Source organism: Schistocerca nitens, chromosome 4, assembly GCF_023898315.1.
Source record: "Schistocerca nitens isolate TAMUIC-IGC-003100 chromosome 4, iqSchNite1.1, whole genome shotgun sequence".
NCBI lineage: Eukaryota > Metazoa > Arthropoda > Insecta > Orthoptera > Acrididae > Schistocerca > Schistocerca nitens.
In genome coordinates this window covers 235,111,990-235,184,078 of record NC_064617.1, presented here as the reverse complement: position 1 = coordinate 235,184,078, position 72,089 = coordinate 235,111,990, and the positions used below count along the sequence as shown (strand labels likewise).

General features: G+C 37.9%; 1 protein-coding gene across 1 annotated transcript; it reads right to left on the bottom strand.

The window, feature by feature from the left end:
• Nucleotides 1-28,549: 28,549 nt before the first annotated feature.
• Nucleotides 28,550-71,205, bottom strand: LOC126253017 (small ubiquitin-related modifier-like). The gene is made up of 4 exons (XM_049954075.1): nucleotides 71,088-71,205; nucleotides 70,912-70,980; nucleotides 60,943-61,020; nucleotides 28,550-29,305 (listed from the first exon to the last, which is right to left on the bottom strand). Exons 1-4 carry the CDS (start codon nucleotides 71,100-71,102, stop codon nucleotides 29,171-29,173), a joined length of 297 nt encoding a protein of 98 aa, XP_049810032.1. The 5' UTR covers nucleotides 71,103-71,205; the 3' UTR covers nucleotides 28,550-29,170.
• Between the last annotated feature and the right edge of the window lie 884 nt (nucleotides 71,206-72,089).

Genomic DNA, 72,089 nt, shown 5'->3' with positions numbered 1-72,089 from the left:
AAGCTCTACATCACATGTAAAGTGTATTGAACTGTTTCCCATCTTAGGATACTCCTTTCTGCAACTGGACAGAGTATTCAGGCAAATACAAGACGACATTAGGGTTCAAGCCAGTAATTTGTGGTCTGGAAGAGTACCAAGGCATTGTTGATCACATGCTTAAGTTTCTAGTAGACTGTGCAGTTAGTGACTCCAAGGAGGCTGCAGAAGAAAGGAAGAAACCATGTAGCTGTCAGTTTAAATTTGTCTCAGCTAAGCACTTCATTTTGCATAAACTTCTGAAGGAAAATATGACAGAATAGGAGAACCATATTGTAAAATAGATTGCATTTATGGAGGGTCTATCTTGATTTGACTGCGCCTTATACACCAACAGTCAGTTTGCAGCAATAAAGATGGAATTTGCAAACACTGAAGACTCGGCCGTGGTATTCCAACAGTTAAGCCTAGCTACAGTTGTTCTAAATTTATATCATGGAGACTATCCTTGATCTCAACTGAGATTCAGGACTTAGGGCATTTATTAGAAAAACATTTTGGATTGTAGTCAAAGCTGAATCAACAACTGGCTTTTTACAGGAATATGTTTGCATCTAATACTGGAGAAACAAATGGCTCCTCTGGAGCCAATCAATAAATATTGTGAAACTCAAGAGAACTTTATATACAGTTATTAGAATTTCACACGATGAATAATTATGTAGATTCATTATTGTTCATAGGAGGAGGAGGAGGAGATTAGTGTTTAACGTCCCGTCGACAACGAGGTCATTAGAGATGGAGCGCAAGCTCGGGCGAGGGAAGGAAATCGGCCGTGCCCTTTCAAAGGAACCATCCCGGCATTTGCCTGCAGCGATTTAGGGAAATCACGGAAAACCTAAATCAGGATGGCCGGAGACGGGTTTGAACCGTCGTCTTCCCGAATGCGAGTCCAGTGTCATTATTGTTCATACGTAATGTGTTGTACTCCTAATAAATGAGTAAACTGAATTATCACTATCTTAAACATATGAAAAAGGAGCAGCCATATGAAAACAAGATAGATGAAAAAAATAAGTAAACTGTTTATTATTTGAGAAGTAAAAGTCATTAACTATTTATATATTTATCCCACTGTAAGACCAATAGGTCAATGCCTTCACAGGAAAACGTTTGTGGTTGTCTACAGAACCATGACATTTTGTTTCATGGACTACAAACCCTATATTTTTGGAGCCCTGAAGGAAGACATTCATGGACATCTATTTGTTTGCACAAATAGGAGTACACACTGACCAGCTCTTCTCATAGTAGGATAAATGTATAATCAGTTTTGGCAACTGCTTTTCAGGTAACAAAATTGTTTACTTTTCCCCATCTCTTTTCATTTGACTGCCCATTATATTTCTGAGTACTTTGTTTGTAGTTTGCTGCTCCAAAACCTGTACCATCTTTTATTTAACACATTTACTAACAATTTTTTCTTGAATCTACATTTATTTCTTCATTGCCTGACTGACAAAGAGATTGGGAAAAATAATGTTGAAGAAAAATGAACAACATTGAAATAAATGCAATATTTTAGTCGATCCCTAAATGGGGATCATGGCACGTGCCACTCCTTTTCTGTTTTATTTCTGTGCCAGAGAATGCATTCAAATATTGAGTCCCATATTGCACACAGGTCACAGCTGTCATGCTAATTCCACGTCCTCTTTGTTACCCCCTGTCATGCATTCAGAAGTAGATGCTCTCAAGTATGATGAATATCCTGCCATTTTTGGATCAGAAGCAAGATATGTCCTTACCACCCTTCTCCACTGAAGCAGAACATTTTCCATTCCTGGAATATTAGTTGACATGGGCCTTTATCAGAGCTGCATCTACTGCACTGGTGAACAATGGAAAGTAATATTTCTTCCCTCCAATTCTCACAAGGTACTTTTGCACATTTCACTTGTATTGTCCAGACTTACTTTATGATTCTCAGCTTTGTTTCCATCTCTTTGAAAACTGGATGAAATGTCTCGTTTGATGGAGTTTTACACAACTTATCTTTCCACATCATTGCCGTTGTATCCATGTTCCTTTTTCATGCTGGTCTCATTTTCAACAAAATAGTTATTCATTCAGTCAGTACCATTCACCTTTTCATTTCAGAGAGCTCTCATCAAACAAATTCGTGAAAGAGTTAGTTATCAAAATGGATTCTGTGGAGTTCAGGATATTGCTGAAAAGAAATCAATCACTAAACTGATCTGCCAACTCCTAAAACTGAAACATCACTTGAAATCAATTTTTCTTCATAGGATGATATATGATAGCAGTAACCACTTCAGGGTTGTAGCCTCTCCCCGATGTTATTCAATCTGTATATTGAGCAAGCAGTAAAGGAAACAAAAGAAAAATTCGGAGTAGGTATTAAAATCCATGGAGAAGAAATAAAAACTTTGAGGTTCGCCGATGACATTGTAATTCTGTCAGAGACAGCAAAGGACTTGGAAGAGCAGTTGAATGGAATGGACAGTGTCTTGAAAGGAGGATATAAGATGAACATCAACAAAAGCAAAACTAGGATAATGGAATGTAGTCGAATTAAGTCAGGTGATGCTGAGGGAATTAGATTAGGAAATGAGACACTTAAAGTAGTAAAGGAGTTTTGCTATTTGGGGAGCAAAATAACTGATGATGGTTGAAGTAGAGAGGATATAAAATGTAGACTGGCAATGGCAAGGAAAGCGTTTCTGAAGAAGAGAAATTTGTTAACATCGAGTATAGATTTAAGTATCAGGAAGTCATTTCTGAAAGTTTTTGTATGGAGTGTAGCCATGTATGGAAGTGAAACATGGACGATAAATAGTTTAGACAAGAAGAGAATAGAAGCTTTCGAAATGTGGTGCTACAGAAGAATGCTGAAGATTAGATGGGTAGATCACATAACTAATGAGTAAGTACTGAATAGGATTGGGGAGAAGAGACGTTTGTGGCACAACTTGACCAGAAGACGGGATCGGTTGGTAGGACATGTTCTGAGGCATCAAGGAATCACAAATTTAGCATTGGAGGGCAGCGTGGAGGGTAAAAATCGTAGAGGGAGACCAAGAGATGAATACACTAAGCAGATTCAGAAGGATGTAGGTTGCAGTAGGTACTGGGAGATGAAGAAGCTTGCACAGGATAGAGTAGCATGGAGAGCTGCATCAAACCAGTCTCAGGACTGAAGACCACAACAACAACAACAACCACTTCAGATAGAGCACACAGTACAATGAATCCGACTCACTTGATTCCCATTAATGAATTGTTTCAGATAATGGAGTCTGTATTATCTATTTACCCATCAATGCTCAGGCTGTCAGGAAAGGAACTAGAAATTTCATGACATTCTTATTCGGCAGGTTCATTAAGGGACCATTTTTGAAAAGTTTCTCTCTTGTCAGCTGGGATACTATTCTGGAGGGTGGGATTCTATTCTGGAGGGAGCTCAATAATGTCAAAGGTGTCATTCACTTCACCCTCATCTTCAAAAGCAACCATGAAACTGGGTCACATTTACAATTTCTTGAACTTCCCTTATATAGGTTGCTGGAGAGAAAAGAAAACCAGATGTTTTAGGTGGGACCTGCCATGAGCCCCAATTGGAGATAAAAATTTGGAGAGCCATCATGGAAAATTAAAATAAACCTTCAAGTGGGGGGGATTCCGCAGAAATGTTGGAACACATGAGGCAATACTCACCTTACGACTTATCTTAGAAAATAGATTAAGGAAAGGCAAACCTACATTTCTAGCATTTGTAGACTTAGAGAAAGCTTTTGACAATGTTGACTGGAATACTCTCTTTCAAATTCTGAAGGTGGCAGGGGTAAAATACAGGGAGCGAAAGGCTATTTACAATTTGTACCGAAACCAGATGGCAGTTAAAAGAGTCAAGGGGCATGAAAGGGAAGCAGTGGTTGGGAAGGGAGTGAGACAGGGTTGTAGCCTCCCCCCGATATTATTCAATCTGTATATTGAGCAAGCAGTAAAGGAAACAAAAGAAAAATTCAGAATGGGTATTAAAGTCCATGGAGAAGAAATAAAAACTTTGAGGTTCGCCGATGACATTGTAATTCTGTCAGAGACAGCAAAGGACTTGGAAGAGCAGTTGAACGGAATGGATGGTGTCTTGAAGGGAGGATATAAGATGAACATCAACAAAAGCAAAACGAGGATAATGGAATGTAGTCGAATTAAGTCGGGTGATGTTGAGGGTATTAGATTAGGAAATGAGACACTTAAAGTAGTAAAGGAGTTTTGCTATTTGGGGAGCAAAATAACTGATGATGGTCGAAGTAGAGAGGATATAAAATGTAGACTGGCAATGGCAAGGAAAGCGTTTCTGAAGATGAGAAATTTGTTAACATCGAGTATAGATTTAAGTGTCAGGAAGTCATTTCTGAAAGTGAAACGTGGACGATAAATAGTTTAGACAAGAAGAGAATAGAAGCTTTTGAAATGTGGTGCTACAGAAGGATGCTGAAGATTAGATGGGTAGATCACACAACTAATGAGGAGGTATTGAATAGAATTGGGGAGAAGAGGAGTTTGTGGCACAACTTGACAAGAAGAAGGGACCTGTTGGTAGGACATGTTCTGAGGCATCCAGGGATCACAAATTTAGCATTGGAGGGCAGCGTGGAGGGTAAAATTCGTAGAGGGAGACCAAGAGATGAATACACTAAGCAGATTAAGAAGGATGTAGGTTGCAGTAAGTACTGGGAGATGAAGAAGCTTGCACAGGATGGAGTAGCATGGAGAGCTGCATCAAACCAGTCTCAGGACTGATGACAACAACAACAACGTGGGGGGAGGGGCAGACCGGGGGAGGTGCGAGAGAAGATCAACAAACACAATCTAAAACCATTATCGAACATGCTAGTACAGTCCACACAGAACGTTATGGCCGGCAAATGAGCTAACAGCAGGGCACACATGAGGAGACCTGCTTGTAATGGGGGTTACAGTCAGGTGTGGGGGAAATGCTGAGCACTGAAGAGGAAGTGCCATCCTAAACTGAAGCCTACTCTAACTTTTTTGTTTGTTTCAGGGTGTATATGCGGACAAGGGAAAATAATTCCCGGTTTCCCGACTAAAAATACACTTTTTCCGTGTTATTGACATTTTCTGTCGGAAATGTAAAATTTATCTTTTACAGGTTTATCGTTTTATACACGGGCGCATAATTTCCCGGCACTTTAGAAAACGGAATTCAGGAGAAAAAAAAAACACGTTTTGGAAAGATTTTTGATGTGAAGCAACATGTACCCTCCATACTTTCGTATTACAAAAGTATAAATTCTAATTCCATCAAACACCACATGTCACTTTCCCAAGCATTGTAATCGAGATTGCGATGCACTTTTGTAAGCCAGACATAGCCCATGTCACATGATCTCACCAGCCGATGACATCGGATATTCAGAGCATAGGACACGTGATGTAGTCAGCCAATTAGCAACATCCTTGGGTAACAGAAGAAATATTGAATTTAATTGATGAAAGGAGAAAATATAAAAATGCAGTACATGAAGCAGGCAAAAGGGAATACAAACGTCTCAAAAATGAGATCGACAGAAAGTGCAAAATGGCTAAGCAGGGATGGCTAGAGGACAAATGTAAGGATGTAGAGGCTTATCTCACTAGGGGTAAGATAGATACTGCCTACAGGAAAATTAAAGAGACCTTTGGAGATAAGAGAACGACTTGTATGAATATTAAGAGCTAAGATGGAAACCCAGTTCTAAGCAAAGAAGGGAAAGCAGAAAGGTGGAAGGAGTATATAGAGGGTCTATACAAGGGCGATGTACTTGACGACAATATTATGGAAATGGTAAAGGATGTAGATGAAGATGAGATGAGAGATACGATACTGCGTGAAGAGTTTGACAGAGCACTGAAAGACCTGAGTCGAAACAAGGCCCTGGGAGTAGACAACATTCCATTAGAACTACTGATGGCCTTGGGAGAGCCAGTCATGACAAAACTCTACCATCTGGTGAGCAAGATGTATGAGACAGGCGAAATACCCACAGACTTCAAGAAGAATATAATAATTCCAATCCCAAAGAAAGCAGGTGTTGACAGATGTGAAAATTACCGAACTATCAGTTTAATAAGTCACAGCTGCAAAATACTAACGCGAATTCTTTACAGACGAATGGAAAAACTGGTAGAAGCGGACCTCGGGGAAGATCAGTTTGGATTCCGTAGAAATGTTGGAACACGTGAGGCAATACTAACCTTACGACTTATCTTAGAAGAAAGATTAAGAAAAGGCAAACCTACGTTTCTAGCATTTGTAGACTTAGAGAAAGCTTTTGACAACGTTAAGTGGAATACTCTCTTTCAAATTCTGAAGGTGGCAGGGGTAAAATACAGGGAGCGAAAGGCTATTTACAATTTGTACAGAAACCAGATGGCAGTTATAAGAGTTGAGGGGCATGAAAGGGAAGCAGTGGTTGGGAAAGGAGTGAGACAGGGTTGTAGCCTCTCCCCGATGTTATTCAATCTGTATATTGAGCAAGCAGTAAAGGAAACAAAAGAAAAATTCGGAGTAGGTATTAAAATTCATGGAGAAGAAGTAAAAACTTTGAGGTTCGCCGATGACATTGTAATTCTGTCAGAGACAGCAAAGGACTTGGAAGAGCAGCTGAACGGAATGGACAGTGTCTTGAAAGGAGGATATAAGATGAACATCAACAAAAGCAAAACGAGGATAATGGAATGTAGTCAAATTAAATCGGGTGATGCTGAGGGGATTAGATTAGGAAATGAGACACTTAAAGTAGTAAAGGAGTTTTGCTATTTAGGGAGTAAAATAACTGATGATGGTCGAAGTAGAGAGGATATAAAATGTAGACTGGCAATGGCAAGGAAATCGTTTCTGAAGAAGAGAAATTTGTTAACATCGAGTATAGATTTAAGTGTCAGGAAGTCGTTTCTGAAAGTATTTGTATGGAGTGTAGCCATGTATGGAAGTGAAACATGGACGATAACCAGTTTGGACAAGAAGAGAATAGAAGCTTTCGAAATGTGGTGCTACAGAAGAATGCTGAAGATAAGGTGGGTAGATCACGTAACTAATGAGGAGGTATTGAATAGGATTGGGGAGAAGAGAAGTTTGTGGCACAACTTGACTAGAAGAAGGGATCGGTTGGTAGGACATGTTTTGAGGCATCAAGGGATCACAAATTTAGCATTGGAGGGCAGCGTGGAGGGTAAAAATCGTAGAAGGAGACCAAGAGATCAATACACTAAGCAGATTCAGAAGGATGTAGGTTGCAGTAGGTACTGGGAGATGAAGAAGCTTGCACAGGATAGAGTAGCATGGAGAGCTGCATCAAACCAGTCTCAGGACTGAAGACCACAACAACAACAACAACAACAGCGTTAAGTAGCGTGAACACACAAAGAAGCAAAGTTAATGGTTTAAATTGATATACATAGTGTTACTACAAGAAAAGCACAGCTTTCACATATAATATTGGTCTCTAAGGTTAATAAGCTGCAAGATTAGCTAAGCTTCCACATATTATGTTAATCTGCCCATGTTACACTTCAAGATATATCACACAAATGTGCCGGTAAAATTTTTAACAACGAGACAAATGTCTGATCTTCTGGGCTCGAAATTCTTCTGAATGACTCGTCATCAAAGAATTGATTTTTAAATGCGAGTCAAACGCTGTGTGATTTAAGAAATTCATCGTACATTCTCGCACATAGTTCAACTTGCGTGAAAGGAAATTTACATTCAAAGTAACGCTTTTCAAATCACCATTTGCAATATTTTCCCGCGACCTGTTAGAAATAGGTTCGTTTCAACACTTGCCAGAGAGAACCGGGACAATACTTGACAGCTGCCGCCGTCCTCCGACGAGCGATTTTAGATAGGTCAAAAATTTTAAAAAATCAAGTTTTCAAAAATATGTTCATTTTGTAGCGCACATCTTTCTGAAGAATCTGATACATAAAACATATGTGTGCAAGGAAATGTAAGACACGTTATTTGATCTTAAGTGCGTCAAAGTGCAGTGCCACGCCTCTTCAGACAGCATTCTTGTATCACGTCACTGTATTTCGCTCTGTGAAATTTAAACATGTATATTTTGTAATGGATGCCATCAAACTATATTCAGGATAGTGGAAATTAAAATGCCCTGTGGTGCCTCTCTTGGTCCGACGTCCTGACCCTCTTTTTTTAAAAAAATAAAATTAAAAAAATAATAATAAAAAAAGCTCGCAATTGATAGTGGATGGGATTATTTGTAATCGGGAGAGCAAGAACTCTTCAAAAAATTTGCACTCTTTGTTGCCTAGTAGCTAATCACTTGCTAATTTGTGTGACAAAATTACATGTAGGATACATAAAACCAGTTAAGAGACAAACAAGACAGTACACATTTATTCTCTCTAATCGTGCTACAGCTTTACACGGCGTGCTTTTCTTTCTGCGAAAGAATCTATTACCTCATCAAAGTTCGTCAAACGTTTTGCTACATGAAAAATCGAAATGTCTAATACTTCCAAAACTGTTAATACAAATAGCACCTAAGATTTGAGTGGTTTCTCAATCTGATGACGTCTATGTTGTCACCATCTGCTCGATAAAACAAAATAGGCCTTCGTAATATGCGGCAATTTTAACAGACACCAAATAAACGAAACTGTTTTGACACAAATATTCATTATTATAACAGAATACGATTCACGAAGTACCAATATCTAATGCCTGTTAGGCGTACTATAAGCAAAAAAACTTTGTTAGGAAATAGTTTCACATTTCATTCATACGCTCCAGTTTTTCAAGCATGAGATCGAAAAGTAGTTGTAGGAAATTTTTATATAAATTTGGAATCTTGATATTCTTCCATAATGTTTGATGAACCCCTTTCTTCTCCTTCCATGTTCTAACAAACAATCTTATCACTAATTTCTAACTATTCCTGCTACTGTCAAAACTTATTCGCCTGTTAACTTCACTAATCCTGTCAGAATCATCGGTTTCGTTATCCCGCGATTATTCTCCGGTCAGGTGTTGTTAAATGTTCGTAGAACACGTTTCCCGCACTGCTTCCAGACCAGAAGTTAAGCTGCTGCTAGCCTGGGACTGTACAGCTGACCATTACTAGTGTAGCGATCTGGCCAAAAATTTTCTGTCAAAATTTCATTTTCTTGGATACACCGAGAAGATAATACGTAATCTTTCTTACCTGTTAGTCGTTTATTTCCCCTCTGGTTGTCTGAATCTATGGATTTCGGTAATAAACGTAACAACGATGATCATTCGCATACCCAGTCAACAACGTAATCAGACAGCGATTGGCATTCATCCGTTCGGCTTTATTTCGCTCAGCTCGCATAGCCCCGTCCCCTTTTGTCTGCAGGAAAGTTTATTTCTAGATACGACGATTACTTCCCTGACAGACATCACGTACACTATGTACGCATTCAAAAATCAACTTGAGTCATTCATTCAGAAATCAACTTAGAAGGTTCTCAAAAATGTTAAAAACCAACATGGATGCGTTCAAAATCATATGAATAATCGATAGACCAATAACTGGATGCTACTAGGCACTTTGTGAAACAAGGTTTTTCCTTCAAGAATATAAATATGCACCCCTGCCCCTGCGCATTGGCCACTGTATCTGCATGGGCTATACATAGCTGCTGGAAGCTATTTACATTTATTAATATAACTTATGCCGTTTTCATAATGTCCAACTAACTCTGTATTTTTTCACATAAATAAACCTGTGCAGTTATCTCGTTTAACAACATCCTACTAACAATGCACATGTCTATACGACAATGCAAAATATTAAGACAAATCCCCAACTGGGGAACACAGCAGGTTGGTTTAAAGGAGGGGGGGGGGGGTGTAAGGGACCAAACTGCGAGGTCATCGGTCCCCTGTTCCCAGTAGAACAATTACCCAAGTGAAAGAAGAAAAAGACGACGTACGGCACAATAACAAGAGAAAGGAAGAACCAGAAAAACGACAGGAGGGCAACACACTACAACGGACAAAACAGGTAAAGAAAACCTGAGAGAGACAAGAAAGATGAGCATGGCTGGCTGACCATGAGAGTAAAATAGGAGAAGCCAGCCACTCTGCAACACATTAAAACCTCCACCCTAAAAGCCCTAGGGTGAACAACAGACATGTGCTAAAACTCAGATCGAATGATAAATCCCGCCCTCACGAATAAAATGTACAACTAAAGCTGCTGTTGAGGCATTGTCGCCCAACACCAAAGGTAGGGTGCTGGGAAAGAAGTCTACTGCAGAGCGTCAGAAAGTGGGCAGTCCAGCAAGAGGTGGACGACTGTCATTTGGGAGTCACAGCAACACTTAGGTGGGTCCTCACGACGGAGGAGGTAACCGTGTGAGAGCCATGTATGGCCAATGCAGAGCTGACAAAGGACAACTGATTCCCTGCAAGAAGCCCACAAGGAAGACTTACATACATTCGCAGTCTCCTTAATGACATGCAGTTTGTTGTGCATATTGTTATGCCACTCTGTCTCCCAAAGCTGAAAAACCTTGCGGCATAAGACAACGCAGGTCAGTTTCAGAGATGCCCACCTCCAGGAGCGGTTTCCACGTAGCCTGTTTGGTCAGCCTGTCAGCAAGTTCATTGCCTGAGATTCCGACATGTCCTGGGGTCCACACAAACACCACTGAACGACTGGACCATTCCAGGGCAGAGATGAAATCCTGGATGTTCGCTACCAAAGGATGGCGAGAGTAGAACTGGTTGATAGCTTGTAAGATGCTCAGGGAGTCAGATCAGAGAAGAAACGACTCACCAGAATAGGAACGAATGTACTGAAGTACACGAGACATGGACACAAGCTGTGCAGTGAATACACTGCAGCCAGCAGGCAAGGAATGCTGTTCAATATGGCCTCTGTGGACATAGGCAAAGCCAACATTACCATCAGCCATTGAGCCGTCAGTGTAAACAACTTCAGAGCCCCGGGACACATCAAGAATCGAGATCAAGTGACAGCTGAGAGCTGGGGGTTAACAGAGTCCTTAAGGCCATGCAAAAGGTCCAGAAAGCTTTGGCCGAGGTGTACGTGAATGAACGTCAAGTAGAGGTGGTAATGGGTAGGACTCAAGTTCAGAGAGAAGGCATCGTACACGAACTGCAATCTTGAGCCCTGACCTGGGCCGCCGATGTGGGAGACGAACTGCTGCGGGTGGGAAAAGGCGACTAATTCGGATGCTCAGAACTACGAATGTGTGCAACATAACTGGCAAGCAGTTGCGCACGTCGGATCCACAAGGAGAACTCCGGCCTCCACCAGGACACTGGTCTCGTTCTAAAATATCTCGTCACTAGGCAAACCGCCCCCATGGTGCACTGGGCCAAGTAAATGCAATGCTGAGGGCGCCACCGAACCGTAAACCAGACTCCCATAGTCAAGGCGGGTTAGCGAAGTCAATCAGGCGTCGAAAACCAGTCTTAGGAATCGATACGTCTCCGCCACAGTGAGTGGATTGTCATTAGGATAAAGTTCAACTTCCGGATGAACAGTACGATACTGACAAGCGCACGATGCATGGCTTCGCAACTGGAAACTGGAAGCTGTGGGCTAGAGCCCAAGACAGTGCCTCTTGGATGGCTTCCTGTAGGCACTTCTCCGCAACTCCAGTACTGCAGGAGTAATTCGAAATGCAGAAGTCATCCGCATACAGAGAAGGGGAGACCGACAACCCTACAGCTGCTGCTAGGCTGTTAATGGCCACTAAAAAGAGAGACAATGCGGAGCCCTGTGGAATGCCATTCTGTGTGTGTGTGTGTGTGTGTGTGTGTGTGTGTGTGTGTGTGTGTGTGTCTCGTTCTCCGACACAGAGGCTCGAGCATAGTGCTCAGCAATTACATTTGTGTCGGTAGAGAGCACGCCATTAGTGTTAACATCAGGGACACTTGTTGGGGTACCCAAACAGACGTCTGATCTTTGTCCAGACGGGAAGGTGACATGGCACCCAATGGTCGACATGTACCTCTCCCAACACACCTATTTCCGCAGTTTTGTAAGCAGGTGAACGTGGGCGTGGAGCCACTTAAAGGCTATTAGGTGCTCTAGGGAAGGGTGCAGCTTATGTCACTGTAGAGCTCGCAGAGAGACACTGTAATTGCCTCAGCGACCACCAAGGGACTTTCACCTGAGGCCACCCAAGAGAATGAGAGATCATATTTTCCGCTGCACAAATTATCGTTGCAGTGACCTGATCAATCACAACAACGATGGCACCACATGGGAGATATTCAACGGAGACGGCAAAGGTGAATGCTGCCCAGTCTGCTTTGCTTAAAACCCATCTGGATAGGCGTCCGTGGGCATGACACCGGGGTAGTGACAGGAAGATGGGAAAGTGGTCAGTACCGCACAGGTCATCGTGTGCTCTCCAGTGGAGATTGGAGAAATCCTGGGCTGCAAATTGATAAATCAGTGGCTGAGTAACTACCATGAGCCACACTGAAATATGTGGCAGCCCCAGTATTTAAGAGGCACAGGTCGAGTTGGGACATCTCGGCCACAACCACTAAGCATGGTGCTACCCCACAAGGGGTTATGGACATTAACCCTTTGACTGCTGTTGACGAGTTTACTCGTCATGCTGTGTGCCGCTCCCTGGGTGCTAATGACTAGTATAGTCGCGGCCGCTGGCTTTCCCTTGAGTGCTGTTGACGAGTTAAGTCGCAACCGCTTGCCGGCCCCTGAGCGCTGATGAGTATAGGCGCGCCGCTACCTGAGTGGAGATAACTCGGACAGCGGACTTCCCCTCCCATGTCTCAGTAGCCTTTCGCAGTTCTGGCCGCTAGCTTGTCCGTTGTGAGCCTAGGCTTCGCACTACAGTTCACTGTTCATCGGAATTTACATCAGTGTTCTTTAGTCCTGTCGAACTGGCACACAGTTTTAATCTGCCAGGAAGTTTCATATCAGCGCACACTCCGCTGCAGAGTGAAAATCTCATTCAAGCCCAGACTTGTTTGCCTGGCTTCACAGTCATGGGACGAACGCATGTCGTACTATCCATAAGAACAGATGCAACAGAAACTGGAACATGGAGATATTCAATTTATGTGTACTGATACTATGCTTGCTATAAAGTGGTGTGACAAAAGGGAAGTGTGGATGTTGACCACATGTAACACCACAGAAATGGTTGACACAGGAAAGATTGACAGGAATACCGGAGAAAAAATTAAGAAACCACAAAGCATTGTAGATTATAACGTGAATATGGGAGCAGTTGACCGTTCTGATATGCTGCTTAGCTCTGTCGGATGTATACGGAAAACAATGAAGCGGTATAAAAAGTTCTTTTCTCACGTTCTAGATCTGTGTGTTTTAAATGCTCATGTCCTACACAGATCACTAACAGGTCGTAAAATGACGATAGCAGAGTTTCATCTGTCACTGGTAGGGAACTTACAGAAACGTATGCGTTAGAGCGCAGAAAAGCAGGCAGAGGAAGGTGTTCTGATGATAACCCTCTAAGATTTGTGCGAAGGCATTTTCCAGACATAACAAGTGAGCAATCCAAGAAAAGAGCACTAAAGCGTAGATGCATTGTTTGCTGGAAACAGAAAGTGCGTCGAGAAAGCAGGTACGAATGTAAAGCTTGCAAGGTACCATTGTGTGTCGTGCCCTGTTCTGAAAAATACCACACAAAACAGAATTACTAATCACAGCATAGAACGAATACAATAATGCTATTAGAAAAAACTTCGAAAACGAAAAAAAAAAATTATAAAAAGGGAAAACAAAATAAAAATGTTTTTAACTTCGCCAGTGCCGGTGCAAAGCCCGGATCAAAAAGAAGTATGGGAAACATATTCACAAAGTGTAAAAGTAACGCCTAAATTTACAGTTCATGACTTTGAATTCTCTCTTTAAGTGAATTTAATGTACTAATAAAAAGAGATATTTCACAGCTTTCAAATGCTCGAAAATCCGTCGAATACTTACGTGCAACAATCACAAGTATTGTACAAATTTCGTCAAATAAGCAAAATTACGCAAAATCGGGTAATTACAAAGCGCAACAAATATTCGGGCAATTCAGCGATACAAACAGTAGGCCATGTGAAATTTCTTATCACGACAGAATACGAATTTAACGACGTGAAGTAAAATTGTTCTTACCGTTGCTCACAGCAATTTCCGATGTTGTAGTGCGATATGAAAGATGATCTGTATGTCGCTTTCTCCTCAGGGTGTATACGTGGTCAAGGAAAAAAAATTCCCGGATTTTTCCCGGGTAAAAATACACTTTCTCCCGGGTGACAGTATATTTTCCCTTATCAATCCTTTGAATGGTTATGGTTTTATACACGGGCGTGCAATTTCCCGGCAGTTCAGAAAACGAAAGTCAGGGAAAAAGATACGTTTTGGAAATATCTTTGATATGCAGCAACATGTACGCTGTGTATTTTCTTATTACGAAAGTATGCACTGGAATTCCACCAAACACCGCACGTTACTTTTCGAATCATTGAAATCGAGATTTCGATGTACTTTTGTAAGCCGTTCGTAGCTCATGTCACGTGATCTCGGCAGCCGATGACAGCGGATATTCAGAGCATAGGACACGCGATGTAGTCAGCCAACAGCAACATCACTGGTAAGTAGTACCAACACATAAACAGAGAAAGTTAATTGTTTAAATTAATATACACAGAGTTGCTACAAGAAAAGGAAAGCTTTCACATATAATATTGGTCTCGAGCTGCAAGGGAAACTACGCTTTCGCATATACTGTTGATCGTTTTTGCGCGTGTTACACTTTAAGATATATCACACAAATGTGCCAGTAAAATTTTTAATAATGACATAAATGTATGATCTTCAGGGTTCGAAATTTTTCTAAATGGCTTGTCATCAAAGAGTTGATTTTTAAATGAGAGTCAAACGCTCTGTGATTTAATAAATTCATGGTACATTCTTGCACATAAAAGGATATTTACTTTGAAAGTAACGATTTTCAAACCACCATTCGCAATATTTTCCCGCGACGTGTTAGAAATAGGTTCGTTTCAGCAGTTGCCAGAGAGCGCAGATAACTGGTGACACCTCGCTTGGGTGGCTATCATGACGTAGGAAGCCCGTATGTACGTACGTGTAAAACATTGAAAGATCATACATTATGTCATAAAAGAAACAAGACATCAGAGGATACTGCAAGAGCATCGGAATTTCGTGAACCATATTAAAATGTGCACATTTAAAGTGCATACTTAAAGGGCACATTCGTATGTCCAGATTCCCAATGAAGTAGACCTCGACCTTATATTCAGCTTTTCTGTGTGTTTTTCGGGATGTAAATTTTCTTGGAGCACCAGTACTGTATTATATCGTGGTTGGTTCTTTATTATGGCATAGTACCATACGTGCTGGAAAATGAAAACGTGCACTTGAAATGCAGCGAGCAGTTGAAACTAGCCAGTACTGTGGAATTAAACATTTCGTTTCAAGTACATTGACTACCTCTGCGGAAAAAGTTAACAAAAGTCAAATTTCTTTAGCAAACAGACAGAAATAACTTCATTGTTCTGCAAGGCGATTAATGCTTGACTGTCAGAAGGGTGGAAATAAAATAAAATCTGAAACTAATGACATATTTCAGCCTTCCGTCATTATGTGAATGTGTTTTAATTCACTTGAGAGCTCCCAGCCACAGATATCCGTTTTGTTTTCATTTGGCGTGAGAGTAAACGAAGGGGAAACAGCAAAATCACTAAATGTAAACACGGGTCACGTGGAGACTACCCACTATAACTCAGACTGCTCTGCGCATCAGCCCCGGATCTCAGACATTTGCGAACCGGGTCAATACTAAAAAAATCGAATTTTCAAAATATGTTCATTTTGTAGTTCACATCTTTCTGAAAAGTCTGAAACATAAAACATATGTATTCGAGGAAATGTAAGACATATTATTTGGTCTTAAGTATGCCAAAGTGCAGTGCCACGACTCTTCATAAAGCATTTTTCTACCGCACGTCCAAACTATATTCAGGAGAGTGGAAATTGAAATGTCCTGTGGTAGTTCTCCCTCTTCCAGTCGGTCTGTTTGACAGCCTGTCCCTCTTTTTTTTTTTTTTTAAAAAAAAAAAAACCTCAATTAATAGCGGATGGGATTATTTGTAATCGAGAGAACAAGAACTCTTCAGAAAATCTGAACTCTTTATTGCCTATTAGTTAATAACTTGTTACTTTGTGTGACAATATTAAATATAGGATATATAAAACCAATACTGACAAGAGTTAAGCAATAAATTACACATTTCTTCAAACCTTAGCTCCTAGAATTTTTTTCTCTCTAATCTTGGTACAGCTTTACATGGCGTGCTTTCCTTTCTGCGAAAGAATCTATTACCTCATCAAAGTTCGTCAAACGTATTGCTAAATGAAAAATCGAAATTTCGTTATCTAATACTGAAAAAGCTGTTAATACAAATAATACTCAAGATTGATGTGGTTTCTCGATCTGATTACGTCTAGTTTGTCACTGTCTGCTAGATAAAAAAATAGGCCTTTCTAATATGGGAGCAATTTTGTAACACACCAAATAAACGAGACTGTTTTGGCACAAATGGCCATTTTTATAACACGACAGAATATAATCCACGAAGTACCAATATCAAATGCCTATTAAGCGTTACTACAAGCAAAAAGCTTTATGTTAGGAAATAGTTTCACATTTCATTCATACGCACCAGTTTCTCAAGCGTGAGATCGAAAAGTAGTATTACGAAATTTTATATAAATTTGGGAATCGTCTTATTCTTCTATAATTTGTGTGACGTTCCCGTTTCCTCTCCTTCCTCGTTCTCACAATCTTGTCATCATCAATTCTGTAGCTATTGCTGCCACTGTCAAAATTTGTTTGCCGATTAACTTCAGTAACCCTGCCAGAATCACAGGTTTAGTTATTCCGCGATTATTTTCCGGTTAGCCGTTATTACGTGTTCGAACAACACTTTTTCCGCGTTACTTCCAGAATAGAACGTACGCGGCTGCTAACCGAGGACTGTACTACTGGTCCTTACTAGTGTAGCGATCTGGCCAAAAATTTTCTGTCAGAATTTCATTTTCTTGAATACACCGAGAAGATAGTACGTAATCTTTCTCACATGCTATTCCTGTCAGTCGTTTAGTTCCACTCTGGTAGTCTGAATCTATGGATTTCGCTAGTAATTATAACAATGCTGATCATTCGCAAACCCAATCAACCACATAATCAGACAGTGATTGGCATTCATCCGTTCGGCTGTACTCCCTCAGCTCTTATATCCGCGTCCACTTTCGTCTGCGGAAAGATTAGATTAGATTACTACTAGTTCCATGGATCATGAATACGATATTTCGTAATGATGTGGAACGAGTCAAATTTTTCCAATACATGACATAATTAAGTTAATTTAACAACATACTTAAGTTAATATAACAACTTTATTTTTTATATTTTTTTATTTTTACTTTATAATTTTTTCTTTATTTCTTAATTTATATCTAAAAATTCCTCTATGGAGTAGCAGGAGTTGTCATTCAGAAATTCTTTTAATTTCTTCTTAAATACTTGTTGGTTATCTGTCAGACTTTTGATACTATTTGGTAAGTGACCAAAGACTTTAGTGGCAGCATAATTAACCCCTTTCTGTGCCAAAGTTAGATTTAATCTTGAATAGTGAAGATCATCCTTTCTCCTAGTATTGTAGTTATGCACACTGCAATTACTTTTGAATTGGGTTTGGTTGTTAGTAACAAATTTCATAAGAGTATATATACTGAGAAGCTACTGTGAATATCCCTAGATCCTTAAATAAATGCCTGCAGGATGATCTTGGGTGGACTCCAGCTATTATTCTGATTACACACTTTTGTGCAATAAATACTTTATTCCTCAGTGATGAATTACCCCAAAATATGCCATATGAAAGCAATGAGTGAAAATAGGCGTAGTAAGCTAATTTACTAAGATGTTTATCACCAAAATTTGCAATGACCCTTATTGCATAAGTAGCTGAACTCAAACGTTTCAGCAGATCATCAATGTGTTTCTTCCAATTTAATCTCTCATCAATGGACACACCTAAAAATTTGCAATATTCTACCTTAGCTATATGCTTCTGATTAAGGTCTATATTTATTAATGGCGTCATACCATTCACTGTACGGAACTGTATGTACTGTGTCTTATCAAAATTCAGTGAGAGTCCGTTTACAAGGAACCACTTAGTAATTTTCTGAAAGACAGTATTGACAATTTCATCAGTTAATTCTTGTTTGTCAGGTGTGATTACTATACTTGTATCATCAGCAAAGAGAACTAACTTTGCCTCTTCATGAATATAGAATGGCAAGTCAATATATAATAAGAACAACAAAGGACCCAAGACTGACCCTTGTGGAACCCCATTCTTGATAGTTCCCCAGTTTGAGGAATGTGCTGATCTTTGCATGTTACGAGAACTACTTATTTCTACTTTCTGCACTCTTCCAGTTAGGTAAGAATTAAACCATTTGTGCACTGCCCCACTCATGCCACAATACTTGAGCTTGTCTAGCAGAATTTCATGATTTACACAATCAAAAGCCTTTGAGAGATCACAAAAAATCCCAATGGGTGGTGTTCGGTTATTCAGATCATTCAAAATTTGACTGGTGAAAGCATATATGGCATTTTCTGTTGAAAAACCTTTCTGGAAACCAAACTGACATTTTGTTAGTACTTCATTTTTACAGATATGTGAAGCTACTCTATAATACATTACTTTCTCAAAAAATTTGGATAAAGCTGTTAGAAGGGAGATTGGACAGTAATTGTTGACATCAGATCTATCCCCCTTTTTATGCACGGTAATTGTTGACATCAGATCTATCCCCTTTTTATGCAAAGGTATAACAATAGCATATTTCAGTCTATCAGGGAAAATGCCCTGTTCCAGGGAGCTATTACACAGGTGGCTGAGAATCTTACTTATCTGTTGAGAACAAGCTTTTAGTATTTTGCTGGAAATGCCATCTATTCCATGTGAGTTTTTGCTTTTAAGCAAGTTTATTATTTTCCTAATTTCAGAGGGAGAAGTGGGTGAGATTTCAATTGTATCAAATTGCATAGGTATGGCCTCTTCCATAAACAGCCTAGCATATTCTAATGAACACCTGGATCCTACTATATCCACAACATTTAGAAAATGATTATTAAAAATATTTTCAACTTCTGACTTTTTGTTCGTGAAGTTTTCATTCAATTTGATGGTAATACTGTCTTCCTGTGCTCTTGGTTGACCTGTTTCTCTTTTAATAATATTCCAAATTGTTTTAATTTTATTATCAGAGTTGCTGATTTCAGACATGATACACATACTTCTGGATTTTTTAATAACTTTTCTTAATATAACACAGTAGTTTTTATAATGTTTGATAGTTTCTGGGTCACTACTCTTTCTTGCTGTCAGATACATTTCCCTTTTCCAGTTACAAGATATTTTTATACCCTTAGTAAGCCATGGTTTGTTACAAGGTTTCTTACGAGTATATTTAACTATTTTCTTGGGGAAGCAGTTTTCAAATGCATTTACAAAAATGTCATGAAATAAATTATATTTTAAATTAGCATCAGGTTCACGGTACACCTCATCCCAGTCTAACTGCTGTAGGCTTTCCCTGAAATTTGCAATTGTTGAATCTTTGACTGAACGTACTACTTTGGAGGACTGTTTATTATTGCTGAATGGAGCTATGTCATATTGTAACTAGCTGTGCACCATGATCAGAAAGACCATTCTCAACAGGCTGAGCATTTATCTGGTTAAACTTATCTTGGTCTATAAAGAAGTTATCTATCAGTGAGCTGCTATCCTTTACCACCCGAGTAGGAAAATCAATAATGGGTGTCAAATTGAAAGAACTGAGTAATACTTCAAGGTCATTTTTCATATTACTCTCTTTCAGAGACTCTACATTGAAGTCCCCACAAATAATAATTTGCTTCCCCCTGTCTGACAGATAGCACAACAAGGAGTCCAAATTTTTCAGAAATAGATGAAAATTTCCTGATGGGGACCTATATACAGTTACAATTATAAATGTGCCTTTATTTAATTTAAGCTCACAGGCACATGCTTCTATATGTTTCTCTACACAAAACTTTGTTTCTATACTTTTTGCACAATGATAACTTTTGGCATATATGGCAACTCCTTTCTCCATATTTTCTCTCATCACATGTGCAGAGAGCTTATATCCACTTACATTTACCTTATCCATATCAGTAACAATGTGATGCTCAGACAGGCATAGTGTATCTATTTCATCCTCAGCTTCTAAACAAACCAGAAGCTCATCTATTTTATTCTTTAAACTCCCAATATTTTGATGAAATATACTTACATTATTTTTAATTATACTTTTATGAGAACCTTTCCTTAATCTAACATTTGCAGTACTCTCCTGTCCGAGTTTCTCATTGTGCTTAGGTCTAGTTGCTATACCAGTGGTCACATGGTGTTCAGAGAGGCAGATTATGTCAACTGGGTTGGGTGACTAATTCATCAATGAAATTACCTAGGACTGAGATACAACTTGGTGGAGATAAAATTTCTGGTGATTGGTGAAAATTTATAACTGACAGCTGTGACTGGTGATCCAATGTGCTAGAATTGTGTTGTTTAATTTCTTTCCTAAACTGAAGATTTGTTTCAATCGTGACCTCTCGTAGAACTTGACATCTTTCTGTCTTATCCCAAAATAGGTGCTGCTCCAACACCTGTAACCACTGGTATTTTACCATTCATGGCAGTGCCTCCCCCCCCCCCCCCCTTAAATTTCCTGCTATTACCCCAGCCAGTTTCCCCTTCCCTTTCCTGTTGAGATGTAGGCTGTGCCTGGTACATTCCCACCTACTGAGAGAATCAACAGGAACCACACCAATATGAGCCCCCACACCCGACCCAAGCAGCTGTTCAACTCCAAATTAACTCTCCCAACAGAAGAGTTCAAATGAGGCCGGTCATGGCGTCTCAGGACAGATACAAATTCAACATTGGTGTGTCTTGATGCCGACGCAATCTTTACCAGCAATCTGTACCCAGGATCTCTGTCAATGCTGTTCCCTGGCCCTCCCACAATAACCACGGTGTCTTCCCTGGTAAATCCTTTACAGAGTGAACCTAAATCCTCTGTCACCTGATCCAGACTAGCACTTTGTTTGAAAAAATTTGTGACCTGGTATTCTGGTCCTAATTCCTCCTGCAGAAGTTGGCCTACACCTCTGGCATGAGAACTGCCTAACAACAAAACTTTCTTCCTTTTCGATGACTTTCCTACATTCTTTTTCAATTTCCTATTGAAAGTTTGTTGTGTCCTGGCTACACCTACCTCTGTTTGAGGCTCATCAGTTTCTAACTGAAGCAACAGGTCAAACTTATTTTTGACATTCACCACAAAACTGTCAGACTTAGGTCTGTTCCTTCTGTTACCTGTTGCCACTTCCCACCTCTCTTTGCCCTTCTCCCTCCTTAACCTGTCCAGATCTTCCCTAGCCTGATCTAGCTCAGCCTGAAGGGCAGCAATTTTCCCCTCCTGTTCCACTATCTTCCTATCTCTGCTGCAAATCCTACAAAACCACTGATGAGCCTGATCCACTTTCCCGACACCCACGCCACTGCAGTCCCGCCAGTGAAAAAAAAGTGTTTCTAGATGCGACGAGGATTCTCCTGACAGAGACATCACGTACACTATGCATGCTTTCATAAGTCAACTTATGATTCATTCAGAAATCAACTTAACATGTGTTCAAAAATATTCAAAAACTAATAGGGAAGCGTTTCAAAATCATATGAATAACCGATAGAGAAACGTGCGCTGGATGCTAGGCGCTTCGTGAAACAAGTTTTTTTCCTCAAGAATATCAATTTGGCGCCCCCTTTTCCCGGTAGATTGGAGGCAATTTGTTGTTATGAAGCACTGCATAGTCTTCCTAAAGCCTTTGACACATTTTCAATTGGCTGAGCACTGTGTTTCGTTGTATATGGTGCATTTCCTTTGCAATTTAAGTTATTTTCGTTTTTTCTTTCGTTTATGTTGTATTGATGAAGTATTATTCTGCAGTAGCGGGATACAGTAATATCCTTTGTTAGAGTATCGGTTCTTACCAGTCAAAATTACAAAAATCTAACTGAAAACTAAAAAAAACGAAAAATTGTCGGAATTCTAAAAATATCCCGGGTTTTTCCCGGATGAAAAAATTCCCGGGTCATATACACCCTGCTCCTATAGACGACGTAATACGATGTTCTGAACAACAAAAATAACGTACAGTAATTTAGGGCTTATTTTATTTGTTCTTGAGTAAGTACAGTGAGGGACGCATAGATAAATGCAGACATTATAAACGGGTATCCAAGAAAGAGCAATATACTGCTGATGTAAAGCTAACGAATCACGTCGTTTTCGGCATAATCTACAAAAAATAGAGCAAGAAAACTACAAGTAAGATATCATTCTTGGTGACGGAAAATAGTTTTACCAGACAGATTGTGGAAATTCACCTGCAGGGGAACTACGTAGTGAGAGCAGTTACGAGTATTCTGTATCAGCCGTAAGAGGACAATATTTAGTGTGGATTTGCAGTCACTGCAGAAATATTCAGAACAGGGCGGGTGGGGCAGTGAGGGGCGCTCCGCCCCAGGCGGCAGCTCTAGGGTCAGGCACATTAGCGCAGGTATACGGATGACAGTGCAGGCCGCAGCGCCTCAGCTTGCCAAGCGGTTCGTGCGCCTCCAGCAATCAAAGGGTTAAAATCTCCCAAAAGTAGGAAAGGTTTAGGGAGTTTATCGATCAGTGCAGCCAAAACGTTCAGGGGTACCGCACCATCTGGAGGGAGATACACGTTGCACACAGTCATTTCCTGTGTCATCCGTATCCTGACAGCCACAGCTCCAAGAGGAGTTTGAAGGGCCACAGGTTCACTACCTATCACGTTCAGGACACGGACTCCACCTGACACTATTATATTCGGTACAGTTCTTGTAATATCCCCTGTAGCCGCGAAAGGCAAGGGTCCACATTGCCGGGAACCAGGTCTCCTGGAGGGCAATGCAGAAAGCAGGTGTAAAGCTTAACAGTTGCCAGGTGGTGGTGGGAAAGAAAAAAAAAAACTATACAATTCCACTGGAGGATGACGTGATCTTTAGACTGGGAAGGCATGAAACACTCAGAGGCAGTTTACACCTCAGAGTCCCCTGCTGCCACAGACATTTCCTGAACAGACTATATCCATTGAGTCTGAGGTTCTGGCGAGATCTAGGTCCTCAGCGAATGCCAGAATCTTCACCTCATCCACAGATGCAGATCTTGTAGGCAGCGGTAGTGTGGGTGCCACCGCAATTCCCTTGGTCTTTGAGGTCTTCTTTCTGGATTTCTCTCACTGATCCTTGGGTTTCTATGGCTGGGAGGGCTTCACTGATTCAGTCTCCGGGACTGAGGATTATCATGAAGCCCAATGACCAGCTGCTTTTGGGCACTTCAGCCACTGGTGGGTGTCATCTTTCCCACTAACAGAAACCTGGGAATGGAGTGACCCCTTCCTAGTGAGAGGAGCCGAAGAAGACTTACGCTTCTCTGGCTGAGAAAAGGAGACTGGTGTCCCCAATGGTTGGGGTACAGTGCTCCCGAGTTAGCTGGTGCAGGAGCAATAGAGGGAAGTGCCGCCCCCCCCCCCCCACTATCAAGGGGGCAGGTGTAGTCTTCCGGCACTGAAAGCCGACGAACTCGTGAAACTGATGGGGCTACAACTGTTCTCGTAGCGGCAGCATAAGAGGCCATATCCATAGGATGTAGGAGCTCAAATTTCCTCTTGGCCTCAGTGTAGGTCGGTCGGTCCAGGGTCTTATTTTTTTTTTTTGATTTGATATGATTTTCCTTTCTCGCTGTAAAATCCTGCAGTCTGGTGAGCAAGGGGAATGATGCTCTCTGCAATGGACACAGACGGGAGGCGTGGCACATTGAGTATTGCGATGGGACGGATGTCCAAAAACTAAACATTTGATGCTGGAAGCACAACAGGAAGACATGCCCAAACTTCCAGCACCACATTGGGGGAGGTATACATGGCTTGACATCACAGCAGTAGACCATCACCTTGATCTCGGGTAATTTGTCACCTAAGGCCAAGATAAAGGCACCCCCACACATAACAAAAGTTTACACGCTATGATGCTAGCTTAGACACTGCAACTAAACTAGAGTAATCCAATAGTGAGTGTGGAAGCTTTTAAGCGTCAGCCGCACTGGCTGGTGGCTTGTTGTTACACTTATAAGCGTTAGCCGCAGCGAAAGTGTTAACGAGGATTAGGCACCATTTCTATCCCTCACTATCAGCCCATTGTTCTTACTTTTCACTGCACCTCTCCCCCGTGACACTCGTCACTGTCGCACCGCAATAAGCACGTTCTGAATTCTGAAAAGTCCGTTCATGCCAGTCAACGGTCACCGCACACGATGGCGACCACAGATTGAGACTGTTTTGTGTCCGAATTATTCATTTTAATAATCAAATAATTGGAAGATTATTCTATCAAGGTACTTTTAATTGGGAAATATCTATAAAATTTTTTATAGATTATATTTTAAAGCCCAGCTTTTCGTATGCATTTACGTAGGTATACGTTGACATAGTAAATAATTGCAAAACTTGTCATCTGCTGTTTTGGATACCTGAATAATGATTAAAAATTCTTTACCACAGCTCACCACAAGCATGACATAAAACACTGAAGAAGAGCATCAAGAATTCAATCGTTCGCTTTCACATGCAACTCAGATAGCCTTCCATTGTCTCATTTACCACGAAAAACTCACACAATAAGAAATCAAATTTAGAGACACACTTCACTACAAAACACACACAGTTTGCTAGTAAATATGCAAAAAAAAAAACAAAAAAAAAGCAGCTGTCGACGAGCTCCAGAAACAAGTACAGCAGCCAAGTCCCATGTTAAGTAACTGGTCGCAATCTACAAGTAATGTTAATCTGGCAAGCTTCGTGGTATCACTAGGAATTGCTAGAAAAGGCAAACCATTCACAGATGACAAGTATCTCAAAAATTGCTTCATACGTGCATCTGAACTATTTCATGATTTCAAAAACAAACCAGAAATCTTGAAAAATCAAAGATTTGCCACTATCCACTAAAACAGTACAAGATAGAGTAAGTAAAATGCCTTCAAATGTAACGCATTTGCAGGTGAAAGACATTCAACTGGCTTCTGCCTTATCGCTTGCTATGGATGAGCAAAATAAGCCACGAAATTCTTACGTTTCACTGCATAACACATCAAGAAGCGCTTTGTGCGCACACATTTCTGGCTAAAATAGTTGAGGTCATGAATTTGGTAATCAAGATTGTTAACAGCATCTTGTCACAAGCATTCTACCATCATCAGTTTAAAGAATTCTTAAACGAAATGTTGACTCAGTATTCGGATCTCCTCCTTCACAATAAATTGCTATGGCTTTCCAAGGGTAAGTTGTTGAAACATTTTGCTTTGTGCTTGAATGAAGTAAATACATTCCTCGATGAAGAAGGCATTAATCACCCTGAATTAGATAACAGCGAATGGCTGCAAAAATTTTACTTTATGGTGGATATGATGACGAAATTAAATGAGCTAAATCTGAAACGGCAAGGAAAGGGAAACCCAACCTGTCTTGGTAAATTGGTTTGTTTCAAATAAAAATTATTTTTGTACAAGATATTCAGAGTGGTAAATTACTTCATTTTCAATTTCTAAAGCAATATCGTGATAAAAGTAGTGCAACTGTTGACTCGCAGTTAAAAAAAAAAAGAAAGATGAATTTGCTGACATTTCAGCAATTCAAAGCCAACAAATCCACCCTAGCATTCATTCATAGTAAATCCTCTCTAGTAACAAAATCCGCATTGAGCCATTTGGAGTTTATAGTGGATCTCTACAAATGCAATTGATCGATTTAAAAAGTAAAACTTTGTGGAGTGTAAAATTCACAGTTGAAAAGCAAATTGGAAGTCCAGAAATGTATGTACGTAATGCAACAGAAGTGGACAGCTTTAAAAGAAAAGTAAGGAGCCAACTAACAAATGAAAATTTATAGAGTAGTGTTTGAAACCTAAAGCAAGTTATGAGCCAAATTTATCCAAACTTTCTGAAACCATGCAAAGCCAATGCTCCCACTGAATTTGTTCACTCGAATGTATGTTATTTTTTCATTTTTTAGTACATGTTACATTGTTTAGTAAAGTTCAAATTTTCTACTTTGATAACCATGCAAAGACATTGCTCCCAATTTGTTTGCTCAATTGTTTCTTACTGAAGTACAAGTTAGTGTTTTAAGTGAATATTTGTTTTAATATTTTACTTTAATAAGTGATTATGTAATAATACCATTATCTAATTTGTTGTGAAACACTACTTATAGTATATGAATAAATATTTTTCTTATGAATGAATATTTAGTTTTTCATAAAAAACTACTTTTGAAAGTACTATTTATCGTTGGCAAGAAAATTTTTTGTGGCTCTTTAAAAACTACCTAAAAGGTTGCCAACCCCTGCCCTGGACCATATTTAAGCTCTGATGAGTGACTGTAACGGAAACATTCCCCAGCTTGTCACAAGCAAGTAATGCCTATGACTAGGCAGAGGATGCAGTTTTTATCAAGACTGACCCTGACCACATTTTGGACAAGCCCTCCACCTACCCAAACTTGTCCTCTAAATGCTCTGCAAAAATCTGAGGCTTTGATACAAAAGTGTCCCCATGAGCTCTCGTACATATGAGGTACCGGGGCGAATAAGGTTCACTGCTATCCTTAGCCTGGTGTTTCTCCCATGGTATGGCCATGAGAGGAAAAATATACAATCATACTTCCTTGCATTGTACTGAGACTTGGAACTACTAGAATTTGATCATCAGCAAGTGATGACGCGGTACACTTCATCACACTTAATCCGCCTTGCTGCCACCCACTCCGACCAGGGGCCCTCCCCACAGGTGCCACCCAGCCACAGCAAAGGGCACTTGGCAGGATGGCCGTTGCCGGGAGTCCCGATGCCCCAGGGTGATGGGCATCTACTCCTTGGCATACATGGGGAGTTAACGGTGCAGGCATCACCAGAGCCATCCCTGTGTAATGGTGCAAAGAATTCCATGGCCATCGTCGGCACAGAAAATGACACTGCACAGTGGGAGGAGGAAAATGCACCCAGGAAGGTGTCCTCGCTCAAGACATGGATGATGCGCGGGACTGCAATACCACATGAAGAAAGTGGGCCAAGGATCTCAATGCACGATGGACCGATGGGGAAGGTGCCCTTCTCCAATTGGCTCACTCTTTGGGCAAATTTTGAAAATAGAGGTCCAACCCTAAAGGGGACCATCACAAAGGCCGAAAGGTGCGCGACTCCTTTTAGTTGCCTCTTAAAGACAGGCAGGAATACCTCGAGCCTATTCTAGCCCCTGGGCCCACCGGGAGGGATGGGGGACTCATGGCGGGTAATGGGTTAAAACAAAGTAACCCTTTCTCAAATGTGATTATGTTTCCAATTATTTATGAATTACATCAAAATTATATTGTTTGACAAGTTCAATTTATGTCCCGCTAAGGTGTGTGTTGGAAGAAACTGCCTCATTTGGAATTTTATCAGCACTAACTCTGTAAGATATTTGGCTGGAAAGTTCATTTCCAATTAGATCCACAACTAACTTTCAGAGAACAACCCCATTGTCTCTAACAACTGAAGAATGTAGGAATCTGCACTAGTCTCCCTCCCCCTCTCACCATTCAATGTAACTGTTCTACAAACATTTCTGCCAGATCCTACCGTTAGGCATAATTCTTTCAAAATAATGTTCTTTGGCACTACACAGTCCTCAACACAAGAAAGCAAAGCTTTGCACTCCTGATCTCTTCCGTATGTAACAACTGAACCATCAACAATGCAAAACTTATCCTACTGTAATTTCTCAAAACAGAAATTTATCATTCAAATGCTAGCTCAATGTACAACACAGAAACACACATGCATACAAAGGGATGCACCTACTTCAAATTACACTATGCAAAACTTCTCACAAATAGCCAGTGCACTGGCTGTGTAAGACATTGATCAAGTGGTTAGTAATACTTCCATATAAGGGACTACTTAATTTCTTTGGCTAAGCATCCTCCCTTTCATGGCTAATGATTTACTGACCCAATAGATGTGAAGTGATTGGAAGCATACCCATCGTATTCTTTCCTGATCTAATACCTTTTCTTCTGCAACAGCAGCTATTTAAGTTAGCTTTGTTAAAACAATCAGCAGATATTCTTGATGACGTTCATTTTAACAGCATCAAATGCCATTTATGTTGATACCATTACAGACATTAAACTACGCAAATCACTAATGGATTGTAATAGTTAATTCTGCTGCCCACTTTCATGTACCTGGATATGGATTAAAACTGTAACTGCAAAAAATTTTAAACGGTTTTATTATTTAGATTAAGATTCTATGTTCTTTTACAATCATACATATTATCACTTCTTGAGAATAGTTTCCAGTCACTTCATAAACAAAATTGTTGAGAAAGTTGACACCTTACATTAAAACATCAAGAGTATTAAATACATACTTCAAATACAGAAAACTTAATGTATAAGTAACGGAACACACAAGATATCAAATATTACATATTAAGTCTCCTGCAGCATCTTTACAAAGCTTTAAAAAGTCCACAATTCACATTTCTTAACACGCAGCACTTCAAACCATGAGGTGAATTAATCTGAAACTAAGGTTCTTCCCTTGTCATTTCTCAATGTACACTAAATTTAGCAGAACATTATGTGGATTGTCAGAGGCAAAACCTCTGTGCAAGAGATGCTTTTCTTACATAATTTGTTTTCTGCCATGCTCCACAGAAAATAAGTAATTTTGTAAAGCTAAACTGATGAAAAACAAAAATTTCACTACAAGGAATGTGCTGCTTCATTGATGGAAGAGTGCAAATGGGAGAAAGCCTTCAGTGTCCATTTCCCCATTGCTTGTTTTACTTTATAAAAAGGCTTCAACATTTAAGTTGAATAGCACAGTTCAAAACATTCCACCTGTCTGTTCTTGGTACACTTCAATCACATCATCATTCTCCATCTCCAACTGTTTAGGAGTTTCATCATCATTTATCCTCCGACCATCAAAAAGAAACCTTAGTGATGTAACAGGAACCCCCTGAAAAATAAAATATGCAAGGAATCAGCTCAGCACTAATTCTACATTTAATCTAATAAATAAATCACCTTTAGGGGGATAATTGTACCTTAGCAGCTACCTTATCAATTAACAGAAAGGTTTGGACTTCATCACATCAGATTTAGTTTTTTTTTATCCACGTAATTCACAAAGCAGAAAAATTTTTGCACTTTCAATGCATACAGAATTTGTTTTTAAACATTAAAATTGCTCATTTTTCAGAGAGTTCCATGAAACAAAACAATGTCAGTATAAAGGTTTTGGGTTGGGCATTGATACATAATGTTTGCACATTGTTTGGTTTTACAGGAAACCAAATATTATTCAGAAAATATCTAAAATTTTTTCTAAAAATGTTTTTCATGTGTGTCCAATTTGAAGATAGAGACCTGAAACAGAACCATCTACATAAGAATGACTAACAAACAATACCTATCTTCACTGTATGTGTTCACAGCCGTTGTTCCAATGGACAAATAAAGCTGATCAACACAATCTTTGTTAATTATGCATCAAGTCTTACCTGTAGGATACTTTTCAATTACTTTTTATAGAACTGTCAGTCATGATCAATCTTCCTGAGCTTAATCTTTCTGATGATACAAGTAGTTAGGTTTCAGATTTTTAGGTTTTACATAAGGATAAAAAAGAAACAGCTGGCTACTTCTTATAACAGTATTTTCAAAAATGTAAGCTATCTACTACCAAATTTTGATGACAATGGTTAATGTATTAATCTAGTTTCAGTGAGACTAATCATCTGAGTAAATATGTTGTTTAGAAATGACTACATATTTTCAAAATTCAAGGATTATGGTTTAATTACATTGCAAAATTCAGACACTGGAATGATGTGTAGAGTGGTTCCCCTGGAAGGTGAGTTACTGAATTGGGGCATCTTTATTCTGCTAGTATTCCTATGTTGTGAACAGTTCAAAATGTATGCCACAATGGTTTCTTGAGCAAAATCTTACAGTTGTGACTGGTGTCAAAAAAATGACTGGCTGTGGCAAAAAAAAGGGCCATTTTGTAACATTGTAACCAGTCTTGTGGTTAGTTGGATGATTAGAGAGACCAAACTACTACCTTTTTACACTAACAGACAGGTGTGCACGATTGTATGTAGTAAGAGATGGCCCACTGCAAAAAACCCACGGGAATAAAACTCCCAGGTCTACCAAAGGTAAACAAAAACTAAATAAGGGTGGGGAAAAAGTATGGGAAAAAAAGACGATATAGGAAGAAAACAGGCAAGGTGCTCCATCTAGGGAGCAGCCAGAAGGCTCCAAAAGAATGCAATGAGGGGACCAGAGGTACCAAACTCAAGTGCTTATGAAATATTACCACCACACACAAGGCAGGAGAAGAACAGATACACATCAGATGAAGTCAAATGGACCACACAAGAGTGGGCAATGAACAGTAAAAGAGGAGGTAGGGTGAGGGCCAGGGTGGATCACTGATCGGGTTAAATGGCCCTCCCCAAGAGTGGTCATTATCCCACCATGAAAAAAACTTAACACAAAGTCAGCCACTAAGGCATTAAGTGACTAAGAAAAAAAAATCCGCATGAGGGTGACTAACAGGAACCACAACAGTGGGGTGGATTCTTTCAATGGAGATGACCACGAGTCAGCTAAATGTGGCTACTGCAGAGCTTGCAAAGAGGATAGAGTACTTGTGACAGGTCTGCATAGAGGACCTCCACAGATTCTGAATCTCTTATCACCTGTAGTTAGTTTGTTGAAGCCAGGATGAGCCATTTCGTGTTCCAGATCCCTAAAACTTGATGGTGTAATACCAACTGGATGTCTGTTTCCATAATACCGATCCCAAAAGCCTGCTTACTGATAGCCAGTTTGGCTAAGCTATCACCAAGTTCATTCCCTGGGATCCCAATGTGGCCCTGCCTCCAGAGAAAGGTCACTGAGCATCTACACTGATCAAAGGATATAAGGAATCCTGGACAGTCATGATGAAGGGATGGTGAGGGTAACATTGGTCAACAGCTTGCAAACTGCTCAAGGAGTCACTGCAGATGAGAAAGGACTTGCCACTGCAGGTGCGGATATGTTCAAAACACGAGAGATGGCTACTAACTCTGCAGTGAACACTCCAGCCATCTGGCAAACAACTTAGTTCAGTATGGTCCACAAGAGTGTAAGCAAAGCCTACATGACCAGCAACCTTACAGCCATCAGTATATACGACTTTTGAACCCCTGGGGTGGGCTAAGGATTACAAAAAATTGGCACAAGATGGCCTACAGCTGAACCGAGTCTTCTGTACCTTGTGATACATCAAGACAAAGTTGTGGCCGAGGGAGGCACCATGGAAGTGTTCATGAGAGGGCGCAGAGGAGGGATGGTAGAGGAAACAACTGGAGTTCAGAGAGGAGGGACCAGATGCAAACTATGAACATAATACCTGGTCTGGGCCACTGTTGTAGAAGATGGATTTCTTTGTTTCAAAAGAGGAGACAAGTTTGAAATTTGGATGCTTGAGGGTGCTGTGAATGTGTGCAGCATAACTGACAAGCTGCTGCTGGTGTCTGATCTGCAATGGAAGGACTCCATCCTCCACAAGTAAGCTGTTTACAGTGCTAGTTCAAAAGACTCGAAGTTCAAACCTTGCATTGGTGTATCGGATACAGTATCTGCAATGTTGATGACGATGTCAAACCATATGCCAGACTGCCATAATACTGTAGGTTATCAGGACTTTGTAAGTCTTGGCAGCAAAACCGAAAGCCTTCCAGGAAGTAAGTTCCTTGAATGTCATTCCCTAGGGAGCAGAGAAGCTAAAACCTTGAGGGGGGGCAAGATCAGGTGAATAAGGTGGGTGTGGAATGACTTACCAATCCAAATCTTATAGTTTGTCACTCTAGCAAAATATGGGCAGGAGTTATTGTGAGTAGCATAACTTCAGTCTTCTTGGTTGTTCTTTGCTTGTATCTGCAAGACATCTCAGTTGATGGCAATAAATGTCAGCAGGATGGTTACACATCAAGGAGCAATTCATAGTAAACCACACCCAGCTGTTCCACCAGATGCTTAACATTATTTTTCGTGGACATGTGCTGACTTTTTTTACAGAGAGCAGCTGCTTGGTTTGGGCTCAACCATTCCTTTCTTTTCCTTATGTTAGCAGACAGACCATTTCTCGTCACCAGTAACAATACAGAATAGGAATGGTTGGTCTTTTTCATGAGCCAACTGACGACTAGCAAGCAGAGATGCATGTATGGCTACCCCTAGCAAGCCGAGATGCATATACGGCTACCCCTAGCAAGCCGAGATGCATATACAGCTACCCCTAGCAAGCAGAGATGCATGTACAGCTACCCCTAGCAAGCAGAGATGCATGTACAGCTACCCCTAGCAAGCAGAGATGCATGTACAGCTACCCCTAGCAAGCAGAGATGCATGTACAGCTACCCCTAGCAAGCAGAGATGCATGTACAGCTACCCCTAGCAAGCAGAGATGCATGTACAGCTACCCCTAGCAAGCAGAGATGCATGTACAGCTACCCCTAGCAAGCAGAGATGCATGTACAGCTACCCCTAGCAAGCAGAGATGCATGTACAGCTACCCCTAGCAAGCAGAGATGCATGTACAGCTACCCCTAGCAAGCAGAGATGCATGTACAGCTACCCCTAGCAAGCAGAGATGCATGTACAGCTACCCCTAGCAAGCAGAGATGCATGTACAGCTACCCCTAGCAAGCAGAGATGCATGTACAGCTACCCACTGATTTTTGCAATTTTGGCTTAGTGCACACAATACCTATACACCTGATTTTTTAGCCTTCCCTATTGCCCACCTCAGTGGCCGAGGTCACAAATGCATGCTTGTGCAGTGATGTTTGACCCGGGGTAAGCCGGTTCTAGTAGGAGGCAGAAAATTTCACTGCCAGTATTTAGCCAGCAAGGGGTGGAGTGGTGGTGGCGTAAATTCCTGATAAGACATTATGCCAATGTCCTGGTTTAAGTACCAAACCTCCCCACAGTGTCATGATGGGAGGGAATGTGACACTTTATTGTGATCTGTGTCAAATGGGGACATTAAGCTTGGCAGCCCAGTTGGTGTTATCTGTAAAGAGTAGGTTATGTGCAGGCACTGGGATTCATCCTCCCCCTTCTTTTATCTTCAACATACAGCACACACAGATTAGAAATATTAACTATTTCAAAAGGACCCTGTTGCTAAAAAACCTTCCCCATTGCATGCAAATTTCACATGATGGTGAAATTATTGCATTTCATCAAATTTGCCAATTCTCAAGCACACTCAAGTGTTTACTGGATTAATGGTCTTAAAAAAATCAAAGCAGCAAATTAACAAACCCAATTTTCAAGAAATCTTTTCCATCGGTCCGGGCACAGCTCCCATAATGATAATACTTCTCCACACTTTCTTGAAGTCCTATTTCATGGTTAAAAATCTTGCACACTGAAATACGTTTTACATTATTCTTAACACGTTCAAGTGAGTGCTTCTGCCTTTCATTTCACACAGGTCGTATAATGCAGTGAATTGTACTCAATGGTTGACATGTAAGTAGATTGTAGTCAATAACTTTACTTCTCTTGTTGTGGTTCCACTTTAAAGACCATTTCCACGAGGCTATGGTTATTTGATGTGATGTCACAGCCACCGACTATGAAGCGCAGTAGGTAGTGTACTTAATTGTCAAAGTTATCAATTTCACTTTTGTGGAGTTATGGCCTGCAAATGCTGAAGTCTGCAGTCCAGCAAAACCTATCATCCGCAACATGAATGAAATACATCTGACATGGTGAAAAAATTAATTCCTACGTATCCTTAAAGGAGAATATTTGTATGCCAACATTCAATGATGTGAAAATACTGAAATTTAGTTTCAAGGACTGAGAAGATGATGCACACCTGTAAGTGTAAACATACTGCAAGACAAGGTTCGTGAAATCACTCTGAAGATAGACAATGGAAATTTTAATTCATTGAATGCCTAGTTGAATCTTCCTTAAGAAAATCCCAATCTGTCGTTTCAAAATGTAAATGTAGAAAATGAAACTCTGGTCGGAGGAAACAAATAACTGGAAGAACTTAACATTACAGTAGAGTCTTGAGAGTTCGAGGTGAACGGGACCGGAACCACCTTGAACTATCGAAAACTCTGATTATCGAAATTTAAATGGGAAAAAGAAATATTATGATATTTTAAGTAATACAGGTCAAAATATGAACTTTTATTTTAATAAAGTATTTACACATGCATTTGCATTGGCAGAATAACAAATAATTAATTAGACAAGTAATAGCGAAGTGTTGTTTGGCGAAGCTGCAACATTTCCTCGCGGCAATGTCACGCCACCATCTCAGGAGCAGTAGGTCAATTGGTGTCGCCCCAGGCTGTTGTTCCACGTAACATATGGCGCCCTCGAGAACAGTGTAGCCATTTGTGTGACTCATCGGTGCAGCCTCTGCCTCGTCACTCTCACACTGCGATGGAATGTTAACCATGTCAATTACAGAAGAGTCTAGCACTTCCAACTGTTCGTCCAAATTTAACCACTCGCTACTTCCACCTCTTCACACCTCGGCAATCTTCTGATTAAATTACACAATGGTTGCTCATCCTCATCTGTTAAATCTTCAGTTTCTGTGTCTGGCACACTTTCCTGTAGAATTTTCCTTCACGACTTAGAAATTGTGTCTGACTATTTCGCTCCAAGATCCTCTAATCCAGTACACGATGTCCTTCAAAGTCGCTTTCTTGAAAGCTCCTGCAATGCTTTCGTTGTCTTCGGAATGCAGGATTGAGTCTATCAATCACCGTCGATACTTTTTTTTTGAGACATTCCAGAGCGCCCTGATCCATGGTCTGCACGAGATGGGTTACGTTTGGTGGGAAAAACAAGGCGCAGTTTCCGATGCACTGCAGTTCTCCTGCAGTTTCATGTGAGGACACATTATCCACGAGCAAAATTGCTTTGCATAGCAGTCCCTTTTCTTTTAAAAAATTCTTGCAGTCAGGTCCAAATGAGTTAAAAAACCAGTTCTTGAAGATTTCCTGATCCATCCAGGCATTATTCTGATGTATATAGACAACCGGAAGAGCTGAGATGGATACATTCTTGAATGCTCTTGTCTTGGCAGACTTCCCAATCACAACTAGTTTTAGTTTGTGGTTTCCAGTAGCATTTGAAGCTGCCATAACTGTGAGCCGCTCTTTGCTTTTTTGTGCCCAGGAGCACTTTTTTCTGCACAATAAGCAAGTGTTTTCACTGGTAACATTTTAAAATTTAGCCCAGTTTTGGCACAGTTATGTATTTGTTCATTAGACAAATTTTCATCAGTTATGATTCTTTTAAACTCAACGATAAATTTTGAAACAGCCCAAGCGTCACCAGATAGTTTTTTCCACATACGTCTAGTTGATGCACTCCATACCTCTTCTTCCACTTGTCGAGCCAACCTACACTAGCGGCGAAATTGTCATCTCCTTCCTGCAGCTGGTTTCTGAAAAACAAAGCTTTTTCTTGCAAGATTGGGCCAGAAATCGGAGCACCCTTTTGTCTGTCGGGTAAACCACATGAACGAAGCCTCACTTTTCGAAATCTGAATTCTTTATACTACTGCGACAGATTCATGTGAGCATATCTGTGAAGAAAACTGTTCCAATTTAAGTCCGTTTCTTCGCCAGTCACCAACAGTAACTTCACCGACACCATATTCGAGAGCAAGTTTTTTTTATTGTTTATCCTTTGTCAAGTCGTATCAGTGCTTCTAATTTTAGATGCAAAGGCACAAATTTCCTCTTTTTATTACAGCACTCATCTTTGTAAGGTGTACAACGGAACACACAGTCAACAAAATGACAACACTGTACAGTACAGGTACTGGGAACTACAGCAGTGGGAACTACCCCAGTTTTGATCAGTATCAGCCGGCAGCAGTCGGGGTATTTCGTGCCATACTGACAACAGATATTCACGCAACAGGGCAGTGAGCTGTACTATCTTTTGCAATGATGTTTTCATTATTTATCATGACCTATGCCCCATATATACCACACACACAATTTCTGAGGAATGTACATTTTGCCAAATACAGAATAGCAATTGTTCGGAAGTCAATGTCATTCTTTGAGAGGAAGGAAGTCATACTAAGTCCTGTACAGGCTGTGCATATGTTTACTGGTGCCTGGAATTTTGTAACACAACAGGCACTGTTAAATCATTTCACAAAGGACAGCTGTGGTATATTAGTTGCAGTTGAAGAAACATTGTTCTAGAAGTAGGATGGACTAGCAAAACCAATACTACTGAAAAATTTAAGATTCCAGGACATTTCTGTGATGATAAATGCCCTGCCCTGACTTCCAAACCTGAATGATGCAAGTTAAATACTTGTAAAGGAACACTGGACAGGTGGGGGGGGGGGGGGCATTGCATCAAGTTTCACTGCTGCTGTGCACAGAGTTAACACTGTACGAATTTCTTTTTCTCTTTTAATGTAGATGAATCAGTTCTAACTTATCAAAAAGCTGAGTGATGACAACTGCTCTCACTAGAATGTTTGAGAGGATAAACAAGACCCGATTTTTAAGAAAAATAAACGATATGTTCTGTGAAATGTTTAATAATTTATATTTCCGGCATTTAAATTTGTACATATAATATTTGTAATTAAACAGCACTTATATGACCTAAACCTGCTTTAGTTTGATTCTGGGTAACACTTCCCATGTAGTCTGGCAAAACCCCCAAATTTAAGGGAACCCTCTGACTTAATAAAATATATCGTCTACTAGGCATGTAGCTTAATTGCTGTGTCTTTGATAAGAATTTTGCAGACCAAAAGAATAATTTTCACTGGAAGTAAGTTCACAAGATACTTTAGTTTTTGTTACCAATATTGACCTGATAGATACAAGAGAATGGGTATTAAAAATGAAACTTTTTTTTAATGGCCATAACCCAAACAGATTTTCCGATAATACACTGGTACCAGTCTGCGATATTGTTCACACTACATATCTTGTTTTAAAAGAAATTAAGTTACCACAGTTGAAACTATTAGGTCTGTGAAAGTATTGTTAGGCTCAATTTCTGTTAACTGCACTTACGCAGAAAAACAAGTAACTTATTACTTCCATATACTATTACGACTCAAAATTCACAAATACGTATTAGCAATCCATTAATAGGTAAGGAATCTTTGAAGTCACGAGTTACAACAAAGTGCTTATGTGTATACTAAATATTTTGTGCTGGAAAACTCATTCAGGTGCAATAGCAAACAGGGGCTAATTAAACTGTAGAGTAACACTAACAGGCATGACAAGTGTACCATATAGTGACAAACTTATACCTGTTTATACAGTGTTACATACATTGAATTTTAATTGTACTTTTATATAAAACAGCACAGTGCAACGTTTTTGTTTCAAACGATTGTTCCTGTCATATTTATGACTCCTGACCATTCCTACTGGAACAACACCCACATCCCCCAGTCAGCACTGCAATAAACACTTAAGCAGTCAGAACAGGTCATCAGATATTTGAATTCTGCTATCCTTATTGTAGTACACTGCAAACAATGAAGTGTTCACCAATGGCCACGTTTTACCGCTTAACCCATTATCAGCCAATTTTTTTTTTAAATTTAATGTCTGAAAAGTAAGAATAGTTGTTTTTAAAAGTATCAGTGTATTACTATAGAAATTTGTGACACTCTAAAACCTTGATATCAAAATATGCAGTATTATCATCAATGCAAAACTATATCATCACGAACAAAACAAAAACATTCTAGTCATCATAAAAACAAGTTGTCATGTATACCAACATTGTTAACTACCATGTTTATATTTTTGCTTACAATATGCAAATCTCCGTTTTATTTGGCACAATAAAGTAGTTTCCTGGCTCTAGTCTCACATCTGTGCTCACCTAATCTCCCATCAGTTTGCTTCCTTGTGGACCTCTACATTTTAGTGCTGATCCCGTTTCCTTTGAAAGGTATCTCATAACTATTCTCCTTCAGACATACAAAAATAAGAAGAGCTCATTTGGTTAGCAATTTGGTTTACCACACAGATGTCAATGAACTGTGTGAATAACAGTTGCCATCACCACTTCTTTAGCTTATGATATGTCGCATTGTACAATTTCTTTTTTCTTTGCCCGTGAGTATCTTTTAGCACCACTCATACAACTAATACTAGTTTAATATGTGGCTACACATACTGGTTTGTGGTCTATCCATTTCACTATTAGAACTTCATAATCTTTGTCAAACATGTAGTTACAGAAGCTTTTTCATTTTCATTAGCTTTTTGTATCAAGCAAATGGCATGCATTAGTTCACTTTTATTTTGCTCTTTCCTAATGTAATGAATGTGCCAATACTGATGTCAAAGAAAAGCATGTGATTCAGGTACTTCAGGAATACTGCAGATTAGCTTGTTTATTACCCTTGCAGCTAAAGGTTCAGTTTGCTGTCTAGTCACAGTATGGTGAAAAATCAAAAAGAAATCAAAGAAAACAACTGGAAATCTTACACGAATTTTTATATCTTAATTTGATAGGCTTTCCCCTCACAGAACATCTGTACCTAAACATCTGCCATACTAACATGTCATCAATTGACATGTCAATCACATACCTAATTTACAAAACTCCTTCAGTATACAGCCTCTGTTTTTACAACTTGTCACTTCTGTATTTTGGAGTTTTCATTCAGCTGAATGAATTTACTTACTGAAACCCATTTCCTCACAAAGTTGAATAAAGGGGCACACATTCCCAGTATACACTCACTCATGGAGAAGTTTATTATGCTCATTCAGTAGTATACTAACAAAGAATTTTAATTCTACTTTGATTAGATGAAACTATCTTGTTCTGGCAAACAGATTTGGCTTTGATCTGTAACAGTAGTCACTACTTCCTCATAAAATTTTCTTGAATACTAAGGGCACTTATTTGCTAGACATTCTGCAAAAATGTTCACTGCTCATGTATACCACTCACAATTGAGGTCTGTGGGTGTGCACCAGTTTTCACACCATGTAGCAAATCAGTAACATTAGTTTCATCCCTTTTAGCTCTGAAGTCCTGCTACATATTTTAAAGTACAGTCTTTTCAGTGTTTTCTTCAATGCCTTCATTTTATTTCATCTGCATTGGGTGGAATAATTATTTTAAATCAGCAGCTTCATCTCCATTTACTTCATAGCTCTGTAGTTGTTTAGAACTTTTACTTGAAGTCCCCACAGCATGTTTTTATACAAACGGAATTCTAACCGTGGAGAAAATCTCATACAATGTAAAGAAATACTGCAACATAAATAGTAGTTTTTAAAATACTATGTGTAAACAGGCATATACAGAGAACATAATGTGACTTGGGACATACAAAATACTATATTTACAATTTCTTTTTTTTTTTTTTCAAATCCACCTTTTATCTTCAGAATAACAAATAAAAAAGGAAACTGGTTTGTGAAAAGAACCTTTAATTTTTTAAATGCAAGATTGATCTCCCAATTACCTAATATTTTTTATCAATACATAGGTCAAAAAATAAAGTGCCACCTGAATCAACTAATTCTGATAATAAAAGTTAAATTTTGAAGTGCTAACAATTTTCCACATTTTGAAATCTAAAAATTAAAAATGGCACAGACAAAAGTTAGTATCTGCACTATCCGTTAGTAGGTGTGCGTGAGCACACGTATTGTTAAATGTTAAAACAAAAATTTTGTTCCGATATGGACTGATGCCTTATTTTCAACACTAGTGATCTACAGAACCTTTCTTCCATCTAGCATTACTGAATTACATAGTTCAGTAATTGTGCACTATTTACCACTTTGGATAGCCCCATGAGAAAATGGGAGAGATTGCAATACTAATGTAAAAAAAAAAACACACAAACCAACCAATACTGAGCATTCTTAGGTTTGCTCACAGCAGACAATTTCATGTTTCCATTTACCTGCAATGTCAATGTAAATGTGACTTCAACAATGAACACTATCTTGAAACTAATGGTGTAACTGCATTATTTGTTATTTAGGTATACCATGAGGAATACCAATCATCTACTTAATATTCTGAAATAACTGATGCACGATATTGTTAAAGCAAAGAAATGCCCTAACAAGGGACAGCAATTTATCAAATCCTACATCATCTAAAACCTATGCAACGTAACCACTTACGCAGGAATAATGCACCCATTTGTAACTGTATTAATGTGCTGGTGCAAGTTGAGGAAAACTACCTGCTGCAATGCTTTCTGCAATATTATTAAATGAAAAACCTGGCACCCTCATTTACCATATTTCAATCATGAATGGCATCACCTTACTGGAGAGGCAATCACAAAATTTGATACCTCAAAGTCGTACCCGCTCCCTGCCCCCCACCCGCACTAAACACATACTCACTTTTAACTGATCTTTGCTGCTGCATGCTCCCTTACCAGTGCATTATGACAGTGTCAGCTAAATTTGTACGTTTCCATGCAGTATCAAATGTTCACATGGTTTCAGTCTTCTGTGGAATGATGCTGTGATGTGTATTTGGTTGTGAGCAAGTGCAAGGACCTGTGTGTAGTGTTACTCTGAGCTGTGTGCATGAAGACATTTTGTGTCTAATGTACTGAAGATTTTTTTTCTAATTTGGTCAATAGTGAACAAGAGGAAAAATATAATTTTACAGAAGTTCATAAAATGACAAAATCTTGATTTTCCAAATAGACTACATTCCATATTACAGGGTTAGTAACATTGGCAGAATCTCTAGATGGGCGCATTGATTCTTCAAGAACGGGATACAAATTAAGATAACAGTACTTGACAATTTTTGAGAAAATGTTAGTGTGTAGAACTGTACTTCAATACTACAACAGTAGAGTATCCCGATGGCTACATAAATACAGTGATCTCTGTGAAAAAATTAATTATTCTGGCCCAGAGACCACCTCCTCCTCAACTTTATTTGAGTCTGGAGGGATAATGGGCATAAATTTGTCATGTAATGAAGTGACACTGCAGCAGCAAGAATGGGTGCTGTGGAGAATAGTCTTGTGTATTTCAAGAAAACTTTGCCTTCACAAAACCGCATTAAAAAGTTTTACTCAACTTCATGGCATTTAAGACTCCTAATTATCCCTTGGTCCATGGACAAGCTTAATATTTTGCAGAACAGAAAGTGCAGGATGTGCTGGACAGTTGTCAACAAGAACCACTGTCTTCCTTTTCTGACTTCTAAGCTCCAGATCTCAACATCTTATTTCAGCTTCCAAGAGATAGGTCACACGATTTTATTAGCATTTTAGTGCACTAGGTGTTTATTTACATACCACAGGCAATTTTTCTTCTCAGTTCCGATTTCTCAAGTGTCAATTTAATGAAAATGCGAGTCTTGCCTATGCTAACGATGTCACAGTCTATATATCCCTCAAGAATTCGCCACACAGTAGTGAGCTATTGTTGAATTGTTTCAGTATTCACACTGTTCCCTTCACTGCTCACTTCGTGAAAAGTAATGCCATGATTTTGTTTGAATCTGTCAATCCAGCCACTGCTGCACACAAATTCTTCATCTTAATTTCTAAGAAAATTATTCTGCTTTCACTATAAGGATAGGACCCATTAATTGCTACACTAATGCTTCCCTGTCACTTAAACCACTTGAGCAGCACTTCACCTACATTGCCCCCATTTAGCTTTTCGGAACTACTTAATTTTAGATCCATTTTGTTCAAACATAGTAACAATTTTATCCTTGTTCTTCCACATCGTCTGAACTGTGGAATTTATGTTTATGAGGCCAAATTGACGATGAAAGTCACTTTTTAGCTTCATTCTCTACTCCCTGACTGACTCACTCTTTCTTCCACAGTTAAAACTTGTTTTTTCATGCTGTTCTAAAATGTGTGCACTTTGTAACAAATTGATATGGAAACTGACAAGTGCACTGTTGACAAATTCTGTTATTGTCACCATTACTGTAGTACGAATGTGCTAGGTTGACGAAGAGGTGAGAAGTCTATACTACACCTATTGGTCATGGAAGGACAGAGAGAAGAATATGCCAGGTTGCCACATTACAACACTTCCTTTTACAGTATACTGACTCAGAAAATCTTGTTGCTAACTACGGCTGAAAATGATTTTATGTACAAGGCACAAGCATATACATTTCACGTATTAAGCAAGGATCAGAAATATGTTCCTCACGAGGAATATGGTCATGCCGCAGAAATCATGACGTTATTGCTAGTTTGTCATTGTAACCAATGTTATAACAAATGTCAGAGTTCCTTTTTTCCACCAACTGAAGAAAAGATTTTTGTCAATGTTTCTCATAATTTTAGTTTTTATTTTGCTTTTTGTAGGAGCTGGCAATAATTTTCTATTGCAAATGCTGAATACTGTTCCACACTAAAATAATTATGTTTAATATTTATTTCATAATTTTTACTAACATCTGACATTGTCAAACTAACAATGTTGTAGGACAACGAGAAGACCTTGATGGGCTATAGCTAACCTCTTTAAGCACTACAGCAGTCAACGTTAAGTTATACACACACATTTAAACCCGCAAGTAAATTAACAACAGTTCTGTACAAAGCATAAGCACTGTAAAGGTGGCTAAGAATAGTTTATTATTAATTCAACACCCAGTACACGCAGTACCACAAGGCATATTTTCACTATTAGTCAATGGACAAAGAACACATACATAAATTTTAGTATTGCAATATCAATAACCTACTTCAGCTATACCAAAATTGCAACAATCCCCCAGATCTCCAAAGACTAATTAGAATAGTGGCTTTCAGTTTAAGCAAATTTCTTAAGATCACAATTCCAAGATTAAATGCATTTCGATTTCTAAGACTAACACTATTACCATTCATTTCCTCCTATTCTGAAATTTCATAAATATAGTTATGTACAACACAAGGATATATCTAACAAATTTAACTACTCTGTTCGCCCACTGTACACAACTTTTCACTCCTACTGCCAATGACATACCTGAAGATGTTTTTGCAGTGTTCCACTGGTAATGGGGGAAGCTAAGTTCTTGAATGGGCAAAGACACTTTAGAAGCTCTGCTGGAGAGAATATTCAGATATGAAAACTGTCACAGGAATAATCCAGTTTAGAGGCACATGCTTTGATACACTTCAGATAATCATTTGACAACACAGACAGTGTGCTGTATGTAACAGAAGTTTTAGATATTCCTAATAAATTTATCATCATTGTGGAAACTTCTGAGAACACCGAAGTCACATTAAGATATGGAATATTTTATGAAGTACTTTGACCACAAGAACTATAGTACAAAAGGGAGATTCACTGCTTTGGAAAATATAGGAAATGTGGACATCAATACAAGGGGAACCTCCTGTACATGGCTGTATGACAATGTAAATCCAAAAACAAGAGCAGCTTCTTTAAAGAGCTGCTAGATATATGAACCTACAGATAAATGAATAGGAAACTGAGTATATAACAAACTAAGGTTATCCTAATGAACCTTGTTTAAAGAAACTCAAGTCTAAGCTGCTGTTCAGAAAACTAAAGTTATGATGATTGAAATTCTAGTGAGGGCAGAGCTAACAGACTGTGCTGAAACATGGACATCAATGAAATGCAATGAACGGGAAGTTTGCATATTTGAAAGAAATATCTTAATTTTTTGAGCCACTGGAAGAATTTGAGTTGAGATTACATTATGAATTATATAATATCCTAATCTATATAATTAACTGGAGATGATCACTTTCATACAATAGGCATTATATGCATCAAGATCTAGTAAGGGAATAATAAAGAAAATATTCAATACAGTGCTTAAAGGAAACAGAATCCGAAGTTAGGGTGGGAGGAAGATGTCAGTGGACAAGGAAAATTAGAATTCAGCACTAAACAAAACAGAATAAGTTAACCACTGAAGGCCTAGGTTCAAATGGTTGTCATGCCAAAGGTGGCAAATGTTTACTAAATGATATAGACCAAGCTGGGTTCTTACATTTGCTCTTATCGCACCCCTGCAAATAACTGTTCCTATTCATTTTCCAATTTTCATTCAAGTATCCATAAAGTGTGTATGTACACCCAAATATTGAAACTTTAATCAAATTGTCTCACTTAGGTATGCTATTCAGGGTTTTGAATGTGCCGATTTCATAAGTAATTAGTTTTACTGGAAACTTAATAAAACCAGCTTGTTTTTACCAGATATGTAGACAATGCTTTTGTCCGACCTTATGGTGGTGGGAATTTAATTCACCTGAATACTTGTTCTGCAATGGAGCGAGAAAAGGTAACTACATTTGATTCTTTGCTGTGTGGATCAGCTGGTTCGGTCAATCTTTTGAGTCGCCGTTAGTAAGAATGGTTAAGTGAAAGGCTGATCAGACGCGAGTTGCTCTGTCAACCAACCATATGATGATAATACCGAGGTGGAAGTCTTGCAATCTCTTTACCTTAACACAGGAAGTATTTTCAAGAGGATTGGCCATTTCTAGAGAAACTGTTTTTAGACAGACTAAGCTTAGGGCCATTTTAGAATGTATAAAGGGTGATCTTTGCATAAGAGTTCTGGCATGTCGCTCCTCAGACAAGGATAATACGTCATATGATGCTTCTGAGCAAGTCAATCATTGAGTTAGTTTCAGTCACCTCAAACTTTAGTTCTCCTGAAAATTCACATTTTCAATTGCACTTTCCCCAAACCTCATGAACCCTCTGAGTAAGAATAACCAAATTTTCAAGGAGTTGCAACATATTTATACTAAAGCACTAAACTTAAGCAAAATAATGTTTAGTACTCCAAAATCTTCCACCTAGACCTCAAAATCTTAGATACAGCATCTCTAATGTAAGAGTTTGGGAACACACACACACACACACACACACACACACACAGTCAATATTATGCTCAAGTGTGCCAGTTTAAAATACAGTTATGGTACCCATAAAAATGTACCCTATTAACATATCTGTTCAAGTCCCTTCAGTCCTCAGATATTCAGTATACCAATGCCACTAACTTCGACAACTTAAATTGGTTAACTGTAGTCTCCAACACAAATTTTACTTTGAGCAAACATGTGAATATTCCAGAACTCCAATTATGTACTGTGTTGTAAGGAACATTTGTTTGTCACTTATTAAGAAGTATAGTGCATGTTTTGATTATACAACCAAAGCCAGTATTGCCTTGTGGTGAGTCTGACCATAGTACAAATATGGTCACTGTATTTTCTATAATGAATAGAATATTTTTATTTGCCTTTCAGTATTTTTCATGCAATTGGCTTCGTCAAAGTTTACAATGGAGTACAGTTAAGCACAATAAACACTTACATACACAGAATTATTTAGCTTATTTAAGAATTGAAAACTTCTTTATCACTTATTAAAAGCTTATAATATAATGAGTATTTACTAGGAATTCAATTGTATAGAATTCACTGCATTTTAACCAATTTTGCAATACTCGAATTTATTAAATGGGGCTATATGAGCTGAGTATGGTAACTTATTAAAAAATTTTATGCCCAAATGTTTATATAGTTATTATGGACAACAGCTAGCCTTGAAAAAGGAAAATCCAGTAAGCCACTATTTCTGGTATTTAGTGTGTGTACATCACATCTCATGCTGAATTTGTCCAGATTTTCTTTAGCATACATTAAACAGTTATGTATGTACATGCTAGGTACTGTCATTACACTGAGATATTTAAAGTGGTTTCTGCAGGAATCTCTGGATGCTAATCCTAGTATACATCTGATGGCTTCTTTTGTCATCTGAAAATACATTTAGCCCCCTGAGGAATTTCCCCAGAGCAAAATTTCCATACTCCAGATGGGAATGGAAGAAAGCAAAATATGAGTGGAGCAACAGCTGTTTGCTCACACTGTTTCTCAATTTGTACACTAAAGAAAGTACATGGGCTAGTTTGCTGCACAGGTTATTGGTGTGTTCTTCCCAGGAGAGTTTTTGGTCTACGTGCAATCCAAGTAGTTTCACTGCTTTATTTTTACTTTTTATGGCTTTTAGATTAAAAATTACTTCTTCTGTTTTCGTATTGTTTATGCACAGTTGATTGTGCCTGACACCAGTGACTAGTCATTTGCATTATTTCTATGTTATCCAGCACAGTTTGTAAACTGTCACCTGAGGTTATTAGTGTTGTATCCTCAACATACAGCATATTCTTACTTTGTATATAATTCGAAAAATCGTTAATATAGACAATGAACAGGAAAGGCACAAGAACCGATCCTAGGGGGTATTCCTCTTTTTATAGGAAGTATTGCTGATCTCTCTATTTGCATATACAAGCTGTAACCTATGGCTTAAGTAAGATTTGAATAAGGTGAGCGGTATATCTTCAATACCATATAGTATTCGAACTTTTTAATTCTTCTGTCATGAGAGACTGAATCAAATGCTTTGCTTAAATCAATAAGTGTTCCAGATATATGCAGCCTCTTTTCATATGCTTCATATACATTGTTCACCAAAGCTTCAATTGATTTTACAGTTGATAGGTGAGACCTGAATCCAAATTGCTGTTCATTTAATAGTTTGTTGCTTCCAAAATAGCTGCATATGCATGCAATTTTCTATTATTTTGGATATGATTGGTACTATTGATATGGGTCTGTAGTAGTTTGGGAGGTTTTTATCACCTTTTTTATACACAGGTAGTGCAACTGTGAGCTAAAGATATTCTGGAAAAATTCCTTCATCTAGTACTCTGACAGTGAGAGAAGTGCCGGTTTGATTTCCTTTGCTATACGCTTTATGATGAAATTACTGAGTCCATAATAGTCTTCTGTTTTGGAATTGCTTGGTTTGTTTATTGATTTGCAAATGCCATTTAAGGTGATAGGGCTCCAAGTAAATTCCTCATTAGTCTGTTTTGTATGGATGAGTAGTGCTTCTGCATCTACGATAGAATTGAGTGGAGTGGTAGTGGCAGTATTTACAAAATAATCATTGAGTGTATCACAGTCTATAGGAATGTTTACTTTACTGATATTAATTTCCTGTTTTATGACATTCCAGGCTGCTTTACATTTATTTTTGGAATTCAAAATGTATTGATCATTCGCATTGCACGTAGCCTCTTATTTGTAAAGTTCTCATATTTATGTAATTTGCCTTTATCTGTTTTATTAGACTTATCCTTCATAATTAGAAGCAGTATCCTAAGTTTGATAAGTTTTGGAGTGTACCACATCTTTTCTACAATGTGCTTAATTTCTGTGAGGAGAATAGTGAAGCATTTATCAGTTGCCTTATTAATTTTATGAGCAATTTCCTGTAACTCATTAATCATGTTGATTACACTGGATTCTTCTAGAAGTCTGTATGTCACTTGTCTTTCTTTAGTGTTGATTTTTGAATTTTCTATTCGAAGCCGTAGTCCTACATGATCCAATATTCCTAATTCTATTAAGTCACATTCAAGAGTATCTTTATATACATTACTAATTATGTTATCACAGGGCATATACGTGGACAAGGAAAAAATCCCGGATTCCTCAGTTAAAAATACACTTTATCCCGGGTGACAGTATATTTTCCCTTCTCAATCCTTCGAATGGTTATGGTTTTATACACGGGTGTACAAGTCCTCGGCACTTTAGGAAACTAAACTTAGGGAAAAAGACATGTTTTGGAAATATCTTTGATGTGCAGCAACATGTATGCTGCGTATTATCGTATTACGAAAGTATACATTGGAATTCCACCAAACACCACATGTACTTTCCGAATAATTGAAATCGATACTTCGATATGCTTTTGTAAGCCGTTCATAGCTCATGTCACGTGAGCTCGCCAGCCGATGTCAGCGGATATTCAGAGCATAGGATACATGATGCAGTCAGTCAGCCATCAGCAACATTACTTGTTAAGTAGCACGAACACACAAAACAGGGAAAGTTAATAATTTAAAGTAATATACATAGTGTTGCTACAAGAAGAGCAGAGCTTTCACATATAATATTGGTCTCAAGCTGCAAGAGAAGCTAAGTTTTCGCTTATACTGTTGATCTTTTTTTGTGAGTGTTACACTTTAAGATATATCACACAAATGTGCCAGTAAAATTGTTAACAATGTCATAAATGTCTGATATTCAGGGTTCGAAATTCTTCTTAGAGGCTCTTCATCAAAGAGTTGATTTTTAAATGAGAGTCAAACGCTCCGATTTAATTAATTCATGGTATATTATTGAACATAGTCCAACTTACGTAAAAGGATATTTACTTTGAAATTAACACTTTTCAAACCACTATTCGCAATATTTTCGCGCGACCTGTTAGAAATAGGTTCGTTTCAGCAGTTGCCAGAGAGCGAAGATACCAGGCGACACCGTGCTTTGGTAGCTATCGTGACATAGGAAGCCCGTAAGTACGTGTGATAGGTCTGCTTGTGTGTGTATATGTGCGCATGGATATGTGCGTGCGCGCGCATGTATACCTGTCCCCCCCCCCCCAAGGTAAGTCTTTCCGCTCCCAGGATTGGAATGACTCTTTACCCTCTCCCTTAAAACCCACATCCTTGCGTCTTTCCCTCTCCTTCCCTCTTTCCTGATGAAGCACCTGATGAAGCAACCGTGGGTTGCAGAAGTTTGAAATGTGTGTGTGTGTGTGTGTGTGTGTGTTATTGTCTATCAACGTACCAACGCTTTCGTTTGGTTAAGTTACAGAATCTTTGTTTTTAAATATAAAGTATTAAAAGATCATATATTATTTCATAAAAGAAACAAGACATCACATGATACTCCAAGAGCATCTGAATTTCGTGAACCATACTAAAATGTGGACATTTAAAGTGCATACTTAAAGTGCACATTTGTATGTCCAGATTCCAAATGAAGTAGACCTCTACCTGATATTAAGCTTTTCAGTGTGGTTTTTGGGATTTAAATTTTCTTGGAGCACCAGTACTGTATTATATCATCTTTGGTTCTTTATTATGGCATAATGCCGTATGTGCTAGAAAATGAAAACGTGCACCTGAAATGCAGCGAACAGTTTAACCTAGCCAGTAATGTGGTATTAAATATTTTGTGTCAAATACATTGAATGCCTCTGCGGAAAAGGTTAACAAAAGTCAAATTTCTTTAGCAAACAGACAAAAATAACTTCATTGTTCCGCAAGGCGATTAATGCTCGACTGTCAGAAAGGTGGAAATTAAAATAAAATCTGAAACTAATGATATCATACGGCCTTCTGTAATTATGTGAATGTGTTTTAATTCACTTTATAGCTCCAGGCCACAGATATCCGTTTTGTTTTCATTTGACGTGAGAGTAAACGAAGGGGAAACAGCAAAACACTAATGTAAACACGGGTCACATGGAGACTACCCACGATAACTCAGACTGCTCTGCACATCAGCCACGGATCTACGACATTTGCGAACCGGCCAAAAATAATAAAAAAAAATTATGAACATTCAAAATATGTTCGTCTTGTAGCACACATCTTTCTGAAAAGTATGAAACATAAAACATATGTAATCGAGGAAATGGAAGGCATTATTTGGTCTTAATTGTGCCATGCCTCTTCACAAAGCATTTTTCTACCGCACGTCCAAACTATATTCAGGACAGTGGAAGTTGAAATGTCCTCTGGTGCCTCTCCTCCCAGTCGGCCGGTTTTACAGCCTGCCACTCTTTAAAAAAAATCTCGCAATAAATAGCAGATGGGATTATTTGTAATTGAGAGAACAAGAACTCTTCAGAAAATCTGAACTGTTTATTGCCTCTTAGTTGATAACTTGCTGTTTTGTGTGACAAAATTAAATACAGGATATTTAAAACCAAATGACAAGAGATAAGCAAGAAATTCCACATTTCTTCAAACCTTAGCTCCTAGCATTTTTCTCTCTCTCTGATCTTGCTACAGCTTTACATGGTGTGCCTTCCTTTCTGCGAAAGGATCTACTACCTCATCAAAGTTTCAAACGTTTTGCTACATGAAAAGTCGAAATGTTATTGTCTAATACTGAAAAAGCTGTTAATAAAAATAATACCCAAGGCTGGTGTGGTTTCCCGATCTGATTAGGTCTATTTTGTCACTGTCTGCTAGATAAAACAAAACAGGCCTTTCTAATATGGCAGCAATTATGTAACACACCAAATAAACGAGTGTTCTGGCACAAATGGCCATTTTTAAAACACTATAGAATATAATTCAGGAAGTACCAATACCAAATGCCTATTAGGCATTACTACAAGCAAAAATGCTTTGTTAGGAAATAATTTCATATTTCATTTGTACGCACCAGCTTCTCAAGTATGAGATCAAAAAGTAATATTAAGAATTTTTTTTTTTATAAATTTGGAATTGTCTTATTCTTCCACAATTTGTGTGATGCCCCCGTTTCTTCTCCTTCCTCGTTCTAACAATCTTGTCATCATCAATTCTGTAGCTATTGCCGTCACTGTCAAAATTTGTTCGCCGATTAACTTAGCTAACCCTGCCAGAATGACAGGTTTAGTTATCCCGCAATTATTTTCCGGTTAGACGTTATTAGGTGTTCGACAACACGTTTTCCGTGTTACTTCCAGAATAGAACTTATGCAGCTGCTAGCTGGGGACTGTACTACTGGTCCTAACAAGTGTAGCAATCTGGCCTAAAATTTTAATTTCATTTTAATGGATACACCGTAAAGATAATACGTATTCTTTCTCACCTGTTATTTCTGTCAGTCGTTATTTCCATTCTGTTAGTCTGAATCTATTGATTTCGCTAGTAATTATAACAATGCTGATCATTCGCAAACCCAATTAAAATGTGTTCAAAGATGTTCAAAAACCAACAGGGAAGCATTTCAAAATCATATGAATAATCGATAGACAAATTTGCGCTGGATGCTAGTCGCTTTGTGAAACAAGTCTTTTCCCCTCAAGAATATGAACTTGGCGCCCCCTTTTCCTGGCAGCATCTAGCTGCTTGCTGCGACTGCTTGCACAGCCAACAGCCACATTCCTGTATCCAGAAGCGGGAGAGAATCTACTACTAAAACGTGACTCCCAACTGTGCACGCGCCCGCGTGCAACTACTAAAACAAATCTAATGTGAACAGTTGTGACTTCATGCTCATTGGAGGTAATTTGTTGTTATGAAGCACTGCATAGTCTTCCTAAAGCCTTTGAAAAATTTTCAATTGGCAGACGTTTGCATGAGCACTGTGTCGTCGTATATGGCGCATTTCCTTTGCAATTTAAGTTTTTTCGTTTTTTTCTCTCGTTTATGTTTTATTGTTGAAGTGTTATTCTGCAGTAGCAGGAAACAGTAATATCCTTTGTTAAGAGTATCGGTTCTTACCAGTCAATTACAAAAATTTAACTGAAAACTGAAACAATAAAAAATTCCCAGAATTCTAAAAATATCCAGGGTTTTTTCCGGTTTTCTTCTGGATGAAAAAATTCCCGGGTTTTTCCTTGATCTCCCCTGTATCAAGACATGCATTCTGTCTGGTTGGCTTTTCATTAAGACAACAATAGTTCAATGACTTCTAAGACTTAACCATATAGATAACATTTTTCTTCTTTGCCCTTATATCTATGTTAATATCACCTACAACTATAATTTTATGTTGTTTATATTTGGACAACTGCAAAATTAGTACGTTAATTTTTTCTACAAATATTATTTCATCATCAGATCTTTGAGTTCGATATACTGACAATTACAATTTTTTGTGATTTTATTACTGGCTACTTCAAATATGCCTTCAAGGCACATTTTGCTAAGGTCTACTACTGAACAATCTAAACCTAATTTGCTTCTAACAGATTGAGACTGCACTATGTGAAATGCTCCTTCTGCAATAGCTAGTAACTAGAAAATATCTAAGGAACACACCAAGTCTATTTCAGACTGTTTAATCCAGTGTTCATTGATACACAATATACAGCAGTTAATTTTATCAAGCCAGTACTGCAGTTCATTGATTTTACTGCAAAGTGATTGTACATTTATATGTAGAAAGAGAACATTGTTATCAGCACAGAAAGGTGTTTTGATGTCACAAAGTCTTGCATGTACATTTATTTTCACCAATTGATCTACAACACACTTATCTGAATTTATTACTTTGTTGCAGTTTTCCCTTAACGTGGTTTCTACCGTTCCTTCCCCTGTAACGTATTTCCTAAATAAAAAAATAAAAAATCCACAAGTGTCCCCAGAAATAGTGTCTTAAAACTAGGCAGTTGCGTTCTATTATTTCATTTATAATTTTGCTAATCTCTTGACAAATTTTTTACCCTGGTAATTCATATGCTCACTGTGTTCAGTGTGCAGATTTTTCTGCCAGCCTGTTAATATCTACTACATTGCATTTTGCGTAAGTAGAGCATAATTGTTTTATTCTAGTGTTGGTTTTGCCGATTTCTTTATTCACACACGCATTATACATGAGGTCGGGTCTATGAGGGATTGTCACAACAACAGTGTTTTTCATCATATTTATGTTTAAAAAGTCCCTCAAACCTGTTATGCACTTTCCGGCTTCGTTATGAGCTACATCATTGGTACCCATCACACAAACAATGTCACTGTTCTTCAGCATATTCCTGTGTTCTGAGACCTACAATAACATTCTTGGTAGTCACGCCGGGTTTCACAATGCCAGTTGCACACAAATCTGTATTCACTTCCTGTAAAATAGTAGCTAGCTTTCTCCCATGATTGTCCGCTAGAAAAAGCACATTGCATTTCTTTGCCTGCTGCATATGATTCCCAGTGATTTTGATTTTACCGTTTGCCATTTTAATTTGATTTTCCTGTTGGATGTAATGTTCATTTTCAATGTTTACAGAGTTGCTGCTATCTTCTGATAAAACACTGAGCTTATTTGCACATACTGCACCACACAGGCGGCCTTCAGATAAATGGAACACACTGTGGTTTAAAAGGGTTAGCACAACACTCAACAGTGGGCCAACAATACCTTTTATAGAAAAATCAACTTTGCCCTCAATGTATAAACTAATGGAAAGCAGAAGGAGAATGAATTTTATATTCTTAGACCTTGTATTGGTAAGCTGTGTGCAAAGTTTCAAGTTCATCCCAAAATTACTTCTGGAGACAAAGTTAAATTTCACGTTTTTCAGAGCACCTATTTTGGCCATATTTGCTGTAACTATCCACACAAAAATTGATCCAGAAATTTTTTATTATTTCACTTGTGAGAGCACAAAAAGTTGTACAAGATAGCCTAGCTTTATTTCTTTCAAGGAAAGATTTCCAGAGAGATGTCTCTAAGCTGCTGAAAATTTGTGGGTGGACTGTCAATAGCTACACTATTGGAGGAAACATGACCATATGTCTGCAAGTATTTAAATACCAAAAGTAAAACTTTAGCAAAGGTCATCAGGAACATATGCAAATGTTCAAATAAAATTTCAGCAAAGTCTGTGATAGTCATGCATGGACTATTGCAAATTAAGACCTTCTCTTCGCACTGAATGGCCCAGCTAACAATAGCTTAATACTGCCTTGCACACACAGTTATTAAGTTCAATTAGGTATATCTACAGAATCTGTTCTAGCACAAAGTTAAATGGACTGGAACTAGTAAACAAACCACGGTTAAGAAGACTATCTAAATTTTGCAGATGATGGTTCCCCACCTACCACATGATTCGTCACTCAACACCACAATCACAAGTAATACACGAGTTGTTTAATGACTCAAAAAGTAATGACATTTTATGGATTTGCAACCTCTATTTCCTCAAACCGAAATGATCCAATAATTGGTATGTCTACTATTCAGATAAAATCCACCTGCCTTTAACAAAGTAGTGAAATAAAAGTGCACCCTTGTAATCCAGTGTCACTACATGAACAGGTAACACAGGAGACCTTTCATGTCTCACTAACTGAATACCAAGGGACCAACACTGGCTCACTGGTGATACTGCCCAACACCTGTTGGGGACTCCAACCCCATCACATACAAGCAATCTGACAATTTCATCCAGTATTTTGCATGCCATTCTCTATCTGTTCTTGAAAATAACTTTAGCGGCAGTGGCATCTTTACAACTGTTTACACAGTGCATCTAAATTTTACACTTTTCCATAGAAAAGTTATCAGGAACATCACTGCTGGTTTCCATACATAGTTTTGTCAATTGTATGCGGGAGAGTTACATTATACGAAATGACAACTTAACAGGGTGTATATGTGGACAAGTAGAGAAACATTCACCAACTTGTGGGCAGTTGGCGATGACAGAACTGACATGCATGCCCTGCAATCTTTCTCAAAAGATTTTACAGAAAGTATTCAGTAAAAAAAATTTTGCTTTACTTTAAGCTTTATATGCCAGGTTCATTACAACGTGCCCATCACTTCACTAAGGGTTATAGTTATTGTGATATTTTCATGGAAGTAAGACACCATGTGGAATTCGAATAAGTTCGCAATGAAACGTTAAGACCTACTCTGATTTTGCATATTACGTGTTGTGTATGAAATTTACCTAACATACTGAATTTTTATTTAGAGTTGGGTGGAGGTCTACCTGTCAACCAGTGATAAAGCCAAGGTGAAATATCCAGAACATTCCTCACATTACATACATGGTTTGAGATAATGAAATCAGATTATGTAAAAATGATCGCACACAGAGTAGTATTTTGCTGTATGGTTATTATGCAAAACTTTATTACCTACCATGATATTCCACTTACACACTTTTTCGATGAAAGAATAATTTTTAAGTGCCTTTATTGATAGCTGGTGAAACGAGAAATGCTATAGGTTTTTGAACAACGTAAGTGAAGTCATTACACGTTTATTTTGTACTGATGTGTTTTTTCATAAGATGCTGATCTTACTTTTCAGGTCATTCCACGTCAAATCACAATAACTCAAGGATTTGTAACCCTCTATCTCAGATTTTCACAAAATTTTGCACATTTCCTTATGCGTATAACATAGGAACTTATGCAAAATCTTTTTGGTCCGAGACTATATTTTATTTTATACTGAGTCTTAACTGATGTGATATTCTGATAACTGGGCTCTGCAAGAATGTCAACGTTAAATGGTACATATCTACCTAGATGCCCATAACTCTTGTGTTTACGAAGCTTTTGATTTGGAATTTAAGTTAATTAAGGTATATGTTAACAGATATCCAGTAATTGAAGCACTAAAGTTACAAAGAAATTTTTAAAAAACAATGTGTCAATTTTTTGATTTCAGGAAAATTTTTGAGGATGTGGAAAAATGTTTATATCACATCTCTCTGAACTGCTGGGGACCTGATTTTGGTCTTAAATAATTCCCTAGATTGTAAGCTTTCTAATAAAAGAAAAATTTTTATGGGTCTTCTGCTGATACACACACATCTGAAACCTGAATACTTTTTGCTGTGAGGGAAAAGGGTCATTTTAAGTAAGTTCATCCACTCATTGTCTCACTGCCTCAGATGCAAGGGTACCAAATTAGCATATTTAAGTATGACTCATTCTAGGCAGGCAAGTTACACTTATTCAGTAATTTTTTATGGACTATATTATATGATTTGTGTGTGTTCAGCCAATCACCTGCTCACAGTGAAAGTGTTCTTAGACAGCAGTAGCTTGTTTGAAACCATTGTGGGCAAGAAGACAATGCAACAATTTCTGAAATACATTGTTGAAAATAAATGGCATGCAACAATTAGTCTATTAGGCCTCAGTTGCTCTTCATCTTTCTGTGATGAGACAGTTCATATCTGTGGTGTGGCCCCATCATTCCACTTTAATCAACTATGTTTTAGTGCTCAGTTAATTGCAATGTGACTTTGCGCACTATTGGAAAATTACTAAAGACCCCATGCCATTTGACAACCCATACCTTTGTAAAACTCTACAAAAAATAGAAGAGCTGACTGAAGACCATAGAGATTTGATATTTCTACAATCCAATATAAGCTTTCCAGAAGATCAAGCTAGTGCTACTACATGGGAACATCACAGATACTAGTACTTACAAATTTTTGGAAGTCTCTGAACTTCTTGTGATCCTTTCAAAAATCACAAACAGTTAACAAATCTTTGGGATCAGTTTGCTTGTATTTGTCTGAAATATTAATTGCTAAAAGAATCTATGCAAAACCAGGCCAAAAACATGCACAACATAAAAAACTGACATCAGTGACAGAAATTAAAGTAATTCAGATGACCTGGAGGTGACATTTCACGAATCAGTACTAAAAAGTCAAACTACTGGGGATGCAAACAAACTTTACATGATTTGGGGTGCTCTCCCTTAAAACTTCACTCTATTCCAAATCACAGCAAGGCTTCATATGGCAAAAAGAAGATAGAAAAAGTGAGGAATGTTTTGGAAAGAGAAGTGTATCAGGCATTAGATTGCAGTGCTTAAGATTCTGAAAATAGATAAGAATAATTTGATGATGAAATTGTTAAGAAATCCAAAGACTGATGCCACGATATTGCCAATGAAAGAAAAATTGGCTAATTGTAAGAGTACTTGAAAAAAATTCAAATTTTATCTTTAGCTCCATCCTATTGGTCAAGAGGAAACAATGTCAGAGTTCAATGTTAGTATGTATGTGGTTCAACAAGCAAAGAAACAGAACAGAAAAGGTATTTTATCTGTTCCTAAAACAAAAAAGGAGGAAGTTATCACTGATGAAGTGGTAAAGTTAGTCACTGATTTCTACCAAAATGATGAATATACTAGAATGTTACCAGGAGCAAAAGAAAGTTAGCATTCAGAAGAATATGTATATGCAAAAAAGACTCATCCTTTGCCACATAATGAAACAATCCAAATATTAACATTGGCCTTTCTAAATTTTGTTCACTTACCGAAGTGGCGTACGTTAGCTGATGCTGCTGCCAGTAGAGAGACAGAGAGAGAGAGAGAGGGAGAGACAGAGAGACAGACAGACAGACAGACAGACAGAGAGAGAGAGAGAGAGAGAGAGAGAGAGACCAAAATGTATAACTGCTTTTGGATGTGGACACATTGAAGAAAAACACAAAGAACTTACATTTCTTGCATGTGACTTTGAAAACTACAACTGACTCACTGTGGTAACTATCCCGGTGATGACAAACTGTCAGAATTATTAAAACAGAAATTATAAAGATGCTGATGATGAAATTGGGTTCAGTCAGTGGATATAAACACAGATGATCAGGAAAAATTGGTAAAGCTATTTGCTACCATTGGTGAATACATAGACTTGTTAACAAAATTACAGGCACTTAAACCACACTCATTTATACCCAAGTGTCAATCACAACCATTGAAAAAAAATTGAAAGTAACTAATTCTGGAAAAAGCAATTCTGTTGATGGACTTAGCTGATAACTACAGTTTTGTAATTCAGAAAGAACCACCAGTTACCACTGGACAAGAAGCAATTATACAATCCACCTTTGTGATTGCTTGTATGTGGTAAATGAAGAAAGTAAATTGGTAATAATAAACCACTGCTTTGTAAGTGATGATATGGAACATGATTAGGATTTTTAAAAGCTGTCCATTAATAACTGGTTAAGTGGCTGGCAGAGCATTACCCAAGAAAGGGTATTATTTCACAGACGGATGTGCTGCTCATTATAAGAACATAAAAAGGTTTAAAAATTTGTGAGCACAAATGATTTTTCTATTGATGTATTCCCTTTTGCTACCAGTCATGCTAAACTGTGATTGTTTGGGAGGAACTAGAAAACTTGTACTGAGAAGAGCTAGTCTTCATCTAGCAGGTGACGCACAAGTAACTATCAGGTGTGTACTATTTCTGCAAAGCTAAAATTGTCGAAGTTTTTTTACGTCCTAGAGAAAGTCAAAAGAGATATCCTACACAAGAACCTAGAAGAGATTATCGACCACCCGCCCAATGCCCGATACTGGGAATTTTCACCTTTACAACCCACTTTCTTGTCATTCTTTAGAGATTAGAAAAGTAAGTACTTCTGAAAAGCCTTCCTTGATTTTTTTTCATTCTGTGAAAAAAAAATCCATACTCGACATGCCCTCGTCCTCAACAAAATTCTTTTGTAGCAGCTGTATATGATGACAGGTGGTACTTTGCCTTCACCAGGAGCAAACGATGTTTAACTACTTTTTTTCCACCCACATGGACCACCAGTGTCATTCTTTTGGCCTGAGGAGGAAGACTTGTTTTTGTGCCTTAGGAAAACATCTTATGTGTTGTTGGTGTACCTAAATAAACATCATTAGGCAGAATGTATTACTTTAATGAAAAAGATGTGAAGTTAACAGAATACAACTTGTGACAGTGGATTAAAAACAGAGATGCTCTAAAGAAGTTCCAATGATTGTTTCACGGACCTTAAATTAACATTAGTGAGGCTAGAATAATTGTGATCCTAACTTGTTTTTTCAGCTCTGCACTTTCATAATCTGATATGAATAATATTCTGAACAATGAAGTGATATACACAAAGTACTGTGATTTCAGATTGGTGTGTCCATTTGTAGAAAAACTATTAATAATTTTATTTTATAATAGTGTGTAAGATCTTAGGAATTACTTTAGACCAATTATTAAGTTCCCACTAGGTTGGGGAAATTTTAACAGCATTTTTTCAATGTGTGTGTACTGTTTCCAGACCTTGGGAAGAGAGCCATTAATTTTTTTGTATTGTTCTTTGTCACTTTACTGATTAAATAATTACATATTTGCTATATGAAAAAAATTCCAAATCAACAGCTTCATAGACAACTGAATTGTGGGCATTTATGTAGATAAGCACCATTTTGCTTTGACATTCTTGCAGATCCCAATCATCAGAATGTCACTACATTTGAACTTTTATATGAAAAAAGTTTTAGTCTGAGAACAGAAATATCTTGCAGAAGTTCTTCCATTATAAGTATAAGCAAATGTGCAAAGTTTCATGAACACCGGAGATGATGGGTGACAATCTGCGCGATTTATCGTGGAATGATCCTTTCCTCAGTTCCCCACTTGGTGAAGTTAATAAACCAATGTTTCAGAATTCTCTTGCAATTGCTTCTGCAAAACATACTAGTAAGGTGAGACTGTAAGCTCTGCAGAGTTTCAGCAAAAGAATCAAATTGTAACATGGCAATGAGAGAAATATGCAAGTTTTACTTAAAATTCACCACTCTTGACACTTCTCTAATGGTTAAAAGGCCAGCTGAAAATAAATTACTGAATTTTCAGCTGAATACCTTCAATACTAACCAAAGCCTTGGTGACCATACAGCACTTCGCCACAGTATTCTGTGCACACTACACCAGATTCTTCCTGTATTTCCCAGTTAAAAACACACTTTTTCCTGCATTAAATAACACTGTACTTTGCCTCAGAACTGCAAAATCTATCAATCCTGTGAGTGGTAAAGTTTCATACACTGGCACAGAACTTCCAGACACTTTAGGAAACTAAACTCAGCAAAAAACCACATTTTGGAAACATCTTTGAATGCGCAGCAACATGTACCCTGCATACTTCCATATTACAAAGATGCACCGAGAGCAACATTGCTATTGTTCATTGTTTAAATTAATAAACATTGCTTAACTACAAGTCTTCTGAGCCCAAAATTTCTTTAAGTGGATGGTTCTCAAACTTAAGTTTAATTAAAATCCAACACTGTGATTCTAAACATTAATCACATATTCTCACTGATCATCACAACTTATCTTGCACGAAAGGGCATTTACTTTGAACGTAATGCTTCTCAAACCACCATTCGCAATATTTTCCCTTTAATTTTTAGAAATAGGTTCATTTTGCGTTGCAAGAGGACCATCATTATTGCACATACACAGCAACGATGAAGTAGCATGCCCGTGCTGTGTGTTTGCTCCAGATAAGGAACGCAAAAATCAGACAACTCAAAGCATCTAATATTTTGCTATATGATGACTAACAGTTTGTTTTATTTATGCTCTAGTGTAATGTAGAGTTTCCAATCAACTTTACATCCACACTGCACTGCAAAAAGCTAATACAAAGTAACAAATTTCTTGCAAAAATAAGAAAAACAGTTGTTTGAGAGAAGTACTGTCCATATAAAGCCATGTGGGAAGTTGAAATGATAAAACACGTTGGGCTAACAGACTAAGTTACTGAAGAATTGCATTCTGTAAATTTAAGACAGGAACAACACTACATAAGAAATAATGTCAAGCCCACAGCTGGTACTAGACAACATTGCGTTTCATGGAAGGGAGATGTGAAATTCTGCAAAAGCTTTTCAGCATGGTTTTTTAGAAGCCAATTTTTCCTGGAGTACCATTACTGTGTTGTCTCTTTTTGGTTCATTATTATAGCATATGTGCCCGAAGATGAAAATGTGCACTTTAAATTCAGCGAACAATTGAAACTGACCAACTGTGTGGAAAGAAACACTTCATTTCAAATAAATTTATGGCCTCAGCAGGAAATATTAATAAAAGCCATATTTCTTTAGCAAACTGAAAAGAACTATACTATACCATACATAGTACTCAAAATACAATGGAAGTCTTGAGTTCATAAACAATCAAATTTTCCACAGTTAATTTTACAACACATACCACTCTCTCACTGTAGCTTTTCTTCAGCTTCCCCATTTGTGTTGTCATCTTCACACGGAAGTGAATTTCATTGGAATCCTGTAACACATTTTTTTCTGTTTATAAAAATCCTAAGTATTTTATGAAATGAGTATTTTATTAAATATCTTACATTTTTCCTAATCTAACATTTGGGGCTGAACTTACTGCATCCAAAAGACCACTCAATTGCCACCCACAAAAACTTCTTTACTGACAGTATCTGTTTTTGTTGCATATACCCTCTTCAACTTATGGTTTATACATAGTAGTGTTAATTTGGACAAGATACACCATTTGATGATTACATGGACTACATTACAGTGGCAACAAAAACATTTCCAAGGATTATTCAACACGTTTTACAAAGATCATAAAGATGATTATAAAATAATTAGGTGACAATCACATGCCTAGCATTTAACTGCCTGATCTAAGATGCACAGATCAAAAGACTGACTTTTCAACTTTCTGATTGGGCAATTTCATGTCAAATCAACAAGTGCTACAACCTGACCGTCTCAGATTTTTTTGAAGTAAGTATGCATATATTACTCAAATTATGACAAATTAATTTTTCACATTTTTCTGATGAAAAGTTACCGAGTAATGGACCTTCAAAATTTAAAAGATGACAAATTTTTTACTCGCGGAACAGTGTTGTTTTCTTTACAACTTGTGTTCTAATTAAGCTAGAACAAAATTACTTCATTGGAAAGCTCTTTTAAAGGGGTTTTATGATACCAAACATCATTAGTTTAATACATATACACAAATTGTTAAAAAAACAGTTGAATTTACTGAATTTTGAATAAGTGTATTTTTCAAATTCTCAAAAAAATATTTGTGAAAGATACACTTTACATCCACATATTCTGAAAGTTTCAACTTAGGATGAGCATGGGATCACTATCAAAAGCAATTTTACATTATGGGTGCTGCCTTAAAAATTCGTAAAAACTAATTTATTTTAGATATTAGGCCTACTTCTCACCAGCTGTATGTTGCTGTAAAATGTGGAAATTAAAAATAACTTATAGGTGACAAAAGAATGTATGTTTTATGCTTCTGTAGTTAATAAATACAAAATGAAAACTTAAAAAATACATAAAAAACACAGAAAGGCGAATACCTGAGATCAGATCTAAATTCAGTTAGTAATTACTATTATTTACAAATAGTCATCCTATTAGTGCACTTCTTCATACTTCGAACTGATCAGTCTGTTGCACATCAACATTTCTGCACTGGATAACTTATATGTTTGCCCTCTAGCAGTTTGAGGGTTCACAATTGCCACTACTTCCCTACTGCTTATGGAAAGAATGTCTGGGTGACTCTGAAATGTAAAAGATGGTGACAGTCCACGTGGATGTAAGAAACTGAGATTTCATCCTTCTCCTGATTTTTTTTCAAGTACACAGGCTAACCACCAGTGTCCATTATAATCACAAGCAACATATCCTTTTATGTCTGAACAGTATGTTATCAGTGTCAGAAACTATCACCAGTTCAATTTTACTATCAGAGTTTGAATACTCTTATTATTTTGTCCTTGCTAAAAGGAATAAAAGTGTGAAGTTTTTGTGTCCCTACAATTTTGCAGCATTTCTCAAATCTCTCCATAAGTTTCATTTCTTCATTTTTGTGATCTTTAGTAGCCTACTTGAAGTTCATTCCTTCTATGTTATCCTTGGCCGTTGCAGACTTGCTCGAGCTGCAAGTCGTTTAACTGTTCCACGAACACCATCACTAGCTCCCTTCCCATGCGAGGTGGCTGAAAAATGCCATTCAGCTTCAGTTTGGAAATCATCTTCATGATGGCACAGGTTGATAAAGTTCTTCCTATTTTTAAAATGAGCTGCTGCTCCATCAAAGAAATAATATTTTTCTTGGTTTTCTACCGAATTTAACAGTCGGGAAGTCCATCAAGTACGATTGTAACAAATGGACAGCAACAGTGTCATGTGTTAGGCATTCTGATATGATTACAAGACTTCTGTGCTCGAATTTGTTCCCATCCTTGTAATAAGCAACAGTGGGATGAATCTTTGCTTGCATGTCTAGTGATAGCCTTGAACTTCGTCCTGGATGGCAAAGGAGTAATTCTCAGAAAAGTCACAGATCGCTAAGACCTCGCCTTCTTTACGTTCATTTCTCAGTCTCTTCTGGAGGGTTGATTGTTGACTAGCAACAAATGAATGTTGTGTAAGTGATTTTATCAAAAAAACAATAAAAATGTCACATGATCTTATGATTGTTTCTAGAGGTGTGTGATCAACGGAAACCCATTGCTGATAAGTTATATTATCAATATCATTAGTATTCAACAAATCTTGTCAATATGTCTTAAATGTTTCTGGGCCAGGGCAGAATTTACATTCACCAAAATGACAAGCAGGTAATGACAGATTACATACAACTCTTGCAATGCAGTCTAAGTTTTATTGGATTATCTTCATCCTTTGTCAGCTGAGGAATGTTACATCCAGTCAGCATGAGTGAAGTTTCGATGGGTAGCACACACACACACACACACACACACACACACACACACACACACACACACACTCTATGTGTACCTCTACTTCCAGCTAAAACAATTATTAGGACGTAGGTCTGCAAACTTCAAAAATCAATGTGGAGCTCTGGATGGTTGTCTTTAAAGTTCGCGTAAATTTCTTTCAAATTACTTAAAACTAGCCATTTTTGTACTTGCAGTTTTTCTCCATTATCTCTCACAAGCACAAATCTTTTTTCCCAGGCACTGCCCTGCTTGTTGTTGTTGCTGTTGTGGTCTTCAGTCCTGAGACTGGTTTGATGCAGCTCTCCATGCTATTCTATCCTGTGCAAGCTTCTTCATCTCCCAGTACCTACTGCAGCCTACATCCTTCAGACTCTGTTTAGTGTATTCATCTCTTTGTCTCCCTCTACGATTTTTACCCTCCACGGTGCCCTCCAATACTAAATTGGTGATCCCTTGATGCCTCGGAACATGTCCTACCAACCGATCCCTTCTAGTCAAGTTGTGCCACAAGCTCCCCTTCTCCCCAATTCTATTCTCATCAGAACAATAAAAGTTTCTAACAAAATCAGCAGTTGTTTGATCAAGAGTCTTGACAGGTTTTGGGTTTGGTGAAGACAAAATTCCCTTGGTTCACCAAATATTTTACTCTTCGAGCCATGTAATTTGTTATGTTAAAGTCATCTTGAAGCTTCTGAACTCTCCTGCTTGTAGATAAAATGGTAAGAATTTCCATCCGTTTACTTCGAGATGTACATGTACGAAATTTAGCTGACTGATCATCTCAGATTCTGCAAGATTATGAACCTCTTCTTTTTCGGAAGGAAGCAATAATACCTTTGTTTGAATTGTTGAGGTTAATTTAATTAGTTTTTACTTAGGATAATTTGCTTCACACAGTCGTTTCTTCTTAATTGGCGATTCACCAACGGACTGCAAAGAAGCATTCAACCTTTCTAATGCCTCATTTGCAGCAATGTCTTGTACGTCACTATCACATAAAACCCTTTCACTTTGTTTCACCACATAATACAGTAGATCATCATCATTTTCTGTGCTAGACACATCACAAATTTCTACTCGTGCAATTTTTTTTATGGCAGTTGTCACACACTTTTTTATTTAAAGTTAAGAAAGGTTTTCTTGCTATCATCCAGTGTGAAACAGGCTATAAGTTTTTCTTGTGGTTATTGTGGCCCTTTTCATTAAATGGATTACAGCACAAAGCTGAAATTTTAGGCATTTTATATTTTTCAAGTGAACAAACTAATTAAAAAATGTTTTTGAATTTGAATGCCCCAGCTTTTTATATTCAATACTACACAATATTACTTCTCTATTCTTTCACACAATATTACTTCTCTATTCTTTCACTTCCTGTAAAAAAAAAAAAAATTTCATTATGTTAATAGTATGCAAACATTAACTGTTTGTAGGCATACAAACTTACAGACTCTTGCGAGGTTGGTACAAAAGTAGCTTTAAGCTAGATTCAAAACATTTCACTACACCTGCCTCACAACAAAATAATGTGTGGGGTCACTTTCAACAATAGGTAAAAATTGCTGACAATATTAACCAGAGATAAAATACTGAATAGATCGCAGATAGTAACACCAAAGAATCGTTTTATATATAATCCTTAAAATGAGAGAGCTTCCTTTTTTCTTTTTTTCCCCATGGTTTTACAGCTATTAATAAATAGTTAGCACTAAAGTTTAATAAGCAGTTATTCGTTTCAAAAGTACAATTTGTGGACCATGTAACAGAATCTAACACTGTAATATTTTCATGTGTAGCAAAATAATAGAAATTCACCTATCTGACTGATTTTGCAGAATTGTGGTAAACATAAAATTGCTTTTGATAGTGACCCCATGCTCATCCCAAGTTGAAACTTTCAGAATATGTAGATGTAAAGTGTATCCTTCACATATATTTTTTTGAGAATTTTAAAAATACAGGTTGTCAAAATTTGATAAATTCAACAATGTTATGTTTGGTATCATACAAAAGCTCTTTAAATGAGCTTTCCAATGAAGTAAATTTTATTGTTCTAGCTTAATTAGAACACGAGTTATAAAGAAAACAACATTGTTCCACGAGTCAAAAATTTGTCATTTTTTCAATTTTTGAAAGTCCATTACTCTGTAACTTCTTATCAGAAAAATGTGAAAAAATTAATTTGTGGTACTATTTATGAGTACTATAGGCATACTTAATTTCATTTAAATACAAGAGGGTAACGTTGAAAACTATGGTTTCATTTGTAGATTTCACGTGGAATGACCGGATTGTGTTAATAGCTTAAAATTCATTCAAGCATAATTCTTATCACTTCAGGCAGGGAGGGTACCTTCATAGTATCTGATGTTATTGAATTTAACACATGTTAAAATTCAGAAATAAGAAATATGCATTTTTGTTTTCTCCAAAAAATTTCATGCCCCGAGATACAGGCCTCCAAAGATGACACTGACACATTTTGAAGATGCCAATTTTGGATTAAAAATGCTGAATATGTAACAGTTCTAGATATTTTATAAAAGTTTTTTATTTGAAAGATAACTGCTGTATGATTACAATAGTATCCTCAGTTTGGACATATATGTGAAAGGTCTTGTAGTGTCACCTTTCGAAATTTTTTATAATTCACAGAAATTTTCTGTTAATTAGTACCATGGTTTTATTTTAAAATATCTTTTTTAACTTTCACTGAAGTTTTTCTTACTAATTCCTTCGTTACAATGTATTTCTATTGTCTCTGTTGCAGTTAATTTCTCTTCACTTTCTATGTTGCAGTTATTTCTCTTCACTTTCTATGTTGCAGTTATTTCTCTTCACTTTCTATGTTGCAGTTATTTCTCTTCACTTTCTATGTTGCAGTTATTTCTCTTCACTTTCTATGTTGCAGTTATTTCTCTTCACTTTCTATGTTGCAGTTATTTCTCTTCACTTTCTATGTTGCAGTTATTTCTCTTCACTTTCTATGTTGCAGTTATTTCTCTTCACTTTCTATGTTGCAGTTATTTCTCTTCACTTTCTATGTTGCAGTTATTTCTCTTCACTTTGTTGTACTTGTCTGTTTCTTTGTTCATTCATTGCAGATTTCTCTATTGTAGTTCTTCAGTGCTTATTTGTTCACTTAAGAGGCTTCTAAGAAATGTGAAACCATCCAATGAGTTCTGTCTTTTCGCGCGGAATTTGCAAGATGACAGTTGCAGCGAGTTTTGTGGAAAGGACTGTCTGAAATGTCTTCTGACTGGAGCCACGGGCGAGAACTGTGCTGATTATTTGCATATCCATAAAAAGAGTGATATACGAGAGTTGACTGATAAAAGTAATGCCTCCACCTTCGTAACTTTTCAACAGTTGGCAGCATTGGCATGTGGCAGGTACTGGCTTGTTCTCTAGCCTCTTCTCTACAGCTCCAGTTGGTGGAAGCCTTAGGACTTAACAGTTGTGTTGTTACAGTGAAGTATAGAACCCTACACAGATGGTCAGTCAGTGCAATTTAAGCAACACGCAGTCATTGAATTCTTGACAGCAGAAGGTGTCACCTCACAGGAGATTCATCACAGAATGAAAACAGTTCATTGGGCGATACGTTTAAAGACGTTGAGGCAGGAACATCTGTCCTGCGTGAGTGTTGGACATCCTGTGACGGCAACCACAGAGTTTCACAAGCAAAATGTTGACTGTCTCAGTACAATCGTTTTCTCACTCAGAAATAGCAAGCACAGTTGGCTTTTTCACAAGAACATGTGGGTCACATTATTGCTTTGCTTGGCTATCTTATGATCTGTGCACGATGGGTACCCCAGATACTGATGCCTGAAATTAAAGCGCACAGACTTTAAATTTGCCAGGAACTCTTCTCGTATTACGAGAATGAAGACAACACATTTCTCCATCTGTGGGGACATCTTAATGCTTCTGATGGAGATGTTGAGAGAACTGCGAGACTGGTTGCGTAAATAGTGTCGACTTCTCCCATGACAGCTTTAGAAAACTTCTTTGTTGGCAGAAACGTACCCAACTAATATATATATATATATATTTTTGCACTTCCTGTCGATCTCATTTTTGAGACGTTTGTATTCCTTTTTGCCTGCTTCATTTACTGCATTTTTATATTTTCTCCTTTCATCAATTAAATTCAATATTTCTTCTGTTACCCAAGGATTTCTATTAGCCCTCGTCTTTTTACCTACTTGATCCTCTGCTGCCTTCACTACTTCATCCCTCAGAGCTACCCATTCTTCTTCTACTGTATTTCTTTACCCCATTCCTGTCAATTTTTCCCTTATGCTCTCCCTGAAACTCTCTACAACCTCTGGTTCTTTCAGTTTATCCAGGTCCCATCTCCTTAAATTCCCACCTTTTTGCAGTTTCTTCAGTTTCAATCTGCAGTTCATAACCAATAGATTGTGGTCAGAATCCACATCTGCCCCAGGAAATGTCTTACAATTTAAAACCTGGTTCCTAAATCTCTGTCTTACCATTATATAATCTATCTGATACCTTTTAGTATCTCCAGGATTCTTCCAGGTATACAACCTTCTTTTATGATTCTTGAACCAAATGTTAAGTTATGCTCTGTGCAAAAGGCGGCTTCCTCTTTCATTTCTTCCCCCCAATCCATATTCACCTACTATGTTTCCTTCTCTCCCTTTTCCTACTGACGAATTCCAGTCACCCATGACTATTAAATTTTCGTCTCCCTTCACTATCTGAATAATTTCTTTCATCTCGTCATACATTTCATCTATTTCTTCATCATCTGCAGAGCTAGTTGGCATATAAACTTGTACTACTGTAGTAGGCATGGGCTTTGTGTCTATCTTGGCCACAATAATGCGTTCACTATGCCGTTTGTAGTAGCTAACCCGCACTCCTATTTTTTTATTCATTATTAAACCTACTCCTGCATTACCCCTATTTGATTTTGTATTTATAAGCAAAAGTCTTGTTCCTCCTGCCACCGAACTTCACTAATTCCCACTATATCTAACTTTAACCTATCAATTTCCCTTTTTAAATTTTCTAACCTATCTGCCCGATTAAGGGATCTGATATTCCACACTCCGATCCGTAGAACGCCAGATTTCTTTCTCCTGATAACGACGTCCTCTTGAGTAGTCCCCGCCCGGAGATTCGAATGGGGGACTATTTTACCCAAGAGGACGCCATCATCATTTAACCATACAGTAAAGCTGCATGCCCTCGGGAAAAATTACGGCTGTAGTTTCCCCTTGCTTTCAGCCGTTCGCAGTACCAGCACAGCAAGGCCGTTTTGGTTAATGTTACAAGGCCAGATCAGTCAATCATCCAGACTGTTGCCCCTGCAACTACTGAAAAGGCTGCTGCCCCTCTTCAGGAACCACATGTTTGTCTGGCCTCTCAACAGATACCCCTCCGTTGTGGTTGCACCTACGGTACGGCCATCTGTATCGCTGAGGCACGCAAGCCTCCCCACCAACGGCAAGGTCCATGGTTCATGGAGGGTGATATGGACTATACATCACAATTTGGGAGCAAATTATATAAAGAAAACACGAAGGACATTAGTGTTTAATCAAATTTAAATAAAATTCAAAACCTACAATAGATTCCCCTAAAACGAGTAACAAAATACCATAAAACTTAATTCCATGTGCACCATTACAAATCATAAGTTGAACAGCATGACTTGACTGTCAAATTTTCATACTGCTCTGACTGCAAAGGGTGGGAGAGTAATTGTTGCATAACAGCGAGACCAATATACCTAGGGCCACTTCTGTTGCGATTGATTTGATAAATGTAGCAGAACAATTTGTCAGCTTATGTTTTGGCAAACATTTCATGAAACAAACATTTTCCAAAAAACTTTATCCCCAAAGAGTCAAAAGAAAACTTGTTATTAGAGCTTTTGGAAGTTAGCTTAAAACTAATGGAAAGAACTGGTACATCATCAATTCTGTGATTTACTTTGAGTATAAATTTGCAATTTGCACCTCATGCTTCAGTACAGCTGATTCAATGAAGTACAGTATATTTACAGTAAAATTTACGAAATGTACACCAGATGTTAAGCATAAAGAAGTGAATATGTTTCTATGAGTTGACCAGATGCCTTTTGTTCAGATAAGCTTTGCAAAAGTTCTCTGCAATATTAGAGAGATCAACATACCATAAGCAAATCATGACAAATGTTAACAGCATCAACTTTTTTAAAAGCATTTCAGACAAGATTTGTGGACTACAATTTCATCAACTGAAAGTTTATCTATATATTTTGTATTTGCTACAAAGATTACGCACTGCCTCAGGTTTTACAGTGACCCCCCCCCTAGATCCATGCCCCTAGTCACAGGGTTTGGAAGTGACCCTCTGATCTTAACAATATGTGAACGTGACAAATAACTTCAATTTATTAGACAACCTTAAAGTACTAAACATGACTAAAGTAGTATGTACACACTGTAAAAACTGAGTAGCTACATCATTAGAAAAAATGCAGAAAAGAAAAATCTTACTTTAACAGGCTGAAAAGTTCTATCGTCGTAGCAGTCAAATTCCCTCCAATAGTTCATAGAACTGCCAACCAACTGAATATCAAAAAAACTCCATGTCCATAATGTTTTCCTAAATAATGTGACCCTAGGTACACTGGTCTACCTACCATTCGTTCAACTCCACCTCACCTCAACAATGATCTACGGCCATGAAACAATTTCACCCATCAAAATACTTTTCCATCATTAGCACCTATTCCAATCCTCATGAAGGTAGATAGTACTGCTTTTTAGCATGACGAAAATCTGTACCAATAACACGAAGATCTTACAAAAATAGCTTCTTAATTCAAATCAACATTGCCAAACCGTACATTTTTTTTAACAACGTTAACCTTAGCACTGCAATAATAATGATTAGCCTGTTAACACAGACTCACTAGTAAACAAAGGGAGGGTACTATCAAAGACAAAACAATTAACAAATCCGCGCAATATCCGAAAAGCACGGTTAATACTCCAATAAACTGCAAGATACTTAACTGTTTTTCACAAATTCAATGCAGCCCTGAACAGGTTAAGTTGAATTTGGTCGTTGGGTCTACATACGTTCAAACAACGCATCACAGTTAAACAACGACACAAGATCTGTTCGATATTAATGCGACATAACGTACACTTTTAAGGAGAACTTCTTGGAACTCAACAGTAAACTACTTCAGGAATATTGAAAGCACAAACAATGTAGCTAATACACAAGCACACCTGCTCGATGCAATTACAGCGTGATTGGCAACGTTTATTAGCATCTTGCTGCAAAAGCCTAAACATGAATTGCATCTTGTGTACTACAAACACAAAATGGAAGTTACGAAACTAAAGTCTCTGATATAAAAATGTGGACAGTACCACAGAGTCAACACTTACGTTTCCCACAACCTTCAACTTTATGTATTCTGAGTTGCCGTCTCCAGGCCCGGCGTCAGGTTTTTGTTCCTGAAAACGCGATCCCAGAGATGATTACCACACCCACAACTATATATCCAAGAAAGCATCTCATTAACTTACAAATTATGTAATAATCACATGACTACATCAAATACCTGATTTTCCGACATCTTCCACAAACGTAACTATCCACGCGCCAGAAAACTTCAACCCACAATATGGCGCCAAGCTTTGTCAAAGACCCAGCCAGAATTTGTAAGTTCTACAACGTTATCGAAGTGCGTTCAGTAGCCAATAAATATTAACGATATATCGAAACGAAATGATAAACGTCAACGGTACAGAACTGAGTATCAGTTTAAAACACTGAAGTTAAACTGATGATGTAATGAGTACATAATTCAGATTGAAAAATTCATTATAAAAATCCGCTCCTCATAACGGACTCATCATCATCTTGATAATTCTCATAAACATTTCACAAAAAACCCAAAACTATTACATCGAAATAATCGAATTTATTCTTCCATGAGAATGAAATACTATATACAAATTGCATGGAAAGTAAACAAATTAAGGGAAAATAATTATAGGCAGCGTATGATAATACTTTCACAATACATTGAGGTAAAATATTGTTTAACATAACATTATATTAGTCTACATAAGTCACTGTCTACTCCCACCCATGAGGGGCCTCTTAAGATGTGGAAAAAAGTCAAAGATATATGTTTTATTTAGGCGTAATATAACCGAATGACTTGACATGATGAAACATAACTGCATTACAGTGCGACTGTTAATCATAAAACAGTCTAAAACAATAACCTTATAAGGTTCTACGAAATTACTCTTCAATGAGGTAGGAGTTGCCCAGCAGGATCTAGGATCTAAAGTACATATCAGCTTATATATTTGATACTTAACCAAATTACGTGACCCTATTGAGGTCTTTGTAGAGGTATTCTTTGATGCTATGGTTATATCATTAAAAAACATTAATGAGAAAGAGAGAGTGGAGGAAGTCAACAGGATATTCTATGTCTAATACCTCATGAAATTCTTATACACTTCAGTATTCTTACACACTTCTATATTATGAAAATACTATTCCTCTAAATTGAATTCGCCATGAAAATATTACATATCTTATTAAT

Coding starts and splice junctions, on each gene's coding strand:
- LOC126253017 (XM_049954075.1), bottom strand. Junction 61,021..70,911: donor AGTTGAAGGTTGTGGGAAAC/GTAAGTGTTGAC, acceptor AATGTGTTACAG/GATTCCAATGAAATTCACTT. Junction 29,306..60,942: donor AAAGCTACAGTGAGAGAGTG/GTATGTGTTGTA, acceptor TTTATTTTTCAG/GGGGTTCCTGTTACATCACT.